The following is a 72,089-nucleotide window of genomic DNA, read 5'->3' as shown; positions in this document are numbered from 1 at the left end:
TGCCTCTGCTGAAACTGCCAAAGGCTCCCAATGGTGGTGGTAAGTTTCGTGATGTGGACATTTTTCTATGGAGAATTGGACAAACCACCAACTGAAGTCTGTTTTGGCAGGAGGAGAACTTTTTCAAACTTGCAAAGGGTTCAGGTTAGATTTGGTTTAGGTTGAGTTTTGGTGGAATGTCTAGTTTGCATTTTATCTAAACTGACTTACTCACCCTCTGGTCATCAGGTATACAAAGTATACTGCCCAAGCATACAAAAAATCATGAGTCAGGCCTCAAAAATTATGAGAAATTTTTTAAATAATAAATTCAGGGCTCCTTTCTGAGCCTTTATGCTGCACTTGAGTAACATTTTCTCCACAAACATGACAGCTGCAAACTTACTTTAAAAATACATGAATAACTTGAAAGCTGAGATTCTCACCTAATCCCATGAATCCAGGAGTTTGGGCTTCAAGAAAAAAATTAAAATATGATTTTATCAAGAGACTCACTATGAGAGTTACCATCATGATATATATACACTGTAAAACTCAGTATAAACCATTTGTGACATTAGTACTTGCCAAGATATGTCATTGCAGCACACATCTAAAACGTAACAGGATATAGATTTATAGGTTAGATATAGGTTACTTATGCTATACTTTATTAATTGTATTATAGTAGTGCCTAAAGGCTAACCAAGAACAAGGTCCCATTGTGCTAGGCACTCTAAAAGCAGAGTATTAGATGGTACCTGCCCTGAAGAGCTTACAGTCTAAACAGACAAAACACAAAGGCCAGGGGAAAGAGATACGACAGGCAAGTTGAGTGAACAGAGTGATGGCTGGCAAACTTCATGTTAGTGCCATGATTATTTTGTTTTAAACTCTTAGGATAGGGGTTTAGTTCAGGATTAGCTAAATAAAAAGCCAAAGGGGGGCAAGGGCAGGAGGGAAGGGAGAACGGGAGGCACTTGGAGCAGGTGAAAGTTGAGACAAAGAGACTGTGAGGGAGGAGGCAAAAGGAGGCGGGCGCAAACAGCCAATCAACAGCAGCGGGGGAACATCCAGCCAAAATTGCAACAAGAAGTCTGATGACATCCTCGCTGTCTGAAGGGACCCAACTGCTTCTGGGGCTGCTCCTGGCAGCTTGAATTTGTCTGGCTCCTCCCTGCCATTTTTCTTCTTCAAACCCACATGCCTAGAGGGAAGGGGAGCCCAACATGGGTCCGAGTGCCCTCAGAGATGATGGGTTATCTCCCCAGCACCATTCTGGGAGGTTCGGGGGGAGGGATTGGCCCTGGCTGAACACATATTAAACTGTGTGTTTGCACCACAATATAAAGTTCTTTTTTCCTCTGGTTGTTACGTTTATGGTGAAGGATCCTCAAAACTTAGCTTTGTGTCCTAGCCCTTGGGTTGTCTTTCTGCCTTTTGCTTGGATGCCTCTGTTCCCACAGGTGAATCTTCAACTAGACTGCGAGCCCATGCCTGCATATTTGTCACATTTAAGCCCAGATCCTTTCTTCCTACCTTTCATTTTCTCCCACTCCACTCCTTTTCATTTGTTCTTGGTTACCTTCCTTTTCTTGTGTTTAAAAAATTAATAGAATTTTTTTAAATAAACAAAAACAGAGAAATGAAAATGTACTAAATGTAAAACACTGTTATTTGAAGTAAAATGAACTGAGTGAATAGGCAAAAAATGTCTAAAAAGAAAACTGTTTCTTTCTACTGATGATAATTCAAGTCTGAAAAGTTTGCATATATTTAAAGGAAAAGACCCGTATCTTATTATTTTTGATAGTCTTGTTTGTTTACGTTATACAAAATTTATCCACCTCATCCCACCCACACCTACTAAAAGTATTCTCCATCTGCAGTAAATGATGCCATCCTCACTAGGACCAGTAACTTTCTGAAACACTGAACTAACAGTAGAATTGCAACATATTTACCTTCTGTTCCTGAGGAGGGAAATACTGTAAAGAACATCATTCTTGAGGTATTTGAATGCAAATTTTTCAAATGTAAGTTGCTCTGACATTCAGATTTGTTTTTATCTCTAAATTATGTAGAAACAACAGATTTTAAGACAGGAAAGAGTATGAAATGTTACTAGCTAAAGAAGCTCTTGTTTTGGGTGTTGAGAACAGGAAATATATTACTAATGAATCTTCTAGATTACGCTTAAACGTGATATACATTGTGTTTATTGTGCCTGCTGGCTGACAAAATGTGTCTAATGTGCCCAATGTCCCCACCACCTAGCCAACCTGTCTTTTTGTCAGCAACATATACTCTATGGGCACCCTGGCACCCACTTGATGGAAGGTTTCAGTCACTCGCTTCCATGGTACCTTCCCCACCTCCTCTATCAAACTTTCTTCTGCAGCTTACACTGGTGAAAGTTGGTGTAGATATAGACCGTAAAGTGAGTTTGCTACGTTAACTTTGCAAAAACAACTATAACTAATTCATAGTACTTAGGCTTAAGTCTAAAGGTACACTGCAGCACAAGGAAATTACATTTTCAGTGACCTTCACCCTTATAATGTACAGCTTATAAAAAAGTGAAATATCATTGAGTCTTGTAGAAAAGCAGCTAAATTGGGCAGAGCACAATTGTTGGATTCCAACAATGTCCTGACTCTCTATGTGACACTGAGCAAGTCTCTAAGCTATTCTGTACCTCACTTGCACCATACGGAAAAGGATGACTAATGATACCAACCATCTTAGAGCCCTTTGAGCTCTACAAATAAAAATGCTACATATTAACTGTCATTTTTCTATGGTAGATATAGGTAGGAAAATGTCATCTTCTCAGACCTATGCCACTTTTACCAACTGCTATAACAAAGCCCTATAAAAATGGGAAAATAATTTACCTCTTTTCTCACCATTTGTTAAATGCAGGACAAATTAGAGCAGAAGTGCCACCTAGTGACATACAGCCACAATGATTCACAATGAAAAGCAATCTCCCTTTTCGTATAATTTAATTGAGCATGGAGTGGACAATGACAAAGAAACTAGACATTTTCAGATATCTGTGGTAACCTGGACAAGGGCTCCTTTCTAGGGAAGAAATTCATGCCACCTCTTCTCCTACCATTAAACTGGTGTTTATCATTTTTAAATGCCTCCACCAGCCCATTCTGCATAAACTGACAAGTTCATTCTTCACTATATGACCACTTACTGGTGAACAGAATCAAAACTGTTAATCAAACCCAAGGTATTATTTCTAGAAATATAAATACAGTGCAGTGAAAGGGATGCATGGATTGGCAGGGGCTGAGCATAATCAATGGAGCAGACCTTTCCTACCTTAAGGCTACTTTTACTGCTACAGAGGCACAAAACAGACTTAAAACTGGCCTGAGTGGCCTATTGAAAAATCCACTGATGTAGAATAGCAGGAAGATGACAGCTAGCTCCTGCCACCACCATGGCCCCTGATATCAGGCTGTGTAGGATAGTTGCTGTGCTCCAGTGATTCCCTAGGGGGTTGTTTCTTCAAGGCATCAGTTAGATCAGTTCCTTAGCCTGGTCTAAGGAAGCCATAGAATCATAGAATATCAGAGTTGGAAGGGACCTCAGTAGGTCATCTAGTCCAACCCCCTGCTCAAAGCAGGACCAGTACCCAATGTTTGCCTCAGATCCCTAAATGGCCCCCTCAAGGATTAAACTCACAACCCTGGGTTTAGCAGGCCAATGCTCAAACCACTGAGCTATAAAGATCAGGGAAGTATAAAGATGGTACATCTTTGCAACTCACCATGTGGCATGCAGCCACATTCACTCCCTACTTACCCAATCACCTTGAGTCATTAGCTGGATCCCAGGTCTGGAGTCATCATGTTGAATGAGGCTTCCAAAAAAATATTGTATCAATTGGGTAGCAAGCCAGGTACCAGGTGGGAGCTTCTGTTTTCTCCTTTTGTCTCATTATCACTCCTGGTTTACAATATATCTTTCATATTGCACATACACAAATGAGTCCAAAGTGGTGTGACTGGCTGGTTTCACTCTCTTTTTAATGGGGTCGTCCCCCCCAACCCAGCTCAGCTCACAAAACAAATTTAATTTTATACTCAGTACTTATGACAAACAGGAATAGCTTTTTCAAAGAAACTACAACTTCATTCACAACATAAAAATCACAGGAAAAATCTCTCCACTTATTATTCAAGTAGATGCTGGAGCATGAATATTTAATATCCTGTTTCTAGTATTTTCTTGTCCAAGAGAGCCAAATGCACATAGCCCTCCATTGGAAGGGAAGTGGACTTGAAATAGTGCATAATCCAGATTTTTTACAAATTAAATCAGCCAATGGATTCTCCCTACAGAGTGAAAACTAGGCAAGGATTGAGAATCCACATTTCAATTTAATTGGGCAAATTCTTTCACTGTAAAGAACTGCCTTGCAAATAATTTTTGATCTACCCAGTCCCATGCTTTCAAACATTTGATGCACAGTGTTTGTCTCAGCAGAATAGTCATTTTCTATTGTAAATCACAAACAGCATCCCAAAAAGATTTCCTTTAAAAACATTAAACCTTTATCTTGTAAAATGAGAAAATCCGGATTATAATAATTTTAAATCACATTAATCCCAAAGCATCATTCTTATTTCATTTCCATTTTTTATTTTCTCCCTCTGTCTTCTCTCTGGACAGAGGCAGTTGTTTAAGGCAAACTAGATATTAAACTGATGGTGGGCTATATATCAACCTAGCGAGCCAGACATTCTGAACAAAAGAAAGCTGTAGCTCACCAACATATGAACTTCCCATTCTTGAATAATGGCCAGGTTTTTCAGATGAATAAATAAGCAACCTTATCAGTCCCTCCCTTCAATGAACTTCTGCAAAAGGAGAGAGAGAGAGAGAGAGAGTCAGGCTGTAAATTTCTTTTGATCTTTATTATAGATCATTTTCTTATAATGCCTCCGGGCATCAAAGCTCTGAGGGTGCACCTCTTTCCCTCCCCAATGTGAGTCAGCCTCCAGCAAGATAAAATAGAGCTCTGAATTAGGAAAAGGCATTTAATATAACTGTGAAGGGAAGTAGGTAGTTTCTGTATGGTTCATATCTCTTGCTCAAATAATATATCATTTACATTATTATGAAGGGTGGCCTTCAAGGAGAACAGGCTAATGGATGGTTGGTAAAAGGAGTACATTTTAGAAAGACCTTGGAGGAGAATGAATTTGCTGGATGCACCAGAAGGGAGAGTGGCAAAGAACAATTGAGGCCTATCCCTGACTGGAGGCACTAGGACCCATCACAATACAAATAGTAAGTAGTGATGACGGTAGTACAACATAACTGGTGCTAAAGCAATTCTTTCACCTCATTAAAATTGCTGGATCTTTACCAGTTGCACCCACTGAATTGCATTGTGTTTTCAGCATGACTAGAGGCCATTATGAATGTTTCTTTTTGAGAGCAATGTTATTTTAGAAGTGTCAACTACGTAACATTGTTTACTGCCAGAAAGACATTTTGTCATAACAAGGGTCCAGATCTTTATACTGCAGTCAGAAAAATGTTAACTATGGGAGATTTAGGAGGTGATGCAAGTGTCAATTTAATCACAGAACCTTAGTTTTGGGGTCGGGGTATTCTCCGATTAACATACGTAACTCCCATAAATGTAACTTGAGGTTGCACTCATAAATCCTTCACACATTAATAGAAGAATAAATTAGTCTCTTTGACTGTAACTTCTATTTTTCAGGTTTCATTTGGAGACCACTCAGCTCAGTCAATCCTCCAAAAAGGTTCACCTGGGTTTTGATTTACAAAGAGTCTTTACTAGCATTCATCTTATGAACTCTGCAACTGTGGCTAGGCACTCAGCAAGTTCTTCATTTTAAAAAGAAATTAGCATAGAAATCTCTGCTTCTCTACAGCAAGAGCTTCATTTGCTGAGAAATCTCAAATTGCTGATCTAAATTTGTCTGAGGCTTTCCATTTTCTGACTGAAGTTGTTGAAATTCTTGTTCCTTTTGTGTATTGACTTTTCTGAATTTCTGCCTCTTCCTCTGCCTGCACCACTACTAGTTATCTGCATGGAGAATTATTGTCTGAAAGCAGTTTCCAAAGATTCTCCTTTTGATTGAAAAGTTGTCTCCAATTCTGGCTCTCTCACACAAATGCCCCCAAAGAATGGAATTTGCTTCTTTTATGTGCTCATTTGAATGTTCAGCAAATTTTAGCCATAAGTTAACTTTATTCTTAGATTCTCAAGCTGAAAAAGCAAAGGTTTTGTTACAGCTGGAGAAAAAATTGAGGGAAAATAGAAGCAGCAACAGCAGCAAGCAGCTTGTGTTTCATGCTGTCTTAGGCCTCTATCTTCTGAAACGCCGAAGTGACAAAGCTAATCCTACCTTTGGTTATTTTATAAAGTAAGGTCCTTAAGCATGCTTAATTCCTATGGACTTCAACGAGATTCAGATCTGCAGCCCAGTCAATGCTCTATACACTGGACCGGACGGACTTCCACTCGTAGGACTATATTGTCTCAGCCCTTACACCCCAATTCAGGAAACCTTTCCTTTTCAGCACTTAAGCACATGCTTAAATACTGTTGAGGTCAACAGGCCACGTTAAAAGTGCATGCTTAGGTGTTTTTCTGAATTTTGCTGTAGTCAGCTGCAAAGGGAAGTAAGGGGGAATAGAGCCTTATTCCTCTCTTGGCCCTGCTCAGATTGTGACTGGCTGTGGGTAAGAGAGGAGGAGAGTAGAGACTGCTCCCCACTGCAAGCAAATGGGCAGGACAGGAGGAGAAAGACAGGGAGTAGAAGGAACCTTAGGCCTGGTCTACACTGGGGAGGGTCAGGGAGGAGATCGATGTAAGTTACGCAACTTCAGCTACGTGAATAACGAAGCTGAGGTCGACGTACTTAGATCTACTTACCACGGTGTCTTCACTGCAGTAGGTTGACTGCTGACACTCCACCATCGACTCCACCTACGCTTCTCGCTCCGGTGGACTACCGGAGTCCACAGGAGAGCGCTCGGCAGTCGATTTATCGCGTCTTCACCAGACGCAATAAATCGACCCCTGCTGGATCAATTGTTCTGGAGGTAAGTGTAGACATGCCCTTAGTTTCTCAATAGCTGGGCTCCTCCAAAGGGTGGAAGTAACTGAGGTATTGCAACACTGAGCATTGAGATACTAATTTTAGGCACCTACAAAAGCACTGGAGGAACAATGGGATCCACAAATCCTGAGTTAGGCATCCAGGTTTTCAGTACAATGAATGGGAAGAGAGGTGCCTAAGAATGGGATCCACAAAAGCCAGCATGCTGTGCAGGGAGCCACCTAACTAACCAAAGGGAGATGCCAAAGATTCCTGCCCCTTTTACAAATTTAGGGGCCTAAATCTGGGCTGCAGGGAGGTGTCTGTCTCTGCTTGTGATCTACAACTGGGAACCCCTCTTCTGGAGTCAGGCAGCTTGGACACCTACCTAACCACAAAAAATTGAAGAGGAGCAGGAGCAGCTTATATCCTTTAGCCCAGTGGTTTGGGTACTCACCTGGGAAGTGGGAGACTCACTTGGGAAGTGGGTGCAATTCCCCACCCTGACGAGTAAAGAGTTTCAGATGCACATACCCCCACCTCTCAGGCAAGTACCTATAGAACTGAGTTATGGGTTATTCTGATGTGAGACTCCTTCAGTCTCTCCTGCTGAAGTTATTTCACTTTAATTAAATATCAATTGAGCTAAAGAGAGTGGAAATCACTCTATAGTCCAGTGTTCAGGGCACTCAGCTGAAAGGTAAGGTAGGGAAATCTACAATACCCTACCTCAGATCCCTTGTCCTTATCAGGCAAAGTGAGAAATTGAAGGGGGATCCCCCAGCTGCTGGGTGAGTACCCTAAATACTAGGCTGAAGGGAACATCTACTCCTTTTTCAGGGTTAGGCAGTCTCTAGGCACACACACACCAGATCAGGCAAGATTGGCAGCCCTCCACCTATCTTCCCCTGGCTTATGGATGGTGCTGGCATTTAGGTAAGAAATAGACATCTGGACACCTAAAGTAAGGGAGTGTGCATGCCCAGAGGCAGAAACTTATGGAAGCCTAGGGAACTTTTGCACCAAAACTAACTGAGTTTCTATGGCTGCAGGGTTAGGCAGCAGCCAAGTAGGGGTTTTGTGAATTGCAATAGTGTCTAGATCTGGGGTTTAGACACCTACAGGTATGTCTACACAGTGTTTTAAAGTTGTGGCTTGGGCCGGAGGTTGATCTCTGAAGCCGACCCCACTCACTAGGCTTCAGAACCCAAGTCATAATGTCTACACAGCTATCTTTAGCATGGTAGCACAAGCCCTGTGAACCTGAGTCTGTTGGCCCAGGCTGGGAGGCTCACTGCCATGGGCTGTGTGGACATCCCTGTGGCCCTTTGTGGATCTGGCCATTACTTCCTCCCCTGCCTGTGCCCTGAGAAAGGGGGAAGCAGAGGAGGAGTTGTGACTTTTTATTGCTATATCAACAGCAGTTATGAAACTGCCCCCCACCCCCACCCCGAGTTTCATACCACATTTGGATGAAGTTTGCAGCAGGAGGGAAGTTGCTGCCCCTCCTCCCCGCACTGTCCTGCCCCACTGCCATCTGACAGCACAGCTCTGCCCCTGCCCTGTCCCCCACCCCACCATAGAGCCACCACGGGCCAACCTACTTGGGACCAGGGGCCTGCCTCCTGATCTGCTGTGCAGACATAAGCGGGGGCTGACCCTCTCCCCCTGTCCATGTCCCACTCCCCCTGCCCATGCTGAGCTGGGGTGGGGGGACTGGGAGCCTGTCTGTGCTGGTGCCTCTGGCTCAGGAGTGGGAGCTGCGGCTGCTGCCATACTGAACAAGCATTCAGGCTCCTAAGTGCTCAGCTTAAAGAGACAGCGTGCTGACACACACACACAGTCTCACACACACACACTCCCCCCCCCCCACACACACACACAGTCCCTCAGTACACTGTCTCTCCCCCACAATGTCTCTCTCTCTCTCACACACACACACACGCACAGAGATACCCCCCACAACACACACAGTTTCTCTTACACACACACTTGTATTTTTATTGTTGTTGTTGTTGTTGCTTCTTGTTACTTCCTGTCAACATACCCAATGCATATATATTCTCTGTAATTTTATTCTTTCCAAGTTTGTTAAGGATTCCAGTACAGTTATATTAGTTTTTTGACTGGTCTGTGTCTTTCATAATTTTATTTCTCTTTTATGCTTAAATTTAATTCTTTGTGTAGTGAGTTCTAAAATGCCTAACGTGTCCTGGCTGCAGTAATTATCATTATTACTTTTATTACTATATTGTGCTTTGTCATTCATTAGTTGAAATGGTACAATCAAAGAATAGTGTGCTTCTCGAGTGTAATTTAGCTTGTACTCACCTTAGCAGTGCCAGTTTAAAAACAAAAACATTGGCTAAACACACAACTTTAGTCACTGTGCAGATGAAGGTCACTGATTTTCAAATTGTATTTTTTAGTGATATCTGTAAAATAATTTAAAATTTGTACAAAAATAAATATGGTTCCAAGTTGGATAATAACAGTGATGATGGAGTCAAATATTAGTGAGTCACGTACGTGACTGTGATCAGTAACCATAAATGCCAAAATAACTAGAAAAATAAATTCCCTTTCTTAATAAAAGAGAAAAAAAAACAATCACATATATTGAAATTAAATAAATACATTTTAATGGAGTGAAAAACAGTTGACTAAAATAGAGGATATAATGGCAGTAACACAGAGCGTGTCTGTTAGAGAAAGTAAGCAGATTTTATTTCTATGTATTTATCCCTACTAAAGATAGTGTACAAAGTATCAAACCTGTTTTTCTAATATCTGTGTTAAGGCTTCAAAATTGATACCCCAAGGTTTGGGATTGGGAATATCTTGCTGAATTATCTCCTGATTGTTCTAAATTTACATATTAATTTAAAATATGCTTTAATTGATGTTTGCATATATTTTTTCTTTCTTTATATAGGAATTAATACAGTGCTCCTGTCAGCTAATTTCTACATTATTATCTACACACACTCACACAAAAAAACACCCTAGAGATTTCAGGTGCCTAAGTAGCACCTAGAATCACAGTTAAAGTTGTCCCATCCCCCTCACCACCACCACCAAAATCTGAAATGGTCCCCTGCCATGCTGCCCAGCAAGTGGGGGATTAGAGCCACAGCTCTGGTCTTTCCTCAGTTCTAGCAAGGGAATAAGCATGCACATAGCCATGTAACTCATTCAACAGTGTAAGGCAGGTTCTCACCCCCTCTTGCTCCCTGAAAGGGGGGTATAGCCTAAGACACAATTTAACCCAAGATTTTGATTTTAAATTCATGGGTGAATTGTAATTTTGCATAAACTTGGATTTTTAGTGACAGACTACGAGCATGCACAGGAGAGTCCAAGGGAGTAAGAACCCGCCTTTGCATGGTTGTGCACTCCACGTCACGATCTACCCCAAAGCTGAGGTAAGGCACTCTCTAGCCTTAGGATCTCAAGGCACTGTAAAGTATGAATTGAGAGCCAAATTTTGATACTTTACTGGCTTGGATTAGCATCCTACTTCTTGAGTAGTCTCATTGATTTCAGTAAGACTACTCTAAGAGTAAAGAGGATACCAAACATGAAAAAAGGTACCAAATCTCTTTACACACAGGCAAGGACCTGAGAAGTTCAGTAACTTTAGGCCTTGTTTACACAACACAGTTAGTCGACATAAGCTGCCTTTTATTGACCTAGCTGTGCATATGTCTACATTTAACTTTGTCTCTTGCTGCTGTATATGCCCTGTTATGTTGACACAGCAACACCACCTCCCCAAACAGTGTTGAGTGGTGGTTGGCATATTGAGGTCATTGCATTACCTGTGTCGATTCTAACAGTCCTCCAGCAGCTGTCCCACAATGCCTGCCACTGACTGTTCTTGTCACAATTATGAATTCCACTGCCCAAGGATCAGGGAGACCAGAAGCCACCTCCCCACCTTAATAACTCTGCATATTTTTAAAAGCCTTTTTCTGATTGCCCTGCTTGGCAAGTACACCTAGCAGCTCTCCCTTGTTGTGTGCAACTGCCCACTTCACCTCCACCTTCCACCCCAGCAGCAGCTTTTCTCCCATTGGCTCACAGATGTTATGCAGGACACAGCAGGCAGCTAGAACAACTGGGATTTTTTTTCCTCAAAGAGATCCGATCTTGTGAGTAAACAATGCCAACATCCCTTAAATCTACCAAAAAGCACATGCAGTTGTCTTTCTGTACCTATTCAGCCAGTAGTTTGGATCTTTCCATGGTGCTGTCAAGGTGCTCTGTGGTCGCCTTCATGATCTAGGGACCAAGTAGTAGGCTGAGAACACAGAGAACATGAAACAATGGGTGTTACCATACACACTGTAATGAGAGTGATCAGGTAAGGTGAGCAAGAGAGTGGGGGGGCGGGAAGGAGGGCGGAAACCTTTTGTAGTGATAATCAAGGTGGGCCATTTCCATCAGTTGACAAGAACGTCTGAGCAACAGTGGGGGTGGGTGGGATAAACATGGGGAAATAGTTTTACTTTGTGTAATGACCCATCCACACCCAGTCTTTATTCAAGCCTAAGTTAATTGTATCCAGTTTGCAAATTAGTCCAATTCAGCAGTCTCTCGTTGGAGTCTGTTTTTGAAGTTCTTTTGTTGAAGAATTGCCACTTTTAAGTCTGTAATCAAGTGACCAAAGAGATTGAAGTGTTCTCCGACTGGTTTTTGAACAGAGTGACACCTGAATCCTCGCTCAGATAGATCACCTATTTCCATCCCTTGCTACCCATACACCCTCCAAATCACAGACCTTGGTGGCCTTACCTCATGTAAATAGTACCATTTCAGCACTTGGTCATGTAAGTTTAATTGCTATTGACTGAGCTTTAGCTGGTCTCCACAAACCACCTAGAAGTCCAGTGGCATGGAGATAGGTCACCAGGTCAAGATGGTGTTCAACTAAGAGTTCTGAAGGAACTCATAAATGAAATTGCAGAACTACTAACTGTGGTATGTAACCTGTCACTTAAATCAGACTCTGTGCCAGATGACTAGAAGATAGCTAATGTGATGCAGATTTTTTAAAAAGTCTCCAGAGACTATCCAGGCAATTACAGGCCGGTAAGCTTAACCAGTACTAGGCAAATTGGCTGAAACTATAGTAAAGAACAGAATTATCAGTCACATAAATGGAAATGATTTGTTGGAGAAGAATCAACACAGCTTTAGTAAACAGAAATCATGCCTGACCAATCCATTAGAATTCTTTGAGGCTATCAGCAAGTATGTGGACAAGAGTGATCCAGTGGATATAGTGTACTTGGACTTTCGGAAAGCCTTTGACAAGGTCCCTCTCCAAAAACTGTTAAGCAAAGAAAGCTGTCATGGGATAAAAGAGGGAAGATCCTCTAATGGACCAGTAACTAGATTTAAAAAAAACAGGCAACAAAGAGTATGAAAAAATGGTCACTTTTCAGAATGGAGAGCTGCAAATAGTGAAAGTGAATAAGTGAAAGTGAATAAGGAAATGTTATTTACCCCTTCACATAACATAAGAACCAGGGGTCACCCAATTAAATTAATGGGTAGCTGTTTAAAACAAACAAAAGTAAATACTTCTTCACATAATGCAGTCAGCTTGTGGAACTCACTGTCAGCGGTTGTTGTGAAGGCCAAAAATATAACTAGGTTCAAAAAAGAATTAGATAAGTTAATGGAGGATAGGTCCATCAATGGCTACTAGCCAGGATGGTCAGGGATGCAACCCCATGCTCTGTGTCTCCCTAAGCCTCTGACTGCCGGATGCTGGGATTGGATCACTCAATAATTGTCCTGTCCTGTTCATTCCCTCTGAAGCATCTGGCACTGGCCCTGTCAGAAGACAGGATACTGAGTTAGACGGACCGTTGGTCTGACCGAGTATGGTTGTTCTTATAAGTTCTGCTCCAACCAGCAATTAGTCTATAAGTGTGGAGGAGAATAAACCACGGTCAGCACCAATTCAAGAAAAGTGAATGCCGCTGTTGTGTTTACAACCCCATTAAAAATCTGAAATCCCATTTCAGATTTCAGTCTTAGAAGTAGCTGTCGAGGCAACTTTCAGTCAAAGTTACAGAACATTAAAAAAAAGAGATAATGTTTGATGCGTAAATAACCCATTCACTAAAGGATCACCAAGGGATCTGACTAGATTTCCTTCTGATCCTTCATAAAAAAATATATTTTTTGAAGAAATAAGTCTAAAGTAAATATAAAAGACACAATGTAAAAATTTGTTTGTGCAGCGCTTAGCTGCTACAGGGATGGGCAATATAGAAATATCTTTGTATGAAGTTTACTAAACAATTACAGAAATTGTGTGCCCTCCTTCCTTGTAATAATCTAAATGTTACTTCAGGAGAATACATATTCCACTAACAATGATCCCCTAGCCTATTAACCTCCTCACATCACCAATGGTAAATAACCATCTTGTCATCAAACAGAGCTGAAAAATGTTTTGATATTGAATCCCAACCTGAGGCTAATGACTATTGAACTTTGTAGAGGCAGCATCAACCAAGACTGTCCTGAATTTTTTATGCTTTTTTTCTGAACCCAGAATGTATCTGTGTCCATTCACCTCTTTCTTATGCTGAAGAGAAAGGCAAATCTTCTCACTGACTTCAGTGGGAGAGGGACCAGGTCCAGGAGAATGATTATTGGTATGCATGTGGAAATCAATGGTTTAGAACATAGTCTTTATTATTCCAGATCAGTGACTACAAAGTAGGATTTTATTTTTATTGATCTTTTTATGACATACAATGGTAAAGTCAGTTCATTCTTGCATTTCTGCCTTACTAAGTTTATCTGCTGTGCTTTAGACTAAAGAAGACCACAATTTACAGTATTTCAACGTGTGTCACAAAATTGCTTTCAGGATTATTGTTGCATGCCATGATTTAGGAATCCAAATATTTTCAAGAATTTTCTTGTGCTACATGGTTTTTTCTAGAATCCAGTCTGCATATTCCGCCACTTTTGTATAAACACCTGGTTGTTCTGGGCGAGCGCATCCTTCACCCCAGCTGGTAATGCCCACCATATATCAGATATTCTCATGTTTGCATGATAATGGCCCACCTGAGTCTCCCTGTATCACAGAAGGAAAAGACAAGATGTGCAAAAGATGGTTTTGCTTAGTGCTTCTTTTACAAAGGAGGGCCAGATTCACCACAGCATGACTCCCATTTCAGACCATTCTAAATCCATCCGTTTCCATGGAGTTGTACTGCATAACACAGGCCCAGATCCACAAAGTTATTAGGTGCTTAATTCCAACTGATTTCAATGGGAGCTAGGCACCTAAATGCCTCTGAAGATCTGAGCTACAGGGGTGAATCAGGCTCATGTGTTTCAGGAAAGTTAACTTCTACATATTTTTCATTCAGTTAGACCAATTTCTACTCGATGCTATCCAGCAGAGTTCCAACCAATATTTACATCTGCTTGTTTAAAGCCTAATGAAAATACACATTTGCATTTCTAATTAAGAGTTTCTTCTCCTTTATATACTAGTGGGGGGGGGAAGATGCCAATTCGCAGGCTTTTATCTTGTGATCTTCATCTTAACATCTCTTTGTCCTCAGCCTTTTGACTAAGGTCAAATGTAGCATAAACATTCTATCTGGTTTGTCCTCTGTTAGGGAGACCATCTCCTCTCCACTGCTACTGTACTGTGCCAAAAAAGCAGGTGCATTATTGTTCGTGCGTGTTAACTGAAAAGGGTTCCATCTTTGTCTCAGTCATCTATGCTTTTGGCAGATACAAGTGAGAATTTATGTTATCGCCATGCATATATCTATGCATCCATCTATTTCTTAATAGCTGATGCTATTTTTAAAGTGTTTCTACAAGATTGTAGCCAGTGATTAGAATGCACGATTGGGCACTTATCATCCCATTACCTTACAAGCATCCTTTCCACCTTCTCTATAACCAGCACATATCATCTTGTCGTTTATTCTGTCCTGCTGATATCTTGTCTGGCATTCTTCATTTGATATTAGAGGAATAGTAGCCTTCTGAAGAATATCTTGCACTTGATCTATTAGCAACACAATACATGGCTAAGATCACTGAAGTGTCAGTTGTATCAAAACAAGGAAAATAAAACTCTAGGAATCCCAACATAGAGTTATTACAAAGAGGGCGCACTGAACAAGAGCCCACTCAACATGAACGTGCAAGCACCATGGGCCAGAATCTGCTCAGATAAGGCAGTGTAAATCCAGAATAATGCCACGGATTGTTGACAGAGCCAGTATGGGATGGCAAGTTAAGGTACATCATCAGCCCCCATGGGAGAAGGGGTAAAGGTGAAGTATAGGTCTCATATGTTATCACTTATAGGTGCCTCTGTCTGGCTGTCTAGCCACATATTAGGCTGCCCCTGGTCACTATTAGTGTGGCCTCTCGGTGTGATGCAACAGGCTATGGTGTGTGGCATGGCTATATCTTGAATTTACTATGCTGCTTGCTCTGGTACCCCTCAATGTCCTTTACACATGGCATATTGTCTGTCTCCACTGAGTACGTGTGGGTTCCTCCTCACCTCCCCATATTGCTGCTAAAGTGCTGAATTGAGGGTTATCACCAGCTATTCACTGTGGATGCTGTACTCAGTGACACCCATGCTGATGGTGCAGTTATGCACCATATTAATATCTACCCTGTTTTCCATATTTGCATCAACAAACCATGTGCGGAACTGGCTACTGTGAATCCACTGTTCCCTGAGGATTTCAGGAGAGGGTCCCTTGGCAGATACAGTAGTCCTGTTTTTGCAAGTAGTTGTGAGCACTGCATATTATAAATAATTATGTATTTGTATTACAGTAGCATCTAGATTCCCCAGCTGCAACAGCTGTGGTGCTCAGGCCCTAGCTCAACACATGCAGATATGTGCATGCATTCAAACTGACAACAGTGATAGAGGCACTTAGTCATTAGATTAGAAGGAATCCAACGTATATTTTATTTGTGTAACTTCATCAAATTTCACATTAAACATTAGCTCTCAAATCAGAGTAGGAAGATGGGTGAAGGAGCGATCCCTATGTAATATTATAATGTATACGATTTTAATCTTTTATTGTTCAAAAGCAAGGTACAGGGCTATACAAACAAAACTAAGCTCAATCTTTTTGTTCCTGAGCTTGCTCTTTAGACAGACTGAGAGGGAAATATCTATTTTAGCTACATATTGTTGTCTAGATTAACAATCAGCTAGAAACTAAAAAATTATACTGGATTTCAGTACTTAACATACTAAAATCTACATTTCAGATCAAGGTTGTATTCTCGAGCATTTCCATTTCTTAAATCACAGAATTAGGGTCTTTGTGAGGAACCTCTTGTAATTTTAGTCAATAAACTTAGCATTGTTTAATAAGTCTTTGATACTCACTTTTTATAATGGAGATTAAAAGAATTTGGAGCAATGCTGGGGTTATATTATAGTGGTTGCCTGGTTGCAATACCTGTAACAAAGGTCATGATAGAATTTTCTTTAAAAACACTCTAGCCCTGAGTCTGATCGTATATACACCAATGTGAAAGAAGAACGTGCCGCTAATAAAATCAAAAGAGTTACAACTTGTAAAATTTGAATAAGTGATATCAGAATCATTCATTCATGTCACATGCCTATAACTTTTGGAAACTTCTACTTTGATACCAACACCTTCTTCTTTGGCAATTTCAACCCAAAGTGAATATTTTTGAGAAAAATTTGTACTCCATTTTTTTTAGCTGTGGATCAGTGAATTAAAAAAAATCTGAGCTGATTTTCAGTGAAGCCTCAGCCATACCTATATAATTCTGGCAAAGTGCAGCAGCAAGGTTGTCCAATAAGTAGCAAGACCCATTTCAGAGGGGTTCTTTAAAAAAAAAATTTAAAAGCTCAGATTTTTTAAATATTTTTTTAAAGGAATAGATTCCATAACACAACTCCAGGGGGCCCAGGTTCCTCCAAGTGACCCTTCCTAATGCAGTTCCCACTCTCAACTGGAAGCTGGGGAGTTTTACAAAGGGCTCCCCTACCCAGAATCCTTTGGTTGGAAGAGAAGATCCTCTCCTGTCTCTCTGGATGACTGACAGCCCAGCCAGCCAATCAGCTCTTTCCCCCTCACTCTGGGTTCTAAAAGAGCTCCACACCCACCATAATTACGTTCTGAGAGCCACTTATTTAAGATCTCATCCCTCACCCTATTTCTTGTCATGATATGGAGTTTGCTGAAGTGCCTTGACTCAATAGGCTAGATTGTGAACCATCTCCTCACAATGGTCAGGGGAAATATTCATGTGAATAACTGCTCACTAGGATGAGTGAGGGGTTCGCAATCTAGCCCCAGTAAGAAGAATTACTCAATTGTGTAAACGTTTGGAGGACCAGGCCCTAAATGTATAACAGGTACATGGATGCACTTTGGAACGGATATCCTATGGACCAACAAATCGGCATCATTTACCTCATTATCATATTTCCATCAGTGTATGTGACATTTATTTGTGACTTGTTGGGAATGTACTGAGCTTACAATCTGAAGTGGCACAACACAAGGAGTAAATTGCACTCACAGCTGTAACATCAGTAAGGCTTCTAGAAGACATATACAGTATAAATCTAAAGGGTCCCTGTATAGTTTAGGAATAGTCTTATTCATGCACACTCATTCTGGTGGGAGCTCATTTAAGTAAAATAGTGAGCAAATGCACTGCCATATGTGTAGAGTGAAACCTCAGTTCCTATTCACAGGTATCAGCATGAAATGGTCCTTAAAAATGTAGCTATTCATGGGTTAAATATTTGTCTGTACCTTGTTCTTTTGTGTAACGCCATCCGGTCACCCGGCAATCGGTATAAATGTGTTTGTTTCTTCTTCTGGTGGCAAGCATATGGGCTGTTGTAAATCTAAAATTTCATTAAAAATATTAGTTTAGTCAGAAGAAAGATTTAACTTTAAGGTTCTCTGTGTCCCCATTGAAGCCCTGATGCTATTCTTCTCCTTAGGCTTCTCCCTGCAGACTGTACAGTGCCACTATGTTCCTGTCCAAGGTGGACAGGGTGAGACTCATAAGAACAGCCATACTGGTCAGACCAAAGGTCCATCTAGCCCAGTATCCTGTCTTCTGACAGTATCCGATGCCAGGTGCCCCAGAGGGAATGAACAGAACAGGTAATCATCAAGTGGTCCATCCCCTGTCGCCCATTCCCAGCTTCTGACTCCCCCCAGACCCCATCAACCTAGTAAAGGAACCCTAGCTTCATGCACAGCAGTGCTGAGAACTACCATTAGGTCACCCTGCCAGGCTTCCAAATTTAGAGAAATAATTTTATTATAATGGAATAGTCTATGTACCAGTAAAATTCATAAGCTTATCAAGTTTCATTAAGGCAATGTCATATCCAGTTTCTGCGATCACATATTGAGGGTGAATAATAATCTCTTGGACTTTGAAGACAGGTGTATCCTCATTTATTTCTGATAGTTTTAAAATGCCAGCATAAACACGCCAAATGTTGGGATTCTCGAGACTAAAGGAAAAAGACAAACAAGCAATCTCAGGTTCAGAGAATTTCACTATTTTATATTGTTTGCAGGTGCCAATGTTTTCAGTTACCCCTGGGTGCACAGAGGAGAGCACTGATGCCATTCTTTCCATTGCTGCATTTTCATCGTGTCAAACTAAAAAGAGATTCAGCTTTTCCCTCTCCTCTGCTTTGCATGTCTCCTGTTCCTGTTCTCATTTACATTCCCATCTTCACATCAGCTTTCTCTCTCCTTTATATTCCCATTCTTTCTGATCCCTTTTCATTTTTCTCTCTTTCTCCCTTCTGGTCTCTTTTTAGTCTCTTCTCTCCTTATTTTCCTTTCTAAGGGCCTGATCCTGATCCAAGCCACACTGAAGTCAATGTGAATCTTTCCATTGACTTTAGTGTGCCATTTTTATTAGCCAAAATAGAATTGGGAATGTAAATTCCAGTAGAGTATATTCAAAGACTTATCAAATATAGAGATGTCTCTTAACACTAAAAAATTTGCTGTAAATGTAGAGGAGAAAATGTAATTGCATAGAACTATATGAAACATTCCAGTTCATTTCTCTAGATTCAAATTTCATATGAGTGCATGTACTAGTGACTTTGTATGAGATTTTTTGATTTCAGTATTATACTAGTAAGTCATTGTTAAAAGTTCAGTAAGTGCATAAATTAAGTAATATAAATTCTCTTGAATTGATTTGCTACAGAAAGTTTATATGTGAACTAGAAAATATCAGTTAACTAATTTTCCATCAACAAAGTAAAGCTATTTTTTAAATAGGGTGCTCTCTTGTCTTTTAAAATATTGGTAAGGTTCTACTCCTATAATTAAACTTTTGATAACATGCATGTAAAGATAATCTTTACACTATTGGACTTGACACTCTGGGCCAGAGTTTGACACCCTTAGGTAAGACTACTTGCAGAGGTCCATGTGACTAAAGGTAGCCAACGTTACTGGATCAATGCTCGCCGTCTTTTGGGCCTGTCACCTGTCATCTCCTTCATGTTCAGCATGGTTCCCTCAGCACTGGGGCAGCATCCAGAGACAGCATTTTCATCAGTAACTGACAGGATGAGCTGCTTTTTTAAAATGTAGACAGCCCAATGAGGCAAAGGGAGCAGCTGAATGTCAGTTGTGTATAACTGGTCTCCAAAATGTTAATGGCTTCATATGTACTCACCAACTTGTCAACCATTAAAGGTATGTATTGTATGTTTCTATGCACTGTAGCATTCAGTACTTGCTGGCTGCACTAAATTCCACAGTAGTTCTACAATTCCCTAATAATTAGAACATAAAAATAACTGATTCATTCAAAGAAGTTTTAGAAGAGGGACAGGCTATACAATGAGTCATTTAAATTGAAGCATTTCAAATGTAACATCCTAGTAATTATACTCTAGTGATTGGTTTCAGAGTAACAGCCGTGTTAGTCTGTATTCGCAAAAAGAAAAGGAGTACTTGTGGCACCTTAGAGACTAACCAATTTATTTGAGCATGAGCTTTCGTGAGCTATGAAGTGAGCTGTAGCTCACGAAAGCTCATGCTCAAATAAATTGGTTAGTCTCTAAGGTGCCACAAGTACTCCTTTTCTTTTTACTCTAGTGATTAGTTCCAGTGTAAATCCCTGTTTCCAGGAACTTTTAAACAGAGTAGGGCAGAATCTCTGAGGTGCTCCAGCCTCTTGACACTATTCCAGGCAAACAGAATGGAAATTGACCAGATCTTGCCAGCTGAGAGTTTCCCTAGCATTGCAGAGTCCTCAGTTAGCAAAGAACTAGTTCCTATGTCTCACAGCCAGTGTTGGGGGATGTGCTGTGGGAAGAAGAGGGCATGGATACAGTGCTGCTTTATTCTAGCTATTTTCAACTGGCAACCAGATCCTAGGGGCTATTACCAGCTGTCATAGATTAGAACAGATTAGAGCAACCCCAGAGATTAGCATACAGCTCATGTTCAACACTGTATGCAATTATTCAACACTTTATTTGTAGGCAAACTTTCTTAACCATATCAAAGACACTAATCTCCATTCATGTCCAAGTCTTTGACAAATTTTGTTTTCAACAAAAGCCCTCAGAACACAACACCCTTTTTTGGGGGGGGAGGGAATAACTTGGTGAAAAATACATTTTTTTTCACACTCACTGTACAGTGGCCACACAGAACTAGACAACATTTTCCAGTGAAATTCACTTTTGAGCTGAAAACAAGCCTGAGAAATTTCAGTCTGTGGGGTTTTAAAAGATATTGTAAATGACTGAAAATATTGGAAGTGTCTTCTCGTACGGGACAATAGTGCTGAGCTCCAGTTGTTGTGGAAACCTGAATTTTCTGCTTTAAAAATCTCAGCTTTTTGTTTCATTAAAATAGTTGGTTTCTCCCTACTCCTCTTTTTTACTATTTATATTTATTTTTTGTGAAAGACAGGTGTTAACTGAGACCTCATGTGGTGTCAAAGATCTTACACTAATTCATTCCTTTATGAGTAGTACTCACTTATCAGTGCAATGTGCAGCTGTTAGAATCCTCTGATTGCTGATAATTGACCCTCCACAGAGATGTCTCTGAGTAGATAACTTGACTTGCAAGCTCACTTGCCATGGCCATTCACCGTGGAAAGAATCAGTCCCTCCGACAACTCTGTCATCTGGTTTACGTAGTTGCATACACACTATGGAAAGAATTAAAAGCCTATACAGCTCTATTTAGCAGTTTGCATCCCAAAAGATCTGAAAGTGTTCTGCAAATGGTATATGAACTATATGTCAGAAACATTTCACCCACCAGTGGAATTTCAGCCACGTCTGGAGCATCAGTTAAGAACTAAGAGGAAGAGTGACACCTACCGAATTCTGAGCCCTTTATGAGTATGATCTCAGTGTAAATCTATTGTTTACATTATTTACCACTAGATTCTGCCACTCTTACTCTTGTGGAATAACACCTCGTGGAAAAATATACCATTTATGTGAGTCATGGTGGTAATTAGGTATACTCATATTGATATCAATGGAGCTATACACCACCATGGAATTTTGCTCATTAACTTTGCACAGCTTTATTAAGTGAAACTTTTGCTTACCAGTGCTGGCTTTTCTTTTACATAACCTTAATGTGTAGCCAGAGATCCTTCCTTTCTCATGCACTATTCCAATTGGGGACCCATTTGAGGACATTCTCAAGTAGCATTTGCATTTACTGTAGATCAAATGAATTTTCAGATTAAATTATAATTTTTTACCTAATATACTTGCTGTATGACTTCTTCAGCAAACTTTAAAACATTACAAAAAATTATCTTACCCTTCCTTGTTGCATGATTCTTGGAGTGGAAAATAAGTAAAAAACTGGCAGCAGAGTGTGTCTGTGCAAACTTGCTGACAAGCTTTGTGCCCTTCAACATAGGTAACATTCAACTCATCTCCCAAAAAGTTTGTGTCCGTGTAAGTGCGGGAATGGTAGGCTGTAAGGCATTAACATTGCATATGTTAATAAATCAACATGTTCCTTGCACTGGTGCTCCATTCTCAGACTAATTTTCTATTGCTTATTAAAATTAATCATTTGAAATTGATCTGGGTTTTTACTGTAACGCATGCTTTACCAGAAAAAGATCTTCTGCAGTTTAGAAGACTAAAACCAGAGATAGCATTTTCCCTTTCTATACGTCCATGTGGTACCCCATTTCCTGAGGTCTTAAGGAAACAAAGCTTTCTAAAAGAAAAATTAAAAATAGTATTAAGTCACCGAACATGTCCTAACACTGATCTCCCAAACTAAATACCCACCAGTATAGATCAAACTGTAAATTGCACAATCTGGCTCTAGGGAAATGAGACATTGTGTAAATTGGCATAGCACTGCACTGTACCAGTTGGGGATCTGGCCGGTTATTACCAAGGTTTTGCAAAGCAGCAGCGCCTCCAAGTCCAAGCAAGTGAAGCTCCTTTTTCATCTGTATTGTTTTACATTACTGCAAAAATAATTCCATATAAAAAGACATTCAGAGAATGCTAAGGTTCCAGGGTTTGACAGCTAAGGTGCTAGAAAAGAAAGCGTATGGTAGTATTTTTGTGAAATGCCATGTGGTTATGCTATTAAAAACTGCCTGGTAATAATGATTATGCAAAAGGGGTGAGTTTAGGTTCTGCACAGCCTGAGCTTCACAAGGAAAGAGGAGGTTACTCTACCTGTAAGTGGAGGTTCTTTGAGATGTGTGGTCCCTATCTGTATTCTAGTGAGAGTTATGCGTGCATGCCGTGCGCCCAGAGCCAAAGCTTTCCAAAGTAGTTTTGCCGGAGCACACACGGGAAAAAATAGTGGATGCTCAGCACCCACCAGTGGCCCCGTCAATCAGTGCTGCCCCCTATCTCCCGCCAGCGCCTCCTGCCCACTGGCAGCCCCGCTGATCAGCTCTTCCCTCTTCCTTCCAGTGCCTTCCAGCCGCCACGATCAGCTGCTTAGTGGCCGGGGCAGGAAGAGGCAGGCGGGGAGAGGGGGGGAGTTGGAAGAAGGGGCGGAGTGCAGGCAGGTCCTGGGGCAAAGCTGGGGTCAAGGACCCCCCAGAAATTGAGGAAGTTAGCACCGATGACCTCAACATTCTTTTCACATAAGACTTTATGAGTATGTCTACACAGCCCACAGTAGCAATTTGCCCAGCCTGGACTGACAGACTCAGGCTAGTGGGGCTCATATTAGTGCTCCATAAATAGCTGTGTAGACAGTGCTTTGAAGTTAAAAGAAAAGGAGTACTTTTGGCACCTTAGAGACTAACAAATGTATTTGAGCATAAGCTTTCGTGAGCTACAGCTCACTTCATTGGATGCATTCAGTGGAAAATACAGTGAAGTTGTGGCTCAGGCTGGAGTTTGGGCTCTGAAGCCTAGAGAGAGGGGTTCAGAGCCCGAGCATCAGATACCTGTTTTAAAAGTTTAATATGGATTCATCTTTTGCTTTTGATTATTTAGGAGAATTTGAAGTTTATTCCCTCTTTGATATGTATTTTCTGATTAACTTTTACAGTACGTACCTCTAGATATGCAATTTCAATAACAGCTCCCTGTGTACATTGGAGGAAAGAATTTGGCCCTTTGAGAGATTAAATGCCCCCTTTGAAAACATACACATATGAATAAAACATTTGTAAAGCTGTATGTTAGTGAGCACTCCCACAGCTATGGTTTGTTATTAAAAATGGACATATGGGGTATTTTTAATACTTCTAATTAGAATGTTAAAAATTAACTGTCATATTCACCTTTGTGTTCCTACTTTCCATTCCCTGGTAAAAAATGTAAAGAATAAGCAGTTTGGATAATAAGTACAAATTGTTCGACATACAAAGCTATCGGGAGTGAAAACACTTGTAAGATTAATTCCTGAAAATGTTGTTTGTTGAAAAATGTCCATACGACAATCTGTATAAAAGAAGAAGAAAAAATATCTAAACTCTAGTAATTTCTGAAAGCAGATTTCTGAGATGCATTTATATACAAGCCTTACTAGTTTTCCTCTGTTTGAAGGATATCATAAGATTTTAATAAGAACACATATTTTTATCAACATCTTTTTAAAAAGATCTTTCTTTGTGCTCCTTCACATTTATTTCAAGAAGCAAAAGGAAAAAGACAAATATTTTAGGGCTGTCAATTAATTGCAGTTAACTTACACGATTAACTCAAAAAAATTAATCATGATTAAAAAAATTAATCAGAATCATAGAATATCAGGGTTGGAAGGGACCTCAGGAGGTCATCTAGTCCAACCCCCTGCTCAAAGCAGGACCAATCCCCAATTTTTGCCCCGATCACTAAATGGCCCCCTCAAGGATTGAACCACAACCCTGGGTTTAGCAGGCCAATGCTCAAACCACTGAGCTATCCCTCCCCCCCAAATCATGATTAATCGCACTTATAACAATAGAATACCAATTGAAATATGTTAAATATTTTTGGATGTTTTTCTACATTTTCAGTATTATTTCAATTACAACACAGAATACAAAGTGCACAGTGCTCACTTTATACTATTATTTTTTATTACAAATATATGCACTGTAAAAATGATAAACAAAAGAAATAGTCTTTTTCAATTCCCCTCATACAAGTACCTCATACAATTCCCCTCATGCAATCTCTTTATCGTGAAAGTGTAATTTACAAACGCAGATTTTTTGGAGTTACATAACTGCACTCAAAAACAAAACAGTGTAAAACTTTAGAGCCTACAAGTCCACTCAGTCCTACTTCTTATTCTGCCAATCGCTAAGACAAACAAGTTTGTTTACATTGACGGGAGATAGTGCTGCCTGCTTCTTATTTACAATGGCATGGCACTTATTTACAATATCATGGCACTTTTGTAGCCAGTGTTGCAAGGTATTTACATGCCAGATATGCTAAACATTCGTATGTCCCTTCATGCTTCAGCCACCATTCCAGATGACATGCTTCCATGCTGATGATTCTCATTAAAAAAATAATGCGTCAATTAAATTTGTGACTGTACGCCTTGGGTGGAGAATTGTACGTCTCCTGCTCTGTTTTACCTGAATTCTGCATATATTTAATGTTATAGCAGACTCGGATGATGACCCAGCACATGTTAGTTTTAAGAACATTTTCACAGCAGATTTGACAAAATGCAAAGAAGGTATCAATGTGAGATTTCTAAAAATAACTACAGCATTCGACCCAAAGTTTAAGAATCTGAAGTGCCATCCAAAATCTGAGAGGGACGAGGTGTGGAGCATGCTTGTAGAGGTCTTAAAAGAGCAACACTTTGATGAGGAAACTACAGAACCCAAACCACCAAAAAAGAAAATCAACCTTCTGTTGGTGGCATCTGACTCAGATGATGAAAATGAACATGCGTAAGTCCGCATTGCTTTGGATCATTATCAAGCAGAACCCATCATCAGCATGGAAGTATGTCCTCTGGAATGGTGGTTGAAACTAAATATCTTGCAACGCCAGCTACAACAGTGCCATCTGAATACCTGTTCTCACTTTCAGGTGACATTGTAAACAAGAAGCAGGAAGCATAATCTCCTGTAAATTGTAACCAACTTTGTCTGCGTGATTAGCTAACCAAGAAGTAGGACTGAGTGGACTTTTAGGCGCTAAAGTTTTACATTTATTTTTGAATGCAGGTTTTTTTGGTACATAATTCTACATTTGTAAGTTCAACTTTCATGATAAAGAGATTGCACTACAGTACTTGTATGAGGTGAATTGAAAAATTTTTTTTTGTTTTTACAGTGAAAATATTTGTAATCAAAAATAAATATTAAGTGAGCACTATACACTTTGTATTCTGTGTTGTAATTGAAATTAATATATTTGAAAATGTAGTAAACATCCAAAAATATTTAAAATAAATGGTATTCTATTGTTGTTTAACAGCGCGATTAATCACGATTAATTTTTTAATCATACGATTATTCGCGATTAATTTTTTTAATTGCTTGACAGCCCTAATATTTTTCAAATGTATTTAGTAGTTTGAGTTCAGGATGTTTGCGATAGCTACTTGTGACATCACAACTACTGTAACTCATGCAATTCTTCTGATAACTTTCAAATTGGTCTGAATTTTTTCTCATACTTAAAAACACATTATATTGCCATATATTTTAGCCTCCCATCTATGATGGCCAAAACCAGTAAGTGTGATTCACTAAATGTCAGTGGAATTTCTTCCATATCCATGTGTGTGTCTATCTAATATAGACTAAAACTGGACAACGTGAAAAACCATTCCTTAGTTGCTACTGCTTTATGGCTGGTATGGGCACTGATACCTCTTAACATCTTCTCCCTTATTCACACCCCTATCCCACGAGTTCCTCTTCATTATCTTCTGCACTTTAGTGAGCAGGTGTCATCATTGGTCATATTAATATTGTAAAGAGTTGGATTACACTATTTTTGAGATAGTTTCCAGAGAATATTTCTATAATGGGACTAGTAGAGTCTGATAAGACACTCTAATGCAGAAAGAGACAAATAACAGAAAGATCAAAATGGTGTTACAATTATTAAAAGAGATTTCTAGTGAAGGAAGTTCTATGGCCTGTGTTATACAGGAGAGATGATCACAGAGATCTCTTCCAGCCTTGGAGTCTATGAATCTGTGATCTAAGATAATGCATGAAGAAGAACAATGTCACAACTAAGACAGGAGAATGCCAGACAATATGAAGAGGATGAGAGAGATAAGAAAAGGATGAAGTAGGATGTTACATAATAATAATACACAGAATCTGGGAATAATACCCAGAATCTGAGCCTGCAGTCCTGAGAATTTTGCCTGGATAACAGGAACAGGCTTAAATCATACATTAGGCTTAGCGACAGGATTCCCACATTTTACAGAAAACTTATTCTCTGGTCAGTTTTATACTTGCTTTAAAGGTCTCCAAGAGCTAGTCTACACTTCCGCGCTACATCGGCGTGGCTGCACCGCTGTAGCGCATCTGGCGAAGATGTGCTATGCTGACAGGAGATTGCTCTCCCATCGGCATAATTACCTCAATGAGAGCTGGAAGCTAGGTAGGGAGAGAGCAGCTCCTGCCGACATAGTGTGGTGTGGACACAGCTTTAAGTCAGTACAACTTGCATCGCTCAAGGGGTAGCTTTTTCACATCTTTGAGTGATGTAAGTTACATTGACTTAAGTGGTAGTGTAGACAAGCCCCAAGTGTATACACTGCACATAATTTGAAGCAGCAAAATTTAGTCTATTCCTGATTTTCAGACTTTGATGGAATTTTATCTTACAACTTTTGTATCTATGATACAAAGGTAAAACACAGAATCAAAATTTTGAGATCTTCATCACCAAAGGCATTTCCCATAGCAATGATAAGAGAAGAAAGTTAAAAGAGTCAGGACCTGTAGTTTGAAGTTTACTGGCATAGGCTACTAGCTACAGGTTCCAAAAAAGGAACGAGTTGATAAGAAAATGAAATTAAAGGTCTGATAAATCCAAACCATCTAAAAAATAAATACATCAAAATGTTTCTTTAGAATATAATTAACATGTGATGCAACTCATTTTAAAGAGTACTAGAGCTACCCATTATTGGGTGATTTACATACAATTTTTCTGTCGGACAGGCATTTAAAAATAACATGCAAAGTTGTAGGATACAAGTGGAATGACCACGCTGGTATCCATACAATAGCATGTATTAGCAGCAGAAGTTTCATACCTTGTTTATGACTACAAGAATGAATTAAATTTACAAATATTGGGACAAATTCTGCTCGGCTCTCCAATGGAGTTACCCTGGATTTTCACATGATTAAACTGAGAGCCAAACTGCCCTGCTAATTATAAATTTCAGTATTACCAATATGACCACCTCCTCCTAGTCCTTTATTTCCAAATAGTTTTTAATCTAAACAGCTCCTAGCAACAGTGTAGGCATTGCATTTAACCTTAGTATTTTAGCAAAATATGAAAGCTTACAAAATGAATCTTAAATTCTTCACCACTAAAAATGTTACGCTGCAAATTTTAGGAGCAGCAAATAAATGTTTATGTCAGCAAGATAACACAACCGATAATCAGATCAACATGTATTGCGGTGTGGATACTGCCAATGTTTTATTTGATAGCAATTAAAACAATGGAAGTTATTTACTTGAAAGCACAATAACTGCACATGTGTGAGTAGTTCTGGCTGGTTGGAGAATGTGTATGCTCTGCTAGGAAAAAAAACAGCACTTCCAATTATGTTAAATATTATTTTGCATGCAATGTTTGCCTGATTTGTATATTTACTTTTAATGGGTACTCACAATGTCAACATTGTTTCTGTCTTTGGGCCAGATCCTTAGCTGGTGTAAAGTGGTAGCACTCCAATGAAGTCAATGTAGCTACAGCAGTTTACACCTGCTGAGGATCTGACCCTTTTTAAAAAAATAAATGTCTAATCCCTGTTTTACAATAGTCAAATCTTCTTCGGCTTAATGTGGCGCTCTGCACGAACTAGCAAACATTTATGTTTAAGGAAATCTTCAGGGCATAGACAAAAGAGAATCCTCCTTTCTCAGTCCTGTTCTTCCCTCTTTGCCTCCCCCACCAGGAAATGGGCCTGATCTCGCCTCACTTACATCAGTATGAATCTTACAATTATATCACTTGTGTGTTAGTGAAATGTTGACTCAAGCCCAAGTGAGTTACACTGTGGAAATCTGGTGTAACTGAGGAGAGATTCAAGTCTGATGTTTCTTTCCTTTTACCACAAATTCCTGAAGTGCTGCATTTAGCAAGTGGAAACCAATACTCTTTTCAGTTAGGGGGACTGCATTCTGCTGTCTCTAACATATTTGAATTCCTAATTTTCAAAAGGGTCTCCATCAGCTACCCCACCTGTGTCTCCAAACTCAATTTTCCCTACAGTTTTTCTCACTTGTTATGCCCCCCAACATCCTCTTTCTTAACCACTTCCTTACTATTGGCTTCTTCTGCATTGATATCTTTTCATTTCTCCTTGTGGTTGATACTGACTCTGCGACCTGTGTTCCCAGTGCCTTTCCTTTCCTTCGCTAATTTACCCCTGTAATGAGACACGTGACCTTTTACAAACAGACCACAGGTCTGCAGCATTATCCTGTTTCTATGGTGACCAGATATTAAATGTGAAAAATCAGGACGGGGTGGGGCGTAATAGGAGCCTATATAAGAAAAAGACCCAAAAATCTGGATTGTCCCTATAAAATCGGGACATCTGGTCACCCTACCTGTTTCACCCAAAACAATGGCATTCTGGAGGCTGTACATATAGAGGGACCATTGGATTCTAGGCTATGGAAAGAAATACCCTATTATCCCTAGCCTACTCTGCCACAGACTTCCTGAGTGATCTTGGCTGCCCTAACCTTTGGCTTATAGAATGATTCTTGCTCTTACTCTCTGGCCCAGTGAATCAGGCAGAGGAGGAATTTGGCCAACAGCCTCTCACACCCTGGTCAGTGGTACCACTTCTTCTGGTTGTGCTTTATGCAGAGCCCAATTCAGTAGGTATGCTGTGAGACACCTACCAGACTGGGGCCCCCCAGGCAAGATAGGTGGGGGAATGCAGAGTTTCAGAATTCTGCTAGGGCTTAGGCATGAGCTATATGCTGGGCATCAGGACTGAGGCAGCAGTCTGAATGCGCACCCATGAAATTTAAGTGTCCAGGGAGTTTAGGCACCTACAGGGTTAGCAGAACCCTAGCATGGGTTTTGAGGGGCTCACTTTTGGATTTAAGTGCCTTAAGCGGAAGTTAGGCACCTAAATCCCTTTGTGGATTTAGCCATTGGCCTCTCTGTGCATCAGTCTCCATCTATAAAATGAGAATAACAGTACTTTCCTGCTTCCCAGGGGTGTGTGAGGATAAATAGATTAAAAGATTGTAAGGCACTCAGATACTATTGTAATGGGAGCCATACAAGTATCATAGAGAAAAATGCAGGGAAACAGGGCCAGAATACACACAAGCTCCTTTTTCATCAGACTAGAGAGATATGTGGAAGGAGCAGGAGCTCTGCCTTTCTCCACTCTCAGACAAAAGGACAAAGAACCCAAGAAAGGCACTGGGTAGCCCTGTGAAAGCCAAGGAAGAGAACTGTTGGATTTATTTATCAGTGGAAATATTGTTGACTGAGAATTTTGTATTGGAAGCCTAGTGCAGGAGAAAGTTTGAACAAGGTGAGGGAATGGCCTCACCTTGTTCAATGGCAAAGAGGCAGACTGGGCTTGAGGCCTGGAATGGGCATCTGCATATTTAGCTGCCCAAGTTTCTGCCCATCATGTCCAGTTCCACCACGAGGAGGAAAAATAGCCTCCACCCTAGGTAAAGACTGGGAAAGATATTTTTTCCCTTGTTAACATGGAAGGGGTGGAGTTTTTGGTTTAGCTGGATGGCTAAACTACCCAACCAGCAAGAGGGAAGCTGAGGCAATAGCTGTAAGAATTAAAAAGAAAAGGAGGACTTGTGGCACCTTAGAGACTAACAAATTTATTTGAGCATAAGCTTTCGTGAGCTACAGCTCACTTCATCGGATGCATTCAGTGGAAAATACAGTGGGGAGATTTATGTACACAGAGAACATGAAACAATGGGTGTTACCATACACACTGTAACGAGAGTGATCAGGTAAGGTGAGCTATTACCAGCAGGAGAGCAGCGGCGGGGGGAGGGGGGGCCTTTTGTAGTGATAATCAAGGTGGGCCATTTCCAGCAGTTGACAAGAACGTCTGAGGAACAGTGGGGGATGGGTGGGGGGAATAAACATGGGGAAATAGTTTTACCTTCTGTAATGACCCATCCACTCCCAGTCTCTATTCAAGCCTAAGTTAATTGTATCCAGTTTGCAAATTAATTCCAATTCAGCAGTCTCTCGTTGGAGTCTGTTTTTGAAGTTCTTTTGTTGAAGAAGTGCCACTTTTAGGTCTGTAATCGAGTGACCAGAGAGATTGAAGTGTTCTCCGACTGGTTTTTGAATGTTATAATTCTTGACGTCTGATTTGTGTCCATTTATTCTTTTACGTAGAGACGGTCCAGTTTGACCAATGGACATGGCAGAGGGGCATTGCTGGCACATGATGGCATATATCACATTGGTAGATGCGCAGGTGAATGAGCCTCTGATAGTGTGGCTGATGTGATTAGGCCCTATGATGGTGTCCCCTGAATAGATACAGACTAACATGGCTGATACTCTGAAACCTATAAGAACTAAGTCATTGCAACACCTTTTTCTAGTTTACAAACCTTTGAATTGACTAAGTGGAATTCTGTGTCACAGGTATTCAGTGAATAATTTCTGTGTACAAATTTCATCCCAAACATTGTGCAGTTTAGCTGTTTACTGCTCTCTATTTTAGGTGTGTGATTGGCCAGTAGTATTGTTTCCTGTTCCTGACAGGGTGACTAAAACTTTTATACATACTTTATTCACACTGTTTATTATTTTATTTCTGGCACAAATTTTTGAAAGAATGATTATTTGTGCTAAAAACTATTAAAATCTCAACTATTCAGATATTAACATTTTCACAAAACCTCAGCACTTGTCTGAATACAAGAGCAAGCTGAACTTGCTATTTTTGTTCATGAAATTATTTACAAGTCACTTTTTGAATTATTCGACCAGCTCTAGTAAAGAGTGGATGTGACCTCTGAATTTCAAATTAGAAACAATTTATCTTCTCTGAGTCTTTCATGGACATCATTCAATTCCTGGCTTGCGCACCCATACACACAGTAAATTGTATTTGCATTTCCCAAAGATATTTGTAATTAGAAAAATATTAAAAATCATTGCATTAACTGTCACAGTACAAACAGATTATTTAAGATATATTGTTTTATTGATCTAGGGAGCAATGTAGCAAAGTCAACATTTTATAAACAAATTCACAACACTGTAAGGCAACAATGTATTACAGAATGCATCTGATGAAGTGAGTTGTAGCTCACGAAAGCTTATGCTCAAATAAATTTGTTAGTCTCTAAGGTGCCACAAGTATTCCTTTTCTTTTAACATATTAAGTGTCCCTCTGTTGCAATTTTAATCTTTCCATTTTGTAACATCCCCACTATATTTTTACATGGAAATGTACACTGTGTAATAGGTCTTCAGTTTAAAAATATCTTTAACTAATAAAAACTTTATTGAAAAATAATGCATATTGTCCAGATAGCTAAAAATAGACCAAGATTAGGTACATTAAATACATTACCAATATTTCCTATATGAAAGTATTGTAAGGTGGGGGATTCCAACAATTGGAGAGGGGTCCCAGGTCCCAGCCACACACCTCTGCACAAACACCAACACTCTCTCCTACAGGGGTCAGGAGTATGCACTACACTTAACAATAGAACAACACTTATCTCACCCAAGCAAACAAGGAGTAGACCTAGGTCAGGAACTCTAGCAGGGGTTATACAGACTTTCTTGCCCCGATAGAGCCGCAGCCCCTCCTGCGCTGGCTGGCTAGATACACACAGACTCTCTGCCCCACGCCAATGCAATCCCCCACCCCTTGGGTCAGGCTAACCTGTGAGCTCAGAACAGTGGTCTCAGCTGTCCTGTGAACTCCAGGCTGTGAATTTATGAAAGTCCCCTTTTGCAAGCAACTGGCTCTCCTCCCAGCAGCTCCAGGTTCAGTCTCTCTCTCTCTCTGCCCCAGCTCAGGGCTACTGCTTGCTAGCCAGCTTCTTCTTTATTTCTTCTCTGAATCTTCCCAGGCTGGTGAACCATCCCACCTCCTGTCTGCTCATTGGCTCAAACCCTTTCAGAGTTAATTCAGTGTCCTTGTTTTTGTGGGGCACTCCCCACACAGTCAATCAAGTGTGTGCTTCATGGAGTTGTAGAGAGAGAGAAGAGCTTTCTGCCCAGCCCCACAGTACAAAATCATAAACTGCCATGATATTTCACTTCCGTGTCAGCTCTTTGTCCACCCTGTGAGAATAGCAGCAATTCATGACTGGGTGGGGGGGGGGTCAAATTCTATTCTCAATTACTAGGTGCAGCACCAACTGACTCAAGTAGGATTTGGACCAGGAGTCGGATCTCAGAGCAGACTTTGACCCTGAATGTCAAATTGTTACAATTATTTGTGCTGGCAACCAAAATTCTCACTTTGTGCACAGGCCAGGCAAACACAGATCCACCTTGTGCTGGAGTAACTGCTCTATAACCTATGTAACCTATCCTTGCAACAAAGCCCGATGCCAACTCTGTCCACATATTTATTCAAGTGACACCATCATAGGACCTAATCACATTAGCCATGCCATCAGGGGCTCGTTCACCTGCACATCTACCAATGTGATATATGTCATCATGTGCCAGCAATGCCCCTCTGCCATGTACATTGGCCAAACCGGACAGTCTCTACGCAAAAGAATAAATGGACACAAATCTGACTTCAGGAATCATAACATTCGAAAACCGGTAGGAGAACACTTCAACCTCTCTGGCCACTCAGTAACAGACTTAAACGTGGCAATTTTGCAACAGAAAAGCTTCAAAAACAGACTCCAATGAGAAACTGCTGAGCTTGAATTAATATACAAAGTAGATACTATTAACTTGGGTTTGAATAGAGAATAGGAGTGGCTGGGTCATTACACATATTGAATCTATTTCCCTATGTTAAGTATCCTCACACCTTCTTGTCAACTGTCTAAATGGGCCATCTTGATTATCACTACAATAGTTTTTTTTTCTCCTGCTGATAATAGCTCATCTTAATTAATTAGCCTCTTACAGTTGGTATGGCTACGTCCACCTTTTCATGTTCTTCGTGTGTGTGTGTGTGTGTGTGTGTGTGTGTGTGTGTGTGTGTGTGTGTGTGTATATATATCTTCTTACTATATGTTCCATTCTATGCATCCGATGAAGTGGGCTGTAGCCCACGAAAGCTTATGCTCTAATAAATTTGTTAGCCTCTAAGGTGCCACAAGTACTCCTTTTCTTTTGCTCTATTAAGGGAGGTAGTTCATCATCCAGGCTACCTCAATTTTCTTTTTCTCCTAAGGAAAGACGCTCATCTACTGATTGCTTTTGCGAGCCAAATGCCAGAAACTGGACAAAAAATCCATTCTAATAATTTATAACCATTTGTAAAGAATGTCAATATCATTTAAAGTGCAGAGGTTTATATAAATCTCAATCAGATTTGACTATTAGCTGAATGTATTATATCATACTATATAATATAAGTTACATGACAAATTAATCCAACAGTCAAGGCCGCAATAACATTCAAAAATAACTGTGAAAAACACATACATTTTGGAAAATATATTTCCCTCCCTTCAATAGGCACACTGGAAGTCATTTGTGAAATTCTCCCCTCATTCACGCAGGAATAACTCTATTGAAGCCAGTAAGACTGCACTGCTTTAAGTGAGAGGAGAGTTTGGGACATGCCATAAACTGCAGAATGAACTCAACAACAACAAAAAACAATTTTGGATGAATAATCGCTAAATATACTGAGCCAGATCCTGAGCTGGTGAAAACTCACACAGCTCCACTGAAGACCATAGAGCTAAGCTGATTCATACCAGCTAAGAATCTGGCTCATTCTTTTCAGATCTCTCCAAATTCACATTCAGTTTTCTACATTTAGCCTGTCAAGGCTACAGTTCCATGCAAGAACTATAGTTGTCTGATTTCACTCACATAAGGTATGGAGTTGTCCACCAAAAATATTCTAATGAAGACTGTAACAGTACCTTGCGTTTGTAATTAAGAGACAGTGGGTGGAAGACCACCTCCATACCCTTACCCTTGGGAGAGTGGAAGCTGGGCATGTCCTACACCTTAGTAACTTTTCCTCCAGGGTGAGAAGTCAGTCAGCTGACCATTTCATGGAGCAATATGAATGGTGGTCTCAGAGAAAGTGATGTAAAGTGCCATGACAATGGATAGTAAGGATACAAGGCATTCAACTGTCAATGCTACTTTCTGAGACATCCTGAGCCAACTGAATGGGAGGGAAAGATCACATCCTGAGATAAATATTTATAGGTCAAAGGTCAAGAGATTCTGAAATATTTTGATATATTTACAATTCTGTTAAGTCTTCTTATGTGATTAAAGATGAATAAACTACAGGATACTACTGAGCACATGTTCTAGGATCTAAAATCCTTGTAAGCTTTATTCTTATGACACACACTCTCTTCTCCTCTTCAGCTGGATCCAGATGCCCTTATTTGGGCGAAGAATTAATTCTGCGACCAAATCAAGATCTTCTCGCTTTTGACTTGTTTCCACCCAAAAGCGTTGTAGGATGATGGCTAGAACAGCTCTCTCTTCCACCTGTGCAAAGCGCTGGCCTTCAGGTTAAATTGGAACATAAACAATAGTAGTTTAGTACTAACAGCCCTCATAATTACACTTAAAGATTTCTCACAAAATGCAGCATGGGAATAACTGTGCATCTGCAGTCACAGATTATAAACCAATATAGCCCAAATTCAGGATAGTACAGATGTTACCAAGAATGGGATTTGTGATAGATCTGTTTCCTTCCATATCTACAGCAGGGAAGAATCAGATTTAAAATATGCATAGCCTCCACTTGGAGCTTAAAGTTGGCCTTAAAGTTAAACTTAAAGTTAAAGTATCATGGAGGAAAACCTAATACAAAATGTGACCCTGTTATGTTACATTTAGGCCTAAATGAGGAGGAGGAGGAGGAGAAGGGCTCAGCTCCAGGATCACCGCACATGGACAGCAGGAAGAGCACACATAGAAGGAAAAAAGAGAGAGCTTTGTTGATTTCATTGTTATCCTAAAAGTAGAGTGTGCTGGTGAAATAGGGAGGGGAGAAATTAGACAAATAATCAAAGGTTTAAGAGAAAAGTAGAGAGAGGAGAAAATAGAAATAAAAAGAAAAAGGAGCTAAGCAAATTGACAAGGGTCACAGACCAGGCAGCTAGCCAAAGATTATAGAGGCAGAGGATTTTAAAAGTTGTGTTGTGCTGTCTGTGAGAGCTATGGCAGTTTCCTGCAATATCTTTGGGAGATCTTACTGTATTAAGTTTATATATCATTGTGGGCCAGGGATTATATGTAATTCCATGGGGCAGGTAACCACAGCCCCTCCGGGAACTAAGAACAGTTGCAAGGTGATAAGGCAAATTCACTCAGATAGTAAAGCCTCCAATGAGGTACCACCACCTAGAGAGGCCCGCATATACTAGTTCAGACTGGGTTCTCCAGAGGCCAACAGACAAAGAAAGGATTTTTGGATAAATAGTTTGAATTTAAACTGACTTGGGGCCTTCTTTCTGATCCAGCAAATAGACAGGACCTGCTGTCCACGGGAAGGGCCCCAATCTTTTGGGAAGGGTTGGAAGGACTGAGACCAACCAGAGCCCTTGTGGAGATGGCGGTAATCTTTGATAAGTTTATTAGTACATGTGTAGTAATGTGTACATGTGTAGTGATGTGTACTTTTTGTTTGTTTGTTTTTAATATGTTTTCTCTGTAATGCTTTTATCTTAAGAAAAAGTGTGCTTGCTTAGAAAAAGCTGTGTGGTAACTTATAATGGTGGGTCCTTTTTCTGTTTATAGTCTCTGAGGAGAAAATCAAAGCAGCTCTGCATAGGCAGTCCAAGTTGCTGGGAAATTCACAAGAGGCAGGGAACTCTGCAACCTAGAAAAACCTTGGTCAGGAGGGAGAGAGTCATGAGTCTCCACCCCAGAGATGTGATGGCTGAGGAGCTGGAAGCCTAGAGTGGGTGCCCTTGCTGATCATAAAGGGAAAACATATATGCAGTTGCTTTGAAGTCTGACCAGTGTCTCTCTCCCTTCCCTCAACCCCTTCTCTGTACATTGTCTGTTCAGACTGCAAGCTGCCTAGGCAGGAATCTTTATGCCTGTAAAATACCTCAAACAATTTGGGTGCACTAGAAACAACAATTAGCCTGATTATGATAAGTTAGATCATCTTTCAATGTGCAAAGATCTGCTCAAGAGTAAAACGTAATCTTTGGCTTTGTTTGTTTGATTTGGGTTTGTTTTTTTTTTAATTAACTTCATTTGTATTTGGACTCCTAAGAATGTCTACTTTGTATTGCTGACAGAAGAGTCTCAACAGCTGTTGCTGAGAGCTTTGCCTGCAATTGTGCTTCTGTCATTGGGACTGACCCATTCAAAATGGAATGAAATCCTGAAAATGAAATGAGATCAGAACAACAGAAATTTGCCTTCCTCTCAATACTTTGCATCATTCATAGTTAATGTGGTAGAACAGAACCTCCGGAATAAGGATCCACAAAGAAACAGTTCCTTTAATGTCACACCAACTATATACTACATACAATTCTCCAAAAGTTGTTTATTTCTGAACCTACACAACTGTGTTAGGTGCTTCAGAGAAACAAGTGCAGACACAGTCCCTTCCCTGGACTGCTTACAAGTTTTAGGAGCTCAGTGAACACCCCAGCAGTTACTGCAGAAGACTGAAAGGGGGTCTTAAATTTTCTCCTCCAGGCTGCAGTCCACCAGTGGTTGGGATCACAGAATAGCCAGCAAACATATCCCAAGGGGAGGGAGAGAGAGAGTGGCTCATGCTGTTCCCTAGTGAGCTGCCATGGTGTCTTTGAGTGGCTCTGAACTCTGATGGAAACCAGGCCCAGCCCTCTTGAGACAGAACTGATGTTAGCATGACACAGAGTTACATGTGGATCAAGTCCCAGTAAGGAGGAAACAAAGTAGACTCTGAAGAACCCCATGGGAAGAAAGAAAATGTAAATATTTCATCAGTCTGAAGAATGAGGTACCAGTAAGAATTGCTCTGCCTCAGTTATTAAGCACACAGGATTACATTTCCATTAGAATGCATAAGCTCTGCTGTGGGTACTGCAGCAAAGGTAACTTCATCTAACCAGTCTTAGTGGTAAGTTCAATAACCAAGTATGAAGGCTATCATGAGGCAACCTTGCGTGGGGCATGCTACACAGCACCCTCCAACAGCAGGCTACAGCATGACAGGTGCCCCTGCCTCAGTTTCCCCTTTTTGTTCACCTATGAAACAGTCTCTCAGTGTCTAATACAAAGCCCGCCACTCAGAGTAATTTATTCAAATATACCAGTGTATTAATTCCCCCAAAACCCTTGTAGAAAAACCATTCTTGACAAACCCACAGTAAGCATAAAGGTACAACTATTTTTCCATTCCCCTCTTCATGGACAACACCTCCAGGTTACCCACTGGCAGTCAACAGCAACCCTGTGTTCCCAGACCCTTTGACTCCTGATCTAGGCAGGGCCTGCTCTCCAGGTAATGCACCAGAGAGTGACCAGTCTCATGATTCTTCCCACAGCTCCCCCAAGCCAGGTCTCCCACAAGAGAGCTCTCCACAGCATTCTATTCCCCAGGCCTCCCTGTCTGGGAGCCCTACCCCTGCTCAGGGAACATCCTTCCAGAGTCCACCCTCTTGCTTCCAGGCTCAGCTTCCCCTGGCCAAGCTGGATCTTTCCTTTTTGCCTCGCGGCCACTGCCCAAGCCTTCTGCTCATCAGGGTCCCAACTTTAGTCAGTTCTCACCAGCAGTTCTGTTCCAGCTCTCCTCAGAACTCAGCTGTAACTACCAGGTCTCTTGTAGCTCTCCCAAGCAACGCTTGACAGCTCTTTCCTGGTGCTTCCTGTCTCTGACTCCTCTCAAGCTCTGATACTCCATGTCTCTGGCTCACCGTTTCTCCTTCCCTCTATGGCCCAAGTATCCTCTCTTAAGTCTAATGGGGAGGAGGGGTCAACTAACCAGTCTTAGGTGCACTGATATATTCCTTCATAAAGGGCCAGTGTCAGCCTCCCAACAGAGGCCTATTACACTTCGGTTTTTATCACCTACGTACCAATGCAGTTTCTGGATCCAGCAGAGAAGGGCACATACGCATATATATGCCTTCCACTAGAATTCTCAGGGAAGAATCGCTCAGGCCTGAATTCCTCAGGATCTGGGAAAACCTCTGGATCTCTGTGCAGTGCATAAGTAACAATGATTACCTCTGTACCTTTTGGTATCTTAAATCCTCCTGCAAAAAAAGAAACAACAAGCCGGTAAAGTAAGTGGCTTCCTGTAAATGGATAGAAAGCACAAAAACGGTTCTTTACTTATGCATCACCGTGACAGCAGATACCTCTCATACCTAAAAATGATGAATACAGACAAGGCTGAGATTTACTACCTGTAAACATCCACAAAACTAACTCATCCTCCTCCTTCAAAACTCTCTTTTGCAGCGAGCCCTTCAAAAACTTGACAATGTCTAGACCAGGGGTTGGCAACCTTTCAGAAGTGGTGTGCCGAGTCTTCATTTATTCACTCAAATTTAAGGTTTCACGTGCCAGTAATACATTTTAGCATTTTTAGGTTTCTTTCAATATGTCTATAATACATAACTAACCTATTGTTGTATGTAAAGTAAACAAGGTTTTTAAAAATGTTTCAGAAGCTTCATTTAAAATTAAATTAAAATGCCGAGCCCCTCAGACTGGTGGCCAGGACCCGGGCACTGTGAGTACCACTGAAAATCAGCTCACGTGCCGCCTTTGATACCCATGCCATAGGTTGCCTACCCCTGGACTAGACTACTGTTGTGCTGACGTAAGAGGCTAACCTGCTAACCAAATCTGAGTGTCTTATTGCTTTCTTGTACTCCACATTGGTCTGTCTGTATCCATCTGATCTTCCTTGTCTTATATGTAGATTGTAAGTCCTTTGGGACAGGGAACATCTTTTTGTACTTTCTTTGTACAGTAGTACCTAGCCTAAAAGGGTCCTGGTACATGGCAGGGGCACCTACACACTATGAAAATAAAAAATAATAATAAATACTACTACTTACTAATATGGCAATCTTCACTTGTGGTGCGGGCAAAGGATGGAACAGAAGGGAAGAGACGAAGGGCTTCTTTAATGACACACTCAAGATACCGGAGCTTCTTAAGGTCATCCATTGTGACAGGCCGGTCAGAGTTCCCTGATCAGAATGACAACAGGGGTGTGAGAAACAACTGTCCTAATCAGACTAAAGACACAAGCTATCTTAAGGGGCTCCCAACTCTCTTAAATGCTGACAAAAGTACAACTCCACCACTGGGCTTACATAACCTTTGAATGGGCTAGAGTTTACATCATTGCCCTTCTCCAGTGCTTAAAAGAACCCAGCTCCCATCGAAAAGCACCTGGAGACCCAGAATTCAGTCACTGAGGATTTTCAGCTAGGATTGCACAAGATCAACCTCCCCACATTCAAATCCAAAAAGAACAAAAGGAATGAACTTAATTCTTAAGTACCAACTTTATAATGACAAAAACATAATAATAATAGTCATAATAACAACTTAATTCCTACATCATAACATGGCTCCTTTATAATCCACATACATGATCTTCACAATTAAACATAACAGAAATAAAGAAGACAAATTAAATCTTAACAGGTCAGTCCCCACAGAAACACAGTGATAAGAAACTCAGAGTTCCCAAAAGCTAAGGTAGAATTCACCTGAGTCTCAGTTACAGTCTGCTGAGTTAAAAGCACTGCAGCAATAAATTCTTTCCTCTTGCTTGCAGAAACCTCCAACTGGAATTCATGCAGACCGTTCCTCTTCCTCTGCTGCAATCACTCAGTTAGCTAGCATGGGTGGCAGGTATAATAGGTCAGGGGAGGCTAAGCCTCCCCTAAGCCAAGCCCTGGCCCTGCCCATGCTCCACCCTTTCCCGAAGCCCAGTGCTGGGGATGGCTGGGGTTCCTCCAGCTGTGGGGGTGGGGGAGCTCAGGGCTGTGGCAGATGGGAGAGGTGATGAGGCGGGGCCTCCTGTGGAAGGGGCGGGGCTGCATAGCATCCCCAAAGGGGGGGCTCACACTAGTCAGCTAATTAATTAAACGAGCACTCACTTTAAGTATACAGATTAAAAAAAACCTGCTGCAAAATACTTCAGAATTAATTACAACAGCCTGCTTTCAGCTCCTGTGGCTCAGCTTCTTCGAACCCACACAAGGAACATGGTCTTTTGTAAAGCAGCTGCCGTGACTACTAGCCCTCATGGAGTTTGAGTCCAGTAACAGGGAACCTTTTGAGCATACCCAAAATTGCCACCCACAATTCCAGAAACTTCTGAGTGTGGAGAGTTAATTGTGCATTTGCCTAGCAACAATGACCCAGACACAACTCATTCCTACCCCCTACAGATCTCTTAAAGAGATATCTCCCTGTTAGGCATGTGGGTTACACTTATGAGTTTGAATCATTTGTCCAAATATTTATTCTTGTGACTTTCTTCAACTACAATTATTATTATTAAGCCTACAATTTAATCATGGGTATTTTTAGTAAAAGTCAGACAGGTCACATGCAATAAACAAAAATTCACGGTTTGATGCTCAGTACCTCAGGGGAAACACCCCGCATCCCCATGTTCATCCTTGTAAAATGACTGCGTGGTATCCAATGCAAAGTTTGTCATGTCAGGTGTCTTTGGAAGGCAACATGAGCATTGTTGTTATACTGATGTCATAGTAATTGTTGTTACAGTAATGTTATAGTAATGTTATAGGTTGTAATTTCATGTATATAGTTATGAGGCTGAAAATGTGTCTTCATGGCTTAAAGTAAGCCCAGGCAAAACGTCCCCAAGAGTAGAGGGGCAGTTCACACCTCATCAGGGCATGTATGGGACAAACCCAGCCCAGCCTCACAGGAACAAAGGACACTGGCTTAGGCAACAACAAAGGATCTGTTGGACTTTCGAGTGAGTCACTCCCCTTCCTTTGGTCAGTTTGGGACTGTGATGAGGTAATGCTCACCTGATTCGGGGGGCCGGGGGGAAGGGGCGAAGCCAAGAGGGAAGAAAGAACATGATAAAAGAAAAAGGAAGAGACATTTGCCATGCTCTTCCTCTCTCTTCTACCTCCATCTACAGACACCACACCAAGCGACTGAAGCGCTGATCAAAGGGGAGAGCCTGGCTGAAGGGCAACCAGCCAGCTTGTGGTGAGACGCATCTAAGTTTGTAAGGGCACTGAAAGTGTTAAGATCAGCTTAGAATGTGTTTTACTTTTATTTCATTTGACCAAATCCACCTTGTTATGCTTTGTCTTATAATCACTTAAAATCTATCTTTATAGTAATAAATCTCTTTGTTTATTCTACCTGAAGCAGTGTGCTTGGTTTAAAGCGTGTCAGAGACTCCCCTTGGGATAACAAGCCTGGTACATATCAATTTATTTGTTAAACTGACGAACTAATATAAGCTTTCAGCATCCAGCAGGCATAACTGGACACTGCAAGATGGAGGTTCCTAGGGTTTGTGTCTGGGACCGCAGATATTGGCTAGTATCATTCAGTTGCACAATCCAAAGAGCAGCTTACGTGCCAGAGGCTGTGCGTGAACAGCCTAGGAATGGGGGTTCTCACAGCAGAGCAGGGTAAGGCTGGCTCCCAGAGTCAAGAACTGGAGTGACCTAGCAGATCACCAGTCTAGATAACACCAGAGGGGAACATCATAGATGGCCTGTCTGGGACTTTTCTATATACCCCTGACTAAATCTTAGCTGGGAAAGTGGGACGCTGCTCTGGGGGGAGAGGCTAGGGGGACATTGCTCAGGGAGGGCAGGGGCCAGTGGCACCAGCTGTTGGGGGCTACCACGCAGCAACTGGTCCAGCTGCCCTCGGGGCCACCCACTCGCTTCTGCTCCCACCACCCCCAGGACCACTGCTCAGGCAGTCCCCGGGGCCAGCTGCTCCAGCCACTGCTGGAGCGGACCCCGGGGCTGCCCCAGCGGCAAACAGTGCAGCCGGCCCTGGGGCCACCCCAGCAGCTGGCTGCAGAGCTGCTCCAGCAGTGGCTGGAGTGGCTGTCCCCGGGGCCAGCTGCCTGGGTGGCCCTGGAGTCAGCCACACCGGCTACTGCAGAAGTCATGGAGGTCATGGAAAATCAAGGAATCCGTGACTTCCGTGACCTCTGGGATAGACTCAGAGCCCTACTGATTATTTTTATTGCAGTAGCACCTAGGAGCCCAAGTCATGGACCAGGATTCCATTGTGATAAGCGCGGTACAAATATACAACAAAGAGATGGTACCTGCCCGAAAGACTTTGCAATCTTTGAGATCTGTCATACTTCCCTTAGCATCAAACCAACTACCACTGGCGTGTCTTTATACACAGAAGAGTTACAGCATGTACAGTGGCACAGCAGGTGTTTATTTTCCTTTATAAATCTCTAGATAGAAATGACTATTAAACCATATACTGTCAGTGCAAACTTACACCTACAAAGAAGCAAAGGATAGAAACTAACCAAACACTTCATCCAATTCTCTGTGAACTTTCTTCTGGGCTTCTGGATGACATCCAAGTAAGTAGATGGCCCAGCTCATAGCAGCAGCTGTTGTATCATGCCCCTAGAGGTACAGATTTACTCAGATGTTCAGATCTGCATTATCTTCATGAATATGAAATTAAATATATTCAAGGAATTAGAGATATTTTAGTGATGTAGCCTAACTGTATAGATACAGAGTAACAGCCGTGTTAGTCTGTATTCGCAAAAAGAAAAGGAGCACTTGTGGCACCTTAGAGACTAACCAATTTATTTGAGCATAAGCTTTCGTGAGCTACAGCTCACTTCATCGGATGCATACTGTGGAAAATACAGAAGATGTTCTTATACATACAAAGCATGAAAAAATGGGTGTTTACCACTACAAAAGGTTTTCTCTCCCCCCACCCCACTCACCTGCTGGTAACAGCTTATCTAAAGTGATCACTCTCCTTACAATGTGTATGATAATCAAGTTGGGCCATTTCCACCACAAATCCAGGTTTTCTCCCCACCCCCACCAACCCACTCTCCTGTTGGTAATAGCTTATCTAAAGTGATCACTCTCCTTACAATGTGTATGATAATCAAGGTGGGCCATTTCCAGCACAAATCCAGGGTTTAACAAGAACGTCTGAGGAACGGTGGTGTTATCAGGAAGATCACCGATGGATTGTAGTTTCCTCAGGAGTCAGTGGTGTCTCGAAGACAGCTGGGAGTGCTGGTAGCATAGGCCCTGAGGTGATCTTCCTGATAACACCATCCTGGCCACTATGGATGTAGAAGCCCTCTACACCAACATTCCACACAAAGATGGACTACAAGCCGTCAAGAACACTATCCCCGATAATGTCACGGCTAACCTGGTGGCTGAACTTTGTGACTTTGTCCTTACCCATAACTATTTTACATTTGGGGACAATGTATACCTTCAAATCAGCGGCACTGCTATGGGTACCCGCATGGCCCCACAGTATGCCAAAATTTTTATCGCTGACTTAGAACAACGCTTCCTCAGCTCTCGTCCCCTAACGCCCCTACTCTACTAGCGCTATATTGATACCATCATCATCATCTAGACCCATGGAAAAGAAGCCCTTGAGGAATTCCACCACGATTTCAACAATTTCCATCCCACCATCAACCTCAGCCTGGTCCAGTCCACAAAAGAGATCCACTTCCTGGACACTACAGTGCTAATAAACGATGGTCACATAAACACCACCCTATACTGGAAACGTACTGACCACTATTCCTACCTACATGCCTCCAGCTTTCACCCTGACCACACCACACGATCCATCGTCTACAGCCAACCTCTGCGATACAACCGCATTTGCTCCAACCCCTCAGACAGAGACAAACACCTACAAGATCTCTATCAAGCATTCTTACAACTACAATACCCACCTGCGGAAGTGAAGAAACAGATTGATAGAGCCAGAAGAGTTCCCAGAAGTCACCTACTACAGGACAGGCCTAACAAAGAAAATAACAGAATGCCACTAGCCGTCACCTTCAGCCCCCAACTAAAACCCCTCCAACGCATTATTAAGGATCTACAACCTATCCTGAAGGATGACCCAACACTCTCACAAATCTTGGGAGACAGGCCAGCCCTTGCCTACAGACAGCCCACCAACATGAAGCGAATACTCACCAGCAACCACATACTACACAACAGAACCATTAACTCAGGAACCTATCCTTGCAACAAAGCCCGTTGCCAACTGTGCCCACATATCTATTCAGGAGACACCATCACAGGGCCTAATAACATCAGAGGCTCGTTCATCTGCACATCTACCAATGTGATAAATGCCATCATGTGCCAGCAATGCTCCTCTGCCATGTGCATTGGGCAAACTGGACAGTCTCTACGTAAAAGAATAAATGGACACAAATCAGATGTCAAGAATTATAACTTTCATAAACCAGTCGGAGAACACTTCAATCTCTCTGGTCACGCGATTACAGACATGAAAGTTGCGATATTACAACAGAAAAACTTCAAAACCAGACTCCAGCAAGAGACTGTTGAATTGGAATTCATTTGTAAATTGGATACAATTAACTTAGGCTTGAATAGAGACTGGGAGTGGCTAAGTCATTATGCAAGGTAACCTATTTCCCCTTGTTTTTTCCTACCCCTCCACCCGCCCCTCTGAAGTTCTTGTTAAACCCTGGATTTGTGCTGGAAATGGCCCACCTTGATTATCATACACATTGTAAGGAGAGTGATCACTTTAGATAAGCTATTACCAACAGGAGAGTGGGAGTGTGTGTGTGTGGCGGGGGGAAACCTGGATTTGTGCTGGAAATGGCCCAACTTGATTATCATATACATTGTAAGGAGAGTGATCACTTTAGATAAGCTATTACCAGCAGGAGAGTGGGGTGGGGGGAGAGAAAACCTTTTGTAGTGGTAAACACCCATTTTTTCATGGTTTGTATGTATAAGAACATCTTCTGTATTTTCCACAGTATGCATCCGATGAAGTGAGCTGTAGTATTTATACAAATACTTGTAGTATTTAATCAAATAAATTGGTTAGTCTCTAAGGTGCCACAAGTACTCTGTTTCTTTTTGTACAGATACAGAAGAAAAGCTAAGAATATATGAATCCATGTAACAATCCAGTACCTAAGATTGAACTGGAAATAACCAGTTGTGTAATATGATGGATGGAGACTAATATGGGGGGGGGCAGAATCATAATGTTAACAAGCAGACTTGTTAACTTTGCCATCCCTCTTCTATTACTTAGCTAGTCTATGCTGACCCGGTGAACGGTCTTCCTCTGCATTCAAACTCTGAGGAAGAGGTTTGCTATTACTTCCTTTTAGACATAAACTGGTTGACTCACTAAATCTCTCTGGACAGTCACAATAATTTAAACACTATACAGTAATCTTAAAGTCACTATTTTCCCCCACAGTCAATTGTTGGAGGGACATTTACCTTTCTTCACTGCTTTACAATGAAATATAAAGTATATAAGTTACTCACTATTATCTTTTTCATCATGGGACTGTAAATACAGTATTACCATCAATTACCACAAAAGGGCATAGGAATAAAATTTTCCTAAAATTATATGTTATAAACATAAAACTGATCCAGTCAGGTACTGTATGCTAACGAAAACAAGGGAATGTTCACTAGCAACACATTTGATCGATATCTTAATTTTAATCAAATTTGCTATAATCGAGCCCCAGATTAATAGTGACCATGGGACAATTAATTCCACTGCCTCTGGGAATAAAGAGTTATACCAGCAGAAAACGAGCAATACAGCAGTGAATCAGGCCCAGTGCGATCACTTCCAGTTATCCTGTGTCACAATGGATATAACAGTAATGGAAAGGTACTAAAGACAGCTGACAACGCGATTAGTAGCATGGAGAGATTTCAGTGTGGGAAGAGATTAGCACAGTTCATATCAGGTGCAGCAATTTCTTTATTTCTAGGTATGTATCTATCTAGTCTAGGTAGGTATTATACAGCTTCCTCACTAAGAGCCTGATCCAAAGTCCATTCAAGTCAACAGAAAGACTCCCTTTGACTTGGATAGGCTTTGGATGAGGACCTACAGGTCCAGGCCTGCAAACCCTGGCACCTGGCAGTAGTTCCACAATAGTCATTGGACTATTGGTGTGAGTGGGGAGTGCTCACTTTGCAGGACTGGGCACATAGTTCTGCCAGTGGACTTTAATCCTGATTTGGAAATGTGCAACTTTCTACCACAACATTTCAGAGTAACAGCCGTGTTAGTCTGTATTCGCAAAAAGAAAAGGAGTACTTGTGGCACCTTAGAGACTAACCCATTTATTTGAGCATGTGCTTTCGTGAGCTACAGCTCACTTCATCGAAGCTCATGCTCAAATAAATGGGTTAGTCTCTAAGGTGCCACAAGTACTCCTTTTCTTTTCACCACAACATTGCAACTCACAATATTGAAGATTTCTTGCTCTGGATATATTTTTTATTCTGAAGAATGAGATTCTATATTGCAATATGTGCATCAGACTCTTCTTACATTCCTCCTACACAATTACAGTTATGACTGAATAATAAAAGTAAAGCTTCTGTTCCAGTAAGAGGAAAACTTCAGTTCTGTAACAGATCTCAAGTTCTGAAAGTCTACAGCTCTTTGGGGTACCTCAAACATGAAAGTATCCACTTCCTCTCGAATATCCATGTAACTCAGTCTGTTCCCTTTGTCATCAGTTGCATTCAGAAGCATATCAAGAAAAGCTCTTCTCTTTTTGGATCCACTTTGTTCACATTTGCCTTCAAAGTCAGTTTTATGTTGTTCATGGTTCTTTATTTCACGGGATTTTTCTGCAATAATCTTTAATATAGAAATGTATACATAGTTCATGGCTTAAATTCCACAATCTAATGATGTGTGGCCCCTGTTTGTATATACTTAAAAATAATTTTTATCCCACATATTTAAAAATTCACTGTATCCCTGAGTCTATACTATGCATTGGTTGGGGGTAGAAAAGGACCTATCCCATCCCCCTCATACTTGTTTCGCTATTGCACGTTGAGATTGCACTTGTCCATGCAGTGAATCATATATATTCTGAGGTTTTATGTCCTGCTTTTTCACGAACAGGCTACTTAGGAGTATGCACCTGTGCTACAGACAGGAACACTTTGTTGACTCCTTGCTTTGATTGTTCTTCATTTTTGAGCCTCAGCACAGTGCTGCTGCCTTAGCAGGCAACATCACAAAACTGTATAGTAATGAGGCATTGCACAGAATGCAAATCAACACCAAAAGGATGAAGAATCCCATTCAGATGTGGTACCTGAGTCTCCTGGCCTTTTCACTGGTGTAACTCCATTGACTGCCATGGAGCTACAGTGATTTAAGGGCTGATTCCTGCGCCACTGAAGACAATGGGCATAGGGACTGACTCTAAATGAGAGGAAAATCAGGTCCTGTGACTGAACTTTCTTCTTTAAAGGGCAAATTCTGATCTCAGATATCGGTGCACAGCTTCCATTAACTCAACTTCCTGTCACCACAGAACCTGGTCTTTAGGTAGTAATCACTTTGTATTGCTTGATTGAAACAGATTTAAAAATAAAGGTAGGGCAGTTTTTAAACTCTTTATTTAAAGCATGGAATAATAAAGAATGAGTCTTAGCATTTGCAACAGCTGTGATTTTTAGAGCTGTTACAAGACTAATGGTGAAGTGCTAGATTATTTTAAGCTGTTCAATACACTGTATGTTAAGGGAATTAAGATAATTTTCTGTGGCTTCCCCTCCTCCCCCAACTAAAGTGTACAAGTATAAATGGTTGTACTATTCCCATGTAAGCGTTACCCTTTAGCTGAAACCAACACTCAGGCAATAGATTCTTAGTTATCGTGTCTTTCCCTTCAGGGCATTCCTTTAGGGCCTAAATATTATAAACATTCTGTTTTCCTATCCCAGACACATCTCTCAGATAAGGTGATGTTTCCAATGGTTGAATGCCCAGCCACCACATTCACAATCTGAAATCTCTATATTTACTACAGTATTTCTCTCCTTTGACTGGGACACAATAAAAAAAAGGAATAACAGGGTTACAGTGTCAGTAAAACTGTGAAGAATCTTGAGACTTCTATTATGTTCCCTTCCTTCTTGGAACATAAGGTATATCCAGTCAGACCAAAACCAAGGACACCTCTGTCTCTGATGAAGGAGGCCACTCATCCTAGGGTAACAAAAATAACATTAAATTATACTTATTTCTGAAAAACATCCCCAGCACATCCACAAGAGCCTAACAGGGTCTAAATTTCCTAGTCGGGGACACGATGATGTAAGTACCATCTGATGTTCCAGACACAATCATTTTCTCTAGTCATTAGGGATGCCATCAATCCACTTTTTATTATTAATTACAATGCTCAGTATCATCTATCTTATTTTTCACATTTCTTTGGACAGAAATGCTTCTGTCAGGTTGTGACAGGAGTGGTCTGTCCCCTTAAGGGTAGTAGGGCCTAAGGATCATCCCACCTCTGTCCCATGGTGTGGCCCTTTTAAGGTTTGGTATCCAAGAGTCTAGGAAAGTGACATAAGGCAGATATAAGGAGAGAAGAAGAGGTTCAAGGAGAATAGTCTGTTTTTGAGGAAAACCTGTGCTTCTATTCCTTCAAGGGGCCAGAACCAGGAGCCTTGCAAAGAAAAGGTGGGGCAAGGCTTCTCTCTCCCAACCAACCGGAACCAGCTCAGGGAAAGAGGGCTGTATCTATGCTGCTGCCTCCTCCCTCAGAAGAGGGAGACACCAGCAGGACAAGGTGACCTGCTGAACCCCTGGAGCCTAGGGACTAACTGGAGAAAGAGTCTAGGTGAAGGAGAAGGTGGTTGAAAGCAACAGCTGGGCTGTGCATGTTACTTCAGACCATTAAGGGGCACTGTGGGCTTCATGTGTCCCAAAGGGAACAGCTTGATAGAAAACCTCAGCCACAAGGGAGAGAGCTGTTAAGACCTCACAGCTTTTGGGGAAGCTATGTAAACTAAATAAATCTGAGCCCAGGAGAAGAGGAAATGTTTAAAGACTCCAGAGGCGAGTGAATTTCTTCTGAACTCCTATAGAGAGAACTGCGGGAAGTGTGCCTATAGGATCTCACCGTGCCACAAGGGGAATTGCATAGCCCTCTGCCACACAAATTAAATCTATTCCCATCTAAAAATCAGTATTAATAAAAAAAAGTTGGTCACTATGAGAAAAGAACATGTGCCCCCATTTTCTCTCACACAAGTATATTTCTGTACTAGCTCTGATGTCAGTGGGTATACTGAGAACAAAAGGTTGACGGTTTTTTTAATTAAATCTAACAATTTACATGACCTTTCCTCCAATTTCAACCTCTCCACAATTCAGAAGCATAAGCAATGCCATCTGATAAACAAATTATGGAAAGAAATTCTGCCAGGACAATTTTTCAGTGAGACAATCACACAATTGTGACTAAATAGAAATTATGGAACAGAAGTATTAGCCTTGCCCTATGAGGGGTTTGGCCCAGGCATTTGCAACATAGCTTCAAATATTTTACAAAACCTAAGAGTCAGTCACAAAAGAAATCATTGTCATAGAATTTAAGGCAGAGGGGACCACCATATCATTTATACTGACCTGTATATTACAGGCCACCACCAACACACTAAACCCAGCAACAGCAATGAGACCAAAGTATTACAGCCCAGAGGAGACTAGACTATCATGAGCCACAGAGAATAACAGGTATTGCGGTGTACCAGTGCCAAAGGCCCATGCAATGGTAGGGAAATTAATAAATGAGGAATACCCAGGTAATCCTGACATGTGACCTGCCCCCACATACTGCAAAGGAAGACAAAAACCATCCAAAGTCACTGCCAATCTGACCTGCGGACAAGTCCTTGCTGACCTCATATATGTGACCTTAGCATGTGAGCAAAAACTATCCAGCCAAGCACCTGCGAGAGAGAATGCTTAGTGCCACCTCAAAGCACTGGCCCTCCCCGTCCAATAGCCCATCTCTAGCTGTGGCCATCTCCGATGCTTCAGAGTAAGGAGACCAATCATATCCTCTCTGAGCCTTCTTTTTGCTAAGTTAAACAAGACAACTCTTCCAGTCTCCTCTCATAAAAGATAGACTCTCCACTCCATTGATCATCCCATTAGCTCTTCTCTGCACCTGTTCCAGTTTGAATTCATCTTTCTTGAACATAGATGAACAGAACTGTACACACTATTCCAAATGAGATCTTACCAGTGCCTTGTACAATAGCATCAACACTTCTCTATCTCTAGTAGAAATGCCTTGCCCAATATAAACTAGTATTTGAGTTGCCTTTTTCCGCAGACACATTACATTGGTGGCTCATAGCTATCATGTGACTGAGGGTTGTTCAAATATAATCTTATACAACCTTTTAGGGTCTGATACTCATTTATCTCTGGCAGCATAAAGGAACCTTGAAGCAAGAGTAAATTAAAGATGCACCCACTTTATGCTACTAGAGTAGTATAAACGGACTTTGGTGCAAATGAGAATCAGGTACTTTAACTCCAAATTAGGCCATATTTTATGTTGATATATATGCAACATGCAACTCCATTGAAGTCATGCACTGTAGCACTGCATCTTGCGTACGGTTTTTTTTGTTTGTTTGTTTTTTGGTCTGGTTGATTTTTCTGGTTTTTTTACAATACTGCATCCTGGGTGCAAAACATTACCATTCTAATCAGATAGCATTTCACTCCCACTTTGCACCAGTGGGAATGATTGGACAAGGTGCAAACCAACAGTGAATTGGGCCCAATGTGCTATGTGGATTCAATGTCCCACCCTCCAGAGAAGGCTCAAAAGAGCCATGGCGGCTATTCCAGCCAACATTAGCCATAGAGAGACTGAACTGCAACTGAAACCTGTTCACAGGTTGGAGCAGCTGGCCTTGTGCAGTCATTATAGAGGTTTCCTCTGTGCATGGACAGCTTCCATAGGTTCTACCATCGTCCTGACACCCTACCTCCATATACAGCCTCCCTCAGCCCCACAGATAAGCAAGGGAGGACCAAGGTGGCACAGAATGCCTTGTACAGGTCTACACCTACTTATAAACAGCACGGACATATTCAGAATCCTTATTGTTCTGTGCACTGACATTCTTGCCCATCGCAGTTTCTAGAAAAAGAGAAAAGATAAATTTACTAAAGTTAACTGGGTGAAAAGTCAAATTCATTGACAACATACGGCCAGGTGTTGCATGAAAGCATTGCAGCCATTTACATCCTCATCTCATGGCATTTCTCTTTTTATAGAATATGTACTCTCTTTGTGAGTCTAGTCCTAATATCCCTATTCCTTTCATTCTCCCTCAGTTTAGATTCCATGTCCCTGTTTTACCCCATGGACAAAGGATTCTCATAACACAATATTTGATTGTTCAGACAAATACAAAAATAATTAAAATAGAAAAGACGCATTCAGTGTAGATAATGCAGAAGTATTGTTACAAGACAGGCAGGGCCTTTTTGTCAGTTATCTCAACTAATGAAATTGCAGCATTGTAACTGCTGTACCTTTAAGTCTCCTTATCATTTACAGCACTTTTATAGCAACTGCTGAATCATCACCAGGACTTACCACAGATTATATCCAGGGCACAGAGAGTGATGTCTAGAAAGCAATCAAATGGCTCTTTGTCAACGTGCTTTTCAAGTTTATCAACCAAAATAGTGGCTTGTTCATTCATAACTTCTAGAAAATCAGCTAAGATTGTGAAGTGGAATGTGGGAGTTATCATTTTCCTTCTGGAACGCCACTTATCCCCAGTGCTACAAAGTAAAGCGTTGGAAATTAAGCACAGTATAAACAACTCATCAAAAAGGTAATAATAAAACGCTTGAGTAGCTACATCTTGTAGACAGGTTCTTAAAGCTAATATTTGAGAAGGTTGCCAATGGCCAATGTAGTCTCTCTGTCAACCCATCTTCATTAACGACATTGATAACTAGCTCTAATGATTTGTAACATTTTAATACATAAATTAATGTCAGTAGTTGCAGCCAGCACCAATCACCATAAGGGGCAAAGTGGAAGTACATTTTGCTACAAAACTCTTCTAATCATACAGTGCTACTAACAGCTTGGTGCTAACTGTAGCTGCTGCAAGATAAATACTGTGAACAAAGTTAGGCACTTGGGGTGGAAGTGGGTGAGGAGAAGGGTAAATAAAAAGCCCTTGTTAAATATTTAGTATCCCAGCCCTGGCTAAGCTTGTCTTCACTGATAATCGTAAATGGTGGCTGCCCTCATTTTTCCCCTATGTAGAAAAGTGAGGGTTAGGGATAGTTATAGCCTAATATGGATCTAGTTTTTTGTATCAGTATCATCTACCAACCATTACTCAGAGAAGAGGATTCATCTCTCACAGAGCTGTTAAGGTGGTGAGACAGATTCTGGGCAAGTATATGTTTCTGTGGTCCCTCCCCCGTGCAGGGAGCAGGGTGCCCCCAAACAGCGCTGTCTGTAGAAAGAATCAGCACACAAGTAGCTGTTTCCATTGCAGTGAGTCCAGATAGTTTCCCCTCTTCCCACAGAGCTCTTTTGGGATACTTGATCCCAGCCTCCCCAGCCATCCAGCTCACTCTGGGGTGGACCAGGTCTACTCCATTGCCCCATGTGCTAGAGTGCCTAATGATGCTTCTCCAGTCCCCTCCTTGCTGGAGTTTGAGGTATGGATGTGCTTGATCTTGTCTCATCATAACAGCTGGCTAGCCAAAGGAGCCAGTGGGCCTTCTCCATTTAGCTATTCAGCAGCCCGTCTGCTAATTTTGCAATCTTAAGAGTAGACCTAGGCTGTGTCTCAGATAACATCAGTACAGAACATTCCTGTTTTTAGCAGGAGAGCTCCCAGAAGCCCCTAAACTTCCTTCCAATTTTTAAGTGACCCTAAACAGCATTTCCTTGACCCTGGCCCTCTCTTTTCTATCGTGGAAATCAGGAAGACAGCATTGCTATGAGATCATTCTCATACTATGTGATCCAGCCACAGTGTTAGTTCATTCCGACTTTCTAAAACACCAAAAAAAAAATTTTTTTAAATATCTGAAATGGCAGATACATGTTAGACAGGTGCTTGCAAAAGCAGTGTAAGCAAGTACTGTCACAAAAGAGGCAAATGTCATTCTGGGATTTATTAACAAGTGTCATATGTAAGACATGGGAAATAATTGTTCTGCTCTACTTGGCATTGGTGAGGCCTCAGCTGGAGCACTGTGTCCAGTTTTGGGCACTACACATTAGGAAAAATGTGGACAAATTGTAGAGACCCCAGAGAAGAGCAACAAAAAATGATAAAGTGTTTAGAAGCATGATCTATGCAGAAAGGTTGAAAGAACTGGCCATGTTTAGACTAGAGAAGAAAAGGTTAAGGGAGGACTTAATAACAGTCTTCAAATATGTAATAGGTTGTTATAATAAGGATAGTGATCAAGTTTCCTCCATATCCACCAAGGGTCAGACAAGAAGTCATCAGCTTAGTTTGCAGAAAAGGAGATTTAGACTGGATATTAGCAAAAAGCTTTCTAGCTATAAGGATAATTAAGTAGGGAATAGGTTACCTAGGGGGGTTGTTGAATCCCCATCACTGGAGGTTTTTAAGTAGATGAACACCTGTCAGGGACAGTGCCTAGATATATTTAATCCTTCCTCAGTGTAGGAGGAAGGGCTAGATGACCTCTTGAGGTCACTTTGAGCCCTACATTTCTCTGATTCTATGCACAGTAGTATGGAGAGAGGGGAAATGGGGCCTGTCCAGGCTCCTCCCTCACCCAGTAACCCAAGAACTCTCCAGATGTAGAATTGTGTAAGAGAGATACCTCCCTAATTTTGGGGTCACCAGGACTAATGGTGTCTCCCCACCCTCCAGCCACCTGTCCTCTGAGAAAGAAACTGCAGGAAGGAACCAGCCAAAGAATGAATCCGGCAGAGCACCTGCAGAAGCAGTTTAAACAGAGATCCATAACACTGATACTATTTTCCACAGCTTTGACTGGACTTTCTCTGACCTGTGCTGACCAGCCTTTTGCTCCAATCATCTCCTCCTCTTCTCACTGTCTCTTCACTTCAACCTCACGCCACATCTGCCTCTCATGTTCCTTCTTCCCCTCTTCCCCTCACCTTTCTCCCTTCTCTTATCTTCCCATTTAGCACATATATCATTAACCACCACTACCATCCCCCCCACACACACTCACCCAAAAATATGGAATTAACTTGATTGGGTGTGAGATATCCATTTCCCTGTGCCTGTCTTGTCCATGCAGGGTATGCTGCACGTTGAGCTGGAGGTATGAATTCCATCTCAAGGAGATAAACCCACACTAGCTCTGATCAAGCTACCACAATAAAAATAGCGTAGCCATGAGAGTGCAAATGGCTAGTGTTGCCTGATTCTTTAGTGGTTATTGATTATTATTGATTTCCAATTAATTCTGATTTAAAGAGCTGGGGGACTGTAGCGTTCTAGTCCCAGAGTCAGGCACAACAGAATCAAGGTTCAACATCTGGTTGGGAATCCCAATGTGCACAACAGAGACACTCACACTAAGGTCAGAGCAAAACTTTAACCACTTTTATTAGCACAATTAGTAAAGACAGAAAAGCTTCAAACCACATAAAAAGATAGCAAAAATTCAGACTTAAGGTAATATCCTGCACCCATTCTTCACCTATATATTCATATATTCATAACCTTCCTTGGGAATTTTGTGGTAAGAGACAAAGGTCCAGCCCTGTCCCTGACGTGCCAAACTTGTCCGATGGTCCAGATCTCCCTCTTACATGGTGGTCTGGCCTCTGGCTATAGAGCCTAGAGGCGGTCGCGAATATTCATTCAAATGCCCAGCCTCCCTTGTCCATATGTAATTTCCTCACCTTAATAATGTTGGGGTATCTTTATCCTGTAGGTTAGTATATTAATGATTTCAACTATTTATCATCTACGTCAATTCATTGCCAAGGCAAGTTCGTAGTTAAACATTTGCCAACATTTTATCCTAAAATATCAAAACCTAGTATCAATTCAATGTTCTTGTGGTTACCTGGTATAAACTTCCCCTTTAAACACACCTTTCCCAGTTCCCCAAAACTCAGGGTGATCTGTGCCAGAGTTCACAGGCTTCAAAGCCTTATGCTAACTGTTTAAGCTAATGTCTTACAGGATACAGGCCTGTAGATTCCTTTGTGTAACTTCTGAGTACAATAAAATGCTAAAGCTAGCTCCACAGGCCATACTAGCCACCCCAGGTATGTACCTAGCATCTTGGATGGATACATAGTTGGTGCAGCTAGCCCCTCCCATCGCTCAGAAACACTGGGGCTACACTTGAAATAGCTTGGGTATGCCTCCTCAAGCTAGAATTTACACCTACAGTTTGAAGTGTAGACACTGCAAGCTCTTCAGGGCAGGGCACCAAAGTCTGACTGAATTCAGACACCTCGTTCAGAAGGTAGGCCTAGTTTGCTGCAAAGTACACAGGGCCTTATTAATAATGAATGCAATGCTACCATATTAGCTAAGGAGCTGCTCTGCAGCTCCAAAGGCATGGGGAGGATTCCTACCGCTCCATCCCCCAAGTGTGCACGTGTGCACTGTTGTCCTGAATTTGGGTGCCAGAGGTTGAGAATGAGCTGCCCGTTTGGTGCCAGCTGCTCTGAATCTAAGCCACTCTTCAAACCTGAAGGTAGGCAGTGTTATTCAGCACTTTGGGCCAGGAGACAGGAGCAATGGATTCTGTTCCGGGGTTGGCCACTGACCTGCTACATGACCTTGGGAAAGTCACACCATCTCTCTGTATCTCAGTTTCCTAGTCTGTAAAATGAGGATAATAAAATGTATCCTCCTTTGTAAAGGCACTTGAAAATCAACACATAAGAGATAAGTGATTATTATTATGTATATGCACTGAAGCTGTATATTTGTTGAGGAATATATAGTGTCTGTTAAGTGTTTGTACGGTCACCTGATAGTATCAAAAGAAATGGACCCTCTGACATATGCACGGGAACTAGAGGTGCAGGGGGTGCTGCAGCAGGTTTTATGCAGAGCTCTGCTTCTATCCCCGCGTGCGGGGTTCCAGCCCCACACTCGGGGCTTCGCTTCTGGCCCCCCACGCGGGGTCTGGCTGCCAGCCCCACATGCAGGCTCCCGGCTCCGCGCCCAGGGCTCCTCTGCTGCTGGCCCCGCATCCGCCCCCAGCTGTGGGCCCAGCATTGGCCCCTTTACTCCTGTCTGGGTCCCCACCTCTCAGAGACACGGCCCTGCTCCCAGCCCTAGCTCTGTGGAGAGGAGGCAGACAGGGGTAAGAGAGCTGGCTATCAGCACCCCCACAGTTAAAAAAGTGTTCCAGAGCCACTGTCCTCTGACTATTAATTATTATTATTATTACTAGCAATATTTTCATAGTGCCAAGGAGCCCTATTTATAGATCATTGTTCTAGGTACTGTCCAAAGGCAGAACAAAAAGATGGTCCCTGCCCCAAGGATCTTACAATCTACACATAAGACAAGAGAGAATCAATGGAGACAGATAGATGGGGGAACACAAAGAAACAATGAGGCAAATGGGTATGAGTTCTCAGAAATATCAGCCTTAAATGCTTTCACCTTAATGTGTTCCCTTTGATAGACTGTTCCATGTCCCAGCAACATTTTGATCAAGCCACACTCTTCCTAATCTAAGCCCTATGGACAGAAACTCCAGAGAGCAAAGAGCTCTTCACTCTGTCTGTCGGTGAAAAGTGCAGTTGGGGGAGTGCTCTCATAGAAGAACTTCATTTGCACCCACAATTCCTCTAGTGACACTTGGGAAGTGTGATGGGGTATGTACCCTACACAGACCCGGAAAGGATTAACCTGGGCCTGAGAGGCCAACCATCCAACCTGGAGATTGGGCCAGGCATAATTGATAAAGAAGCCCAGATAGGGAGGAGTGGGTGCTTACCATAAAGAAAGACGTTTAAAGCAGAAGGGGACTGCTGGGAGAGAGTCTGCAGTCACTCTCTGGGAATACAGAGATTGTGAGGGGGAAACCAGGCGGTGGGAAAGTTAGCCCTGAGACCTTTGCATCAGTGGAGAAGGCTGGCAAGCAGCCAAGAGAGATGAAGCAACCACTGGGAGTGGAGCAGGCTTCAGTGGTAAAAAAGGGAGAAAGGTTAGCTGGGAGAAGGCCTAAGAACAGTCATAGTTACAAGAAGCCCAAGGAAACGGAAGCAAGTAGTCTGAAGGAGCAGACCTTGGTGACTGATTATAGGATCCCTGGGATGGAACCCTACTGTAGTGGGAGGGCCTGGGTTCCCCTATCAGGCACTGCGGAAGGTGGCATTGCAATGTCCTGTTCCTTTAAATATTTGGGTGCTCTGCACTCGTCCTTCCCAGTGCTGAGCCTCACTTCAGTTTCGATTTCTTGTTTGCTGCCAGAACAAGGAAGCCATCACAGCAGGCATGTGTTTAAATCAGCTCCCCCACACTCCCCCACCCCGCCATGTCTGTGTCCTCTGCTGGGGCCAAAGATAATGGACATGAAGCCAGAGAAGGAGACAAGGATTACAGAGCCCTGAGAGAAAGGTGTGAGGATAACAGGGCCCAGGGGTGGAGCTGAAGGCCTTGTTATGAGGGCATTGGGTTTATCTGTAGGACTTTGTTACCTGGGAAGGGGTGGTCTTAAATTGTGACCTGGCCAGAGGGTCAAATCACAGGAAGAGATGGACCACTGGAGGATCAGAGCGGCCATCAGCAAGGTGGGTAATGGGCTCTCAGAGAACCTCTGGACGGGGAAAAGAGTTCTTATCCTGTGGCAAAGAGCTCATTTCCAAGCAACCAGGATTCTGCTAAAGGGTCCTAAATCAAGAAGTTTTGACAAAACCATATTCTGTCAGAATCTGCAGTTCTGTCAAAATTGAAACAATTTGCAAAACTGGGTGGATTTCACCAGAGTTTTGTTTCAAAATAAAACTGGGGGGGAAAGTTCTGACCTAGCTGAAATGTTCCGTTTTGACACTCTCAGAATGAAATATTTTGATGTTTTTTGTTTTGAAATGACAGTTGATCTCTACCAAAATACAGGTTTCAGAGTAACAGCCGTGTTAGTCTGTATTCGCAAAAAGAAAAGGAGTACTTGTGGCACCTTAGAGACTCATGCTCATGCTCAAATAAATTGGTTAGTCTCTAAGGTGCCACAAGTACTCCTTTTCTTTTTACCAAAATACAGTCAGTTAACAATGCCACTTACAAACATTTACTTTCAAATACTGGGAGTTTTTGCTGATTAATATTGTTCATGTATGGAACCATATTGAGAAATTATACCATATACAGTGTTGACTTGGACCCCACTGACTTCAATGGAAATAAGGGAATTTGGCTCATGATCATAAGACGATGAGCCAATTTATGAAACAGCACTTTCCAGGAGGTAGTATGTATTACCCCTTAGATTGCACATGTAGATAGGACAATCTCTTATGATCAATTAGCAGTAAACAAGGGGTATAGTCCACACTCATTCTGGGCATGAATTACCTCTGATAAAATATAAAAAAAATTGTTGAGAGGCTTTCTAGGGGTTTTCAGTGTCATAGATCTTGAGCGTTATAGCTAGGAAGGTTAGTTCAGCTGCATCAGTTTTAAATATGAATCCTTTAATCTAAGGCAGTAACCAGCAGGTGTGCCCCTAGAAGTTCTTTGCACGGTATGCACCACTGAATTACTCTCACTTGAACTTAGCATGGTGTCTACATATTCACTTTTTTAGCTTACATTTAGCAGCAAAACAGACAACTAATAAAAATAAAATGTCAGTAAGTGGCATTGCGACCCAATCATGGGGGTGCAGCACTGCTCGGGTTTGGCCCAGCAGCCCCTTCCTGAGGGGTGCAAACAGAGCTGAGTTCTGCTCTTAGAGGCACATGGCTCCCATTGAAGTTCATGAAGGTGAGTCTGAGCACAGCTGGGAGCTAAATCACTAAGAGTATTTGTGTCATTTGTGTGGGGATACTAATTGATTTTCCTAGATTATAATTGGCTGATATTCTTTTGTTGAAGAACTGAAAGTTTTTTCTATCAAAATTATGAAAACTCGAGCTCTGTGCATTTGAGTGAGGTCTTGCTACATCATTTGCTCTAACGTCCCATTCACATTCTTCACATCACATGACCTTTTCAAGAACTGTGGTTTTTTCTAGGCTCTTGATAGTGGCAGAGAGACCCCATTTTAGAACACTACAGGCCACACATGGCTCTTTGGGCATCTGTACTTTTTATTCAAATATTTATATCATAACTGAGTTATTCTGCCTATTTGCAAATAAAATGTAACATTATAGTTTTAAGGCAGTCCATATACATTATAACTTAAAATTCAACTTTGCATAACTTTAAAGGGACATGACTCTATTTGTATATTACTATACCTTGTTAGAAGTCCTGTGCCAAGCCATGGTTGCAGAAATTTGTATAGATAGGATTTTTCCATGTGCTTTGAACTGCTTAGAATAACCTACCAAAAGAAGAAAAGATGGAGGGGAAATCTCTCGTTAGATGAAGTTAGTAAAATTGTTTACTCATTCTATTTTGCAAGAGGACATTTGCAAGGTATGGCCAAAACTATGACACACATGACTCAGTCAATAAAGCTAGTCTGAAAACTTTGACAGAACCATTTTCTGTTCAAAACTGCAGTTCCATCACAATTGAAATGCTTCAGAAAATCATGTGGATTTCATTGAAATATTATTCTGGAAGGGAAAATGTATTAAACAAGTTCTGACAATGTCTTGTTTTGACATTTTGGAGAGTAATATTTCAGTTTTTCATTTTGAAATAATTATTATAGTACAAAATTTAAAAAATTGGACGTGAACATATATTGTAATATCAGTTAAAAGGTCAGAGGAATGAAATGTTAGTCCCGTTTTTTGGCTGGATTGTCATTAATGTAACTGCAAAATTGCAAGAGTGGCTTCTAGTGCAGGCAGGGGAGTAGCTCAGGGTGCAGTCAGGGAGGTAGCTAGGGGTTGTGTGCGAGGAGGGCTCCCCTACAGTCTCTGTTCCCTGAGAGCAAAGCGGGCTGGGAGCAAAGGAGCTTCAACCCCTGCACCACCACCAGCAGGCGATGAGGGAACACTGCAGCTGCCTGCTTCATGGCACCAGCCAGAGCAGCAGCTGTCCCGTATTGCCCGGCTCCGGCTTCCCGCCTCCGACCTGGCCAGGTGACAAGGACAGAAGGAGGTGTGTGGCGGGGGTGAAGCTGCCCCAGGACTGCCCTGCTCTTGCAGTGTAGTTTCGGGGGGGGAGAGGGAGGGGCAACACCCCTTTGCCTCCCAACTCTACCCAGAGGCTCAGGGCTTCTGCCCCATGGGGAGCACCAGGGCATGGAGCTCTGGGATTCAGCCCTGCTGCTCCTGGCTTCAGCCCCGTAGAGGGCACTGGGGATCAAGGCTTCAACCCCTCAGGTCCTGGCTTCAGACCTGCGGGATGTGCTGAGGCTCTGACTCTGGGTTTTAGCCATGGGGCAGCACAGCCCTCTTGAAAGGGTTCACAGACCCCCTGTTGAGAACCGCTGAGATAGACTGTCCAATATCAAGTCCTGTAGAGAGATTTCTTTGTATTCTTTGCACTTTATTAAATAAATGCTATAACATTTATCTCACCCATATATCACTTGCTAATAAGAAAAACTGTACCATGAAGATGATAGCACTACACTAATGTCTGAAAATTAGTGGATCCTTAACACAGTATCTGCATTCAGAACCTGTTATGTTGATCATGCAAAGTGAAGTTCAAGGTTTTCCACAGTCCAAAACCTGGATAAACATTTCCTCTCACTTAGTCGAGAATCACAGAAGTATTTTCAATCAATGTAAAGGCACAGAACAAGAATTTCTGCATTTATCTCCGAGCAGACTACAAACCATTCAGGGCTAGACTGCACTATTTGCACGCTGCCATAGTAAAGGGGATTGGTACTCACACCCCTGCAGTGAGAACACCAGGGGTATTGTGTCACAGTTGGACTGACAGGGAGTGATTTGTGTCATCCCTTTAGCTCATGCAACATACTCCTCGGAGGAGCATCTGGCATGCAGTCCCTGTGCTCCCCTACGTGCCTATGTAACACCGACAGACCACGCTCGGCGGCAGGCGGGATCAAATCTGAGACCTTTGGAGCTTACTGTATGAGCTTCTACTGCATGAGCTAAAAGCCATACAGCTCTTAGCTAAGGCTGTAGAGCAGACTCATTTTAACTCTCTCTTTAAGTGGTCTTGGTGCCACTACATGGGATGGAGCACCACACCCAGGAGGTGTGTGGGTTACATACTTCCCCTAGCTGAGGAAGCGCATCCCAAATGTCAGATACTTCCCAGTTGAAATCCTGGACAAGCCCCCACTTGTAACACTGACAGACCCCGGTAATAAATCTCTCTCTTTAAGTGATCTCGGTGCCACTAGATGGGAGGTTTGTGGGTTACACCCACGAGGTGTGTGGGTTACACTTAGAGTTATAATGCCCCTGTGTAAAAGGGAGCAGGGAGACCAGCATGAAGCCTAGGCTCTAGGGCCATCAAGAAGTTTTGAAGACTGGTGTCAGTGGTGAATGACCAGCTATTTTCAATCTTTTCTGTAAATTCTGGAGATAAAGCAACTTAAAATTTCAAATTAGGGAATAACTATAATGATTAATTAAATCCCTGGATGTGCCCATATTTGCTCACTCAAGTGAAGAGAAAACGGGTTAATTTAAAAAAAATGAAACAAGATTATATCAGTATTGCAATTTACATTTTAGGGGTCCTGTTGTCCACTGATGTGTACGTAAGCTTCAGTTGTCATCAGCGGCACATACAGTGCACATAGAAATAAAGGGGAAAGAGAGACTCATTCATGGCAAAAACTTCAAATAAAGTTGAAAAAATAATCAGTCATTTCTTAAATTTTTATACTGAAATTTTCCTTGGCAATTTGCTCTTTATATTGAAACTTTATTAGCACTGGTTCACAAATTGTTGCCCTTGAACCTTGAAATTACATCAGTTCAAATATTTTGACGTTCCTGATTTATAAATTACACTGAGGGAATGTAAAATTTCTGACATGTTTTGTGCTACAATTGCATGACTTGTACAAACAGATTTATTAAAAATGAGATCAAAATACTCACCTCAACAGTATCTGGATGATATAAAAACAGAAAAGGCAATGGTCCAAACCAAAGTTTTAACAGTGGTTGATTCCTGAAATCATTATAGTATTGCATCATTTGTTTAAAGAAATCTGGAAAAGAAAATCTGTTTGAATGGGCCCAAACCAGGACTTCTGTGATTAACTGATTATAAATTCACTGTAGCATTATATTTGTTACTGTAACAAAGCTGGTTTGTTTTGCACTTATTTATTATTTTGATTACCGTAGCACTTAGGGATCCAAACAGAAATCATGGCCTTAATCTGAAAAGCACTCTACAGACACAAAGAAAGAGCCACCCTCCTCCCCTGCTTGCAATCTACTAGGGTGCCCAGATGTCCCGATTTTATAGGGACAGTCCCAATTTTTGGATCTTTTTCTTATATAGGCTCCTATTACACCCCCCCCCACACACACACACACACACACCCTGTTCCAATTTTTCACTGTCTGGTCACCCTAATCTAAACAGAAAGGATATATCCTTTTCAGTATCCAGAAAGATAATGGAGCAAATATTTAAGCAATCAGTTTGCAGACACCTAAAAGATAAGAAGGTTATAAGTAACAGTCAGCATGGATTTGTCAAGAACAAATCATGTCAAACCAACTTAACTGCTTTCTTTCAGAGTAACGAGTCTTGTGGATGGGGGGAAGTTATAAGGTGGGTGCTTAACTGGTTAGAAAACTGTTCCTAGAGAGTAGTTATCAGTGGTTCATAGTCAAGCTGGAACAGCATATCAAGTGAGGTCCTGCAAGGATAGTTCTGGGTCCAGTTCTGTTCCATATCTTTATCAATGATTTAGATAACCGCATAGAGAGTACACTTACAAAATTTGTGGATGATAGCAAGCTGGGAGGGGTTGCAAGTGCTTTGGAGGATAGGATTCAAATTCAAAATAATCTTGACAAACTGGAGAAATGGTCTGAAGTAAATAGGATGAAATTCAATAAGGACAAATGCAGAGTACTCGATTCAGGAAGGAAGAATCAGTTGCACACATACAAAATGGGAAATGACTGCCTAGGAAAGAGTACTGCAGAAAGGGATCTAGGGGTCATAGTAGATCACAAGCTAAATGTGAGTCAACACTGGAAAGAAAAAAATCATTCTGGGCTGCACTAGCAAAAGTGCTATAAGCAAGACAAAAAGTAATTATTCTGCTCTACTCCACACTGATTAGGCCTTAACTGGAGTATCGTGTCCAGTCCTGGGCACCACATTTCAGGAAAGATGTGGACAAATTGGAGCTAATAGACCCCATCCTGAGGAACTCTGCCCAGAGACGTAAACAAATAAGTGATCAGAAATGGGCACCATGGTCACAATCACAAAGAATGTTCCCATTCCAACCTCCTCCTCCTCCTCAACTGATAAATAGCCATTTTGGTCGGGGCTAGGAGGAGACCCCAAGACTTTGTGGGGGCCACAAATAGGATGTGAATAAATTTTTAAAAAGAGTGGAATAGTCCAGCCAGAACCTCAACGAGAGAAGGAGGCAGAAAAGGGGCTTCAACCTGCAGATATGCACGCACCATGGTCTCCCTCTGCCACCCCAGTAGAGGACTGTCACTGTGAGGCGAGCAAACATTGATTTATTAGAAGGCAGGTTGTCCAGCACCAGTTTGTCATGGCAGGCGTGCATTGTTTTATTTGAGGAGTGGGGACCAGCATTAATAGATTGGGCATGGGGCCTTATATTAACAGATTGCCGTGCTGTGTACAGTGGTGGCAGCATTAGCTGGAGGCTCAGAGTTCAGCCAACAGTAGACCAGTGTCTTCAGACCCAAGAAGTGAGATATACTGAATCATCAGGAGAGCCAGCAAGGGTGGGTTTGCAGCTCAGTGTACCACTATACTGTAGCTTGCAGAGTAGTATAGTCCTTGAGCTAGTAGGTGGTGGGTGTTTTCAAGCCCAACCCTGATCTATAAAATATACTGGGTGGTGCACAGTCAAATAAAATCAGAAACAATATATTTTCATATTATCATAATTTAAACAAATAGTTGCCAAGACTAAATTACAACTTTGGATTGCACAGGATCAGACAGGGATGTTACTGGGTGTAGCCAGGGAATTGAGGTCCTATGACTCCTGTTAAAGAGGGTGTATGCTCCCTGACAGTGCAATGGCTGTACAAAAAAGCCCTCTGTGCAAAGTATCAGTTTCAGGATAATTGCATCTGTATCGCCCCCTTTGTGGTAAATTTCAAGCTCGCCCAGTCAGGTCTCAGGACCTTCGCTGTCACCTCTCTCTGGGTAGGGACCCGTGGCCCACTCCATTCTGACCAGGGGCTTTAAGGTTGCACAGCTCCCTGCCTCACACTGTGATGTTCAAAGAAATCCAGTCTGCCTAACAGCCAGTGCCTTTTTCTCCAAGGGCTATGAATAATGTATTCCCAGCAGGTACAAGTTATCATACAGCTCTTTCGAAGCAAGCACTTTTATTCCTAAGGAAAAAGCATTATAGAGAAAACAAAAAAAAATAAAGTTCCTATATGCATGCCAGAAGCTTACCAGTGGTCATGCATTAGTCTTATGGGGCCCTAGTAGGCCAGAGTCTTTCCAACCCTTCTGCAAGGGTTGGTGGCCCTCCTTGGAAAGAAGGTGCAGTCTGTTTGCTGTATCAGAAAAAAGGTCCTTTGTCAGTTCAAGTTCATCCTTTTATACCAAAAGACTTTTCTTTGTACCCTAATCTCTGGAAAACCCAACTGCAAACCAGTATATGAAAACCACTCCAGAGGGTGGCACCTCTTTAGAGTTGTTTAATCTCAGTGTTTCACCTTAATCACCTCCTTCTGATCTAGTTTCTGAAGGAGCAATGGTAAACCTCCCTTGTGGAGTAGAATACAATCATACATACGATTCCTGGCCCACAGTGATACATAAACTTAATACAATTCATCCCCCCAAATATACTACATGTGGTTACATTATCTGTCATAAAGAAAAGGAGGACTTGTGGCATTCGATGAAGTGAGCTGTAGCTCATGAAAGCTTATGCTCAAATAAATTGGTTAGTCTCTAACGTGCCACAAGTACTCCTTTTCTTTTTGCGGATACAGACTAACACAGCTGCTACTCTGAAACCTGTCATTATCTGTCATGTCTCCCCTAGAAATAAATGGGTGTCCCTAGGGTTTCCAACCGACATCCTAAGGGCACTCATGGAGAATTTTCTTCCATTACCTTTCATAATTTCACATTTTAACTATTCGTATAATAAATATTCTAACAATCGAGCACACATCATTCAAAATTTCATATAGAGTCGTTTGACAAATGTCCTGTGTAATATCTCTCTTTCGGCCTGTAGAGGGTTGTCAATCACCTTCTCTTACCCTTGTCATTCCAATATTTTTGGGTGTGAGTTTGATACCCTGGTGCTCCCACACCCATCTCCCATCTGGCTCCTAGGGAATGTGTGTGGTGCCCTTTTGGCTGCCCTGAAGGTGGGTGAAGTTTCCTCATCCCCCTTTGGTATATTCCATGAAGCATGTTTTTGGACAAAATGGAGAAAGAAGGCAGGGCTGGCTCCCTGGAAAGCAAATCTTAATCATTATTTTAACAGTGGAAGGTGGCAGGGGAGGGCAAAGGAAATTCTTCAAACCTCCCCCATAGCCAAATTCTTTTCTCTGAGCCTCAGAGACTGAAGCATGAGGACCTAAAATTTGACCTAATCTCAGCAAGGGGAATGAGTATTGATTCCCATACACTGAGTCAAGGTGAGCATCAGTTCTTCCCCAACCAGATTCTAGGTCCTTTACATTTTCACAGAAAACCACGTAGCTTCCTACCTTACACTGTTGATAGCCCTTGGAGAGAAAGCAAAGCACAGGCACTAGCCTTTATGCACATTGGCGTGCTGAAGATATCAGTGTAAGGAAGGGAGCTCTATAGCCTTAAAACCTCCAGTCAGAAGGAAATGGGATAAGGGACCCTGCCCAGACACAGGTGATGGCTGCAGACCTGAGACCTAACTGGGAACTCCTGAAGTGGACCAGACCATAGTGGGTGACCGAGTAGGGAGGGAGGGAAGTACAGGTGCAGTTACCCTCAAACTGACACAGAGTAGTTGTGATAATCAGGGTAAGTAACTGAATCAACCGGCTGTATGGAATGTCATTGTGTATAAACAGACTGTCATGTCAAGTAAGCTCTTTTATGAAAGCGTGTAACATTCTGAATTTGGTGGTCATTATGAATAGGGCTCTGTGACTTCTTGTGACCTCTGTGACTTCCGCAGCAGCCAGTGTGGCTGTCCCTAGGGCTCAGGCAGCCCTGGGGACAGCCACACTGGACGCTGCTGGAGCAGTCCCAGCCCTGGGGCCGTACGCACCAGCCATTGCTTTGGCGGCCCTGGGCAGCTGGCCCTGGAGACCACCTGAGCAGCAGTCCCAAGGGCAGTGGGAGCCGCCACAGCTTGGTGGCTCCTGGAAGTGGTCCCGGGTGGGCCAGAGCAGTCACTGGCCCCCGAGGCTCCCTCCCCCCAGCATCTGGGGCCAGGGGCTCACACACTCCTTGCATAGCTGGTGCTGTGGGCACCCCCCCTCCATGGAACCCTTCGTCCCATAGGATTAAATCAGGAGTATTTATGGTGTAACTCATGGACAGGTCACAGGCTGTGATTTTTTGTTTCTTGCCCATGACCTATCCATGACTTTTACTAAAAATACCTATGATTAAATCATAGCCTTAATTATAAGATATGTATACAGATTGTGGTTATGAATTTGTGGATTTGTATAGCTATAAAATGTGTTCATAATTTGTGCTACAACATTCAGCTCCACCTCACAACAGGGAGGTGATCAGCCAGGCAAAAAGGGGCTGCCTTCCCCACAAGATGAGACTGGCTCCAAACACTTCACATCCTACAAGTCAGGAAGAGACATCGGATGGGCCATTAAAATGAATGGGGACACAATGAAACAACTTGAAACTGAAAAGAAAACCCCAGTCTTGAGAAATTAAGAAAGGAGGGAATTTCCCCCACCATGAATCACCATAGTCTGAGAAAAAGAAGAAGAAAAAACCCCTGAAAACCCTATTAAAAGGAAAGGGGTTTGAAGGGAAGGCTATTCAGAAACTAGGCAGCATCAAAGTAGGATGCTGTCCATGAAACACTGGATCCCATCTACAACAGAAGCATGCTGGGCAAGTGTTTAGAAACAGTACGTAACTTGTACTAGAAAAGGTAATTTGCCTAATATAGAAGTGTAAAGGCTGAAGTTGCAGCTTTATGTTTATTTTCTGTGTAACTTGTATGCATTTGCTCTGCCTTACTATGTCATCTTTGAATCTGTGATTTTGCTATTAAATAAAGCTTTTGTTATTTTTTGCCGCAAGCAGGTCTCTGCTGTGCAAACTATATAGAATGTGTGTCCAAAGTGATCTGATCACTGGGGGAAGGTTTCACTCCTTCGGAGTTGACAAACCAGAGAGGAAAAGACCAAGTGTCTGGTAGTCAAGACTGGAAGGGGCTGTTGAGGTCACCCTACAAGGAGTAACTAGGCTGGTAGAAGCCAGAGTGAGATCTTTATGGCTGTAGGCTGGCTACTGGTGTCAGAGCTCTGAGCCATAATAGCATAGCATTAAGGCACACAAAGTTACAATGCAGGCAGTGATAGAACCCCTTATGGTCTGAGTGATCCCCAAAACCTTACAGTACTCCTGTGAAAACTTTTGAAAAGTCTTTCAAAAACAATTTGCATTGTGGAAACTTCTCGCACTCTGGTTCAGATCCTACTCCCATTCAAGTCAGCAAGAAAGACTGCCTTCTTATGGGAGTAGTTTGGGGCCCACAGAACTTGGAGTTATATTAATCCTGGTTCTGGCAATGCACATATGTGTCCATTTGGAGAGTCACTATCCTAAGTGTGTGCAAGTATCTGGCCTACAGTATTGTCTTCCACATCACGACCACCACCCACCTGCATCGAAGTTAAAGAAATTAAATTACCCTTAAAAAAGAAAGAAATTAAATAATTATTTTCTTGATTCCACTAGAGGTTACAAAGCAAGTATTACTTATCTGAAAGATCACTTTTGTTAAACAATTTGAGCTATAGAACACTGCACAAACAAAAATGCATATTTGCACAGCTAAAAAATTCACAGACATCACAAGCATATTGATATTTTCACAATCTCATTGTGCAGAGAGTGGCACAGTACCTTCAGGTCCCTACAAAATATTACATAATAATAATTGTGGGTGTATGAAAAAAAGCTCATGGGAGAAAAGGAACTAGCACCAGGCCTGATTAGTCTTGAAAACCCCACAAGTGTAATGAATGGTCTCATGATATTGCACGTCTGCCTGTACAAGTTTTGAGGTAAACCCTGCATACAGTTCCAGAGTTAACATAAGAACGGCCATACTGGGTCAGACCAAAGGTCCATCTAGCCCAGTATCCTGTCTTTTGACAGTGCCCAATGCCAGGTGCCCCAGAGGGAATGAACAGAACAGGTAATCCTCAAGCGATCCATCCCGTCACCCATTCCCAGCTTCTGTTTGTTTGCAAACAACTCTTATGCCTATGAGGGAAGCAACTAAATTTGTAATTATCCAACAATTTAGTATGACTCCTTTGTTTTTGCAAGAGATTCTAAGACATGTATCTAGGCAGTTGTTTTTAAGCATATAAACCGAGAAAGTAGATGTTTCAGGTCTATCTCATTTTAATTGTTTTACTGACCTGACTGTCCATTTGACAAACCATCTCTGCTGTATATCTTAATTTGTACTGGTGATATGGGCCATTATATATATTTAAACCTTAAATGTGTGGAAAGGTCGCCTCTGAAAAAAGTTAACTTCTTGAACACCCAAAACAAAAAATAACAAATAAATTAGGGAAAACTTGACAAAGATCAAAATAAAACATTTGTCCACAGTTAAGAGCTTATTTACATATTCTAATAATAAGCTCCTTAGAAATAGGGATAAACAGGAGCAACACGCTGAACCATAAAGAGGTGTCAGAGGTTTCTGGGGGAGGTTTGGTTGGTAGAAGTAGAGTCTCGGTAATACGGCCTGTCTGTTTTGCCTGGATCTAGAAATGCAGCAGGATGCTGAGTAATGAACTGTTTTGTTTTTGTCTGCAGCTTGGAAAAAATCCTTTAACCTAAGACCAGCTCGCTCCTACTCTGTTATTCTACAACACCACCACCACTTAGTGATGGGACCAGTCCAGCTCCACTGCTGCAAATCAGCTCCTATTTCTACAGCCCCTGGAAATCGCCAGCCACTTCCCGAGCACTTTACTAATGTCTACACCGCTGTACGCCCTGTTGCCGGGGCTGATCCCCAGGGCATTGCGGTCACCCGGGAGAGAGGGTGCCGCAGGCAGCAGCTCCAGGAGGGAAGAGGGGTTTGCAGGCACCCCCCGCTACGTGTCTGGGCGGCCGTTACCTTCCCCTTTGCGCTCGAAGAGCAGAGCATTTCCCAGCAGCGGGTAACAGGGGCTGAGCCCCGGAATCGGCTTCAGCGCCTTCCACTTCCCCAGGTAACCCGGCAGCAGGCGGAACGTGAAGGCTGCCAGCAGCGTGAAGAGCAGAGTGACGGCTCCAGCCCCCCAGTAGAGCAGCCGGTCCCCCTCCTGGGGCAGCTGCAGAGCCCCCATCGCTGCCCCGACCCGGCCGCTGGGCGCGCACTGAGCCACAGTCCTGGGGTGCTGCACCGGGAGTAGAACCCGGACTCGGGCTCCAGCCGAGGGAAGTGGAGCCCAGGGGCGTGGCTCGCTGCAGTGGGGGGGAGAGGCCCAGGAACAAAGGAGTGGGAGGGCAGGAGGGATCCCCAGAGGCTGCCTGAGGAGGGGGCAGAGCAGCGAAGGCATAGGTGTTGGAACTAGAGGTGCTGGGGGAGCTGCCGCACCCCCTGGCTTAAAGTGGTTTCCATCACATACAGAGTTTACAGTTTGGTTCAATGGCTCTCAGCACCCCCACTTTACAATTTGCTCCAGGTGCCACACAAACCCTTGCCCAACATCGGACCACCCCCCACTCCTCTGATTTCCTATGGCCAGAGCCCCCTCAGACCTGCTACGCCCAGTGCCCCCTCTGCAGACCCTGCCACAAATGCACAGCGCCCTGCACACCACCAGTCCTACCCAACACCCCCCTGCCCACAGCCCCACCACAACTGCCCAGCGCCCCACACAGAACCCCCACTCCACAGTGCTCCAACACACAGATCTTCCCCGCTCCCTCACCGCCCAGCACCCCACCCCCATGTCGCCCAGAGACCCACTCCCCCATGCCCTGCCTCCTGGCCACACGCATCGGCCCTGATGGGAGGCAACTGTGTCTGGCAGGATGAGCTGCCAGTGCAGCCAGGGCTGGTTCCGGGGTGAACAATCACTCCGGCCCCCCGAGAGTGGCATGTTCAGCCAGACCAGGGCCTGCCCCAGCCAGCCTCCTCCAGGAGCCACTTGCCTGGAAGGGCCCAGCCATGTCCCCCACACTGCCCCCCATCAACTGGCTGAGACTGGCCAGTTTTCTGCACCAGTCCCAGGTGGCTCAGCTCCAGCGAGACAGGTGGGGCCACACAGGTGGTGGGAAGCAGAGACTGCACAGACCCAGAGGTGCACTGGGGCTTGGCCAGGGGGCAGAGAGAATCATAGAAGACTAAAAAGTTGGAAGAGACCTCAGGAGGCCATCTAGTCCAACCCCCTGCTCAAAGCAGGACCAACCCCAACTAAATCATCCCAGCCAGGGCTTTGTCAAGCTTGACCTTAAAAACCTCTAAGGATGGAGATTCCACCATCTCCCTAGGTAACCCATTCCAGTGCTTCACCACCCTCCTAGTGAAATAGT

At 42.2% G+C, this 72,089-nt stretch overlaps 2 protein-coding genes across 2 annotated transcripts; both read right to left on the bottom strand.

Annotated features, from left to right (window-relative positions):
• Positions 1–14,037: 14,037 nt before the first annotated feature.
• KLKB1 (kallikrein B1) lies at positions 14,038–24,064 on the bottom strand. The gene is given in 10 exon segments (XM_048848561.2): positions 14,038–14,193; positions 15,008–15,147; positions 17,921–17,971; positions 17,974–18,015; positions 18,464–18,639; positions 21,152–21,326; positions 21,738–21,853; positions 21,959–22,118; positions 22,260–22,369; positions 23,913–24,064. Coding segments are annotated over 10 exon segments (1,278 nt in total).
• A 9,926-nt stretch (positions 24,065–33,990) lies between these two features.
• Positions 33,991–70,973, bottom strand: LOC125635830 (cytochrome P450 4V2-like). Its single transcript, XM_048848040.2, has 11 exons — positions 70,687–70,973; positions 63,245–63,357; positions 60,494–60,579; positions 52,664–52,854; positions 52,132–52,201; positions 49,110–49,236; positions 47,677–47,868; positions 43,490–43,592; positions 40,029–40,163; positions 39,036–39,215; positions 33,991–35,507 (listed from the first exon to the last, which is right to left on the bottom strand). Exons 1-11 carry the CDS (start codon positions 70,895–70,897, stop codon positions 35,335–35,337), a joined length of 1,581 nt encoding a protein of 526 aa, XP_048703997.1. The 5' UTR covers positions 70,898–70,973; the 3' UTR covers positions 33,991–35,334.
• Positions 70,974–72,089: the final 1,116 nt, after the last annotated feature.

Source organism: Caretta caretta, chromosome 4 (genome assembly GCF_965140235.1).
Source record: "Caretta caretta isolate rCarCar2 chromosome 4, rCarCar1.hap1, whole genome shotgun sequence".
Classification (NCBI taxonomy): Eukaryota; Metazoa; Chordata; order Testudines; family Cheloniidae; genus Caretta; species Caretta caretta.
This window is presented reverse-complemented; position numbering and strand designations above follow the sequence as displayed.

Coding starts and splice junctions, on each gene's coding strand:
- LOC125635830 (XM_048848040.2), bottom strand. CDS start 70,897: ATGGGGGCTCTGCAGCTGCCCCAGGAGGGGGACCGGCTGCTCTACTGG. Junction 63,358..70,686: donor CTTCGAGCGCAAAGGGGAAG/GTAACGGCCGCC, acceptor TTTCTTTTCCAG/ATTTCTTTAAACAAATGATG. Junction 40,164..43,489: donor AGAATTGGATGAAGTGTTTG/GTTAGTTTCTAT, acceptor CATTCTGATCAG/GGAACTCTGACCGGCCTGTC.